The sequence below is a fragment of the Sebastes umbrosus genome, chromosome 11 (assembly GCF_015220745.1).
Source record: "Sebastes umbrosus isolate fSebUmb1 chromosome 11, fSebUmb1.pri, whole genome shotgun sequence".
Classification (NCBI taxonomy): Eukaryota; Metazoa; Chordata; class Actinopteri; order Perciformes; family Sebastidae; genus Sebastes; species Sebastes umbrosus.
This window is the reverse complement of record NC_051279.1, coordinates 32,880,646-32,952,734: the sequence shown is the minus strand read 5'-3', so window position 1 is coordinate 32,952,734 and position 72,089 is coordinate 32,880,646. Positions and strand designations below refer to the sequence as shown.

General features: G+C 40.8%; 3 protein-coding genes across 6 annotated transcripts; 1 reads left to right on the top strand and 2 right to left on the bottom strand.

Annotated features, from left to right (window-relative positions):
* The first annotated feature begins 10,087 nt into the window (after window positions 1-10,087).
* Window positions 10,088-14,523, top strand: LOC119496461 (cholecystokinin-like). Its single transcript, XM_037783755.1, has 4 exons — window positions 10,088-10,165; window positions 12,285-12,364; window positions 13,126-13,327; window positions 13,907-14,523. The coding sequence occupies exons 1-4, from the start codon at window positions 10,150-10,152 to the stop codon at window positions 14,044-14,046; spliced, it is 438 nt and encodes a 145-aa protein (XP_037639683.1). The 5' UTR covers window positions 10,088-10,149; the 3' UTR covers window positions 14,047-14,523.
* A 6,234-nt stretch (window positions 14,524-20,757) lies between these two features.
* On the bottom strand, window positions 20,758-56,213 carry mroh1 (maestro heat-like repeat family member 1). 2 transcript variants are annotated; one of them, XM_037784612.1, is made up of 45 exons: window positions 55,988-56,212; window positions 52,517-52,629; window positions 52,120-52,265; window positions 49,612-49,743; window positions 49,347-49,509; window positions 48,032-48,130; window positions 47,686-47,837; window positions 46,192-46,332; window positions 45,856-45,948; window positions 41,628-41,706; window positions 41,123-41,236; window positions 40,550-40,623; window positions 40,338-40,460; window positions 38,987-39,094; window positions 38,655-38,799; window positions 38,429-38,469; window positions 37,823-37,964; window positions 37,607-37,659; window positions 37,295-37,402; window positions 36,594-36,713; window positions 36,388-36,510; window positions 36,124-36,270; window positions 34,715-34,741; window positions 32,335-32,457; window positions 32,142-32,221; window positions 31,153-31,294; window positions 30,904-30,999; window positions 30,271-30,375; window positions 29,915-30,050; window positions 29,325-29,437; window positions 28,979-29,131; window positions 28,803-28,859; window positions 28,513-28,610; window positions 28,250-28,415; window positions 27,275-27,444; window positions 27,006-27,143; window positions 26,649-26,763; window positions 26,158-26,304; window positions 25,969-26,035; window positions 25,674-25,795; window positions 25,310-25,459; window positions 25,041-25,175; window positions 22,166-22,268; window positions 21,634-21,699; window positions 20,758-21,002 (listed from the first exon to the last, which is right to left on the bottom strand). In XM_037784612.1, the coding sequence occupies exons 2-45, from the start codon at window positions 52,536-52,538 to the stop codon at window positions 20,926-20,928; spliced, it is 4,911 nt and encodes a 1,636-aa protein (XP_037640540.1). In that variant the 5' UTR covers window positions 52,539-52,629; window positions 55,988-56,212; the 3' UTR covers window positions 20,758-20,925. The 2 variants fall into 2 exon arrangements, with proteins under 2 accessions (XP_037640540.1, XP_037640541.1); XM_037784613.1 differs by lacking the exon at window positions 34,715-34,741 and having other exon boundaries at window positions 55,988-56,213.
* Window positions 56,214-57,529: 1,316 nt separating this feature from the next.
* Window positions 57,530-66,783, bottom strand: ncam3 (neural cell adhesion molecule 3). Of its 3 annotated transcripts, none has more exons than XM_037786220.1 (16): window positions 66,489-66,781; window positions 65,614-65,685; window positions 65,283-65,480; window positions 65,004-65,141; window positions 64,523-64,666; window positions 63,890-64,007; window positions 62,929-63,083; window positions 62,660-62,793; window positions 62,312-62,447; window positions 61,998-62,165; window positions 61,707-61,826; window positions 60,169-60,296; window positions 59,894-60,062; window positions 59,531-59,726; window positions 59,279-59,413; window positions 57,530-58,858 (listed from the first exon to the last, which is right to left on the bottom strand). In XM_037786220.1, exons 1-16 carry the CDS (start codon window positions 66,550-66,552, stop codon window positions 58,816-58,818), a joined length of 2,118 nt encoding a protein of 705 aa, XP_037642148.1. In that variant the 5' UTR covers window positions 66,553-66,781; the 3' UTR covers window positions 57,530-58,815. The 3 variants fall into 3 exon arrangements, with proteins under 3 accessions (XP_037642148.1, XP_037642150.1, XP_037642151.1); XM_037786222.1 differs by having other exon boundaries at window positions 64,523-64,663; XM_037786223.1 differs by lacking the exon at window positions 59,279-59,413 and having other exon boundaries at window positions 66,489-66,783.
* Between the last annotated feature and the right edge of the window lie 5,306 nt (window positions 66,784-72,089).

Sequence of the window (72,089 nt, the reverse complement as noted above, 5' to 3'; positions counted from 1 at the left end):
GTTGTTGAAATGAAAGGTTAAAACCTTAATGTGAATGCCCTGATCGAACGATGAAATCAATAAAAGCCACACAATGACATAGAAATGATTCTTGTCCTCGTGTTCCTCAACAGAATTAGGTCTCAGCTCCCGACCGTTTTAAAAAAAAGAGGGCATCACCTACATTTCTAACAAAGTGCAGCAATAATATCGTACCTATTTCTCTCCAAGCACTCTGTAATATTACATGCACCTCTTTCTCTCCCTCCCTTCGGCTGGTCTCTAAGGTGTCACGTCTTCATTTCCCCTTTTCAGTCTCTCTTCTGAATGGTGTGTCACCACCTCTAAATTGGTGCCATGCTGCCTGGAGGACAGATAACAGGTACAGATCCAGACAGACCCACACACAGTGACACCTCACACACCTTGTGGAGGTGTAGTGAACAATATAGCCACCCCTGCTGGTTAACCATACTGTAGGATGAGTCGCTCTCCCCCTGCACCTTTTGGTGGGTGTTAGGACTATTGATTTCCCGCCCTGAGGGAGCTATACAGACAGATAGCATGTGTGTGAGTCAGTGATCTGTCCGCGCTGTTATTTCATTACCCTTGTGATGATGGATCACATACTGACCAGGCTGTAAGAGGCCAATCTATCCTGTAGTGTTGCTAGAAGGCTCCCTGAAGTAATGATTTTATCATATCTAGTAATATCTTTACTGTTTGCTAAGCTAACAGTATAGGCAGTAGGACTGCCACTGTAGCCGGTGTTACATGGTGGTCAGGCACACACTGATTACATCACTTGCCCAACGCCGCCACCGTCGTTTTGCTTTTTTTACATAAATAAAACCCATTTAGTTCATTTTGTTGTATCAGTGCCTTGTTATCAATATATAGTGGGACGACGGACGCTACAAACTGCACCGTACAGAGTCTCAGCTCTCAGCAGCAGGAGTCAGATTTCACACACACAGGATGAGAGTGAGTTGACCGACAACACGGTGTCGAAGCGAAAAGCAAAAGCGCCTATTTGGCAATATTTCGCATACAAGGTCAGTTTAGCACGATCACCCCACAGCTTATACCTCGACCTTCGGACTTCTAAAAAAAGTTGACCGAATGAGCGCAAAGCCCCAATATGCTCGCGGAGAGTTAAAATCTCCGAGAAATGCGGTAGGACGAGGCCGTTAATGGCTTTAACAAACAAATATCAAGAGCTTTAAATCGATTCTAAAGCGAACTGGAAGCTGATGGAGTGAGTAAAGTATGGGGGGTGGGGGGAAGTGTTCGTTAAAAAGCGAGCAGCAGCATTTTGTAGGAGTTGGAGGCGCACGAGGGAAGATTGGTTGAGACCACCTTACAGTGCATTACAATAATCAAGTCTCAAGCGAATAAAGGCGTGAATTATTGCCTTCTCAGGATCGTGCCAATTTAGGACGAGCTTTACTTTAGCCAGAAGATGAAGCTGGAAAAAGATTTGAAAAAGATCAAAGTAAGCGCTCTACAGATATTGAGCGCCGTCTTTTCTTGTAAAATGTTCGGTGTAATCGGTAACACCGTTGTTGTCACAAGTTTATTAACTGGATAAGCGGAAGAAAATGGATGGATGGATGGATGGATGGATGGATGGATGGATGGATGGACAAAATCCATTCACACACACCTTTAGTGTAACTTTGCTTCACTCAATGTGAATGTAGTTATATATTATTACGTAGCTTATCTATCCTGTTATGTTTCTCTTGGTCTCTGTCTTGCTTTTCTCAGTATATGTGTAAGTAGCTGCTTCCATGTGTGTGTGTGTGTGTGTGTGTGTGTGTGTGTCACACTTTGTTTCCAACACATTTTCATTCAACCAGTAAAACCCCTTTTTTTCCTGCCAGTGACAGACTGCCTCAGGCTGGCAATATAACCGTCTAAACTAACTGTCACAACAAAAGTAGAAAAGAGAGGAGAGGAGAGGAGAGACTCCAGTCTCCTCTCTCTGTTTCTAGTAACCTCCATCTATGTTAGATACAGAACAGGAACCTCCACCACAGACAACGCAGTGCCCATTCAGGATAGACACTGTAAATAGAGCAGTGGGTAGAATTGGAGCAAATATGATTAAAAAAACGGTCACTTTTATCCTGACAGTTGTGCATGAGAAAGTTTGTGACCCGGCCGCCATGTTGAGATCAGTTGAGGAAATACCAAGGAGCAAACTTTTTCATTTTACAGCTAAACAGTACACTACAAGGAGAGAAATAGTCATTACAGTAACAGATTCATATTTGATCAGCGCTACCTAGTTTGACAGTTTGATCGGCGAGTGATTGACAGCTGCCTCCGTTGAATGAACAGCCAATAGGAACGCTCTCTCTCTCTGAAATGACTTGTGATTGGTCAATGTCTCCCGTCTAGGGATGCTAATTTTGAAAAATGTTCTTCACCGATAACCAACCCTTGTTAACCGATTATTAACCGTTAACCGACAAGCTTAGTGCCTCTCAGGCAGCGTACTCCAGCTGCAGTGTATGAGCACAACAGATAACTGAGTCTCCAGTTCACCGTCTGGGAGCGTTAACTTAGCAGCTACGATGCTGCGTGTAGTGTCGCGGACATGCAGCCACTTTCCCAGTAAAAGTCTCCACCGCACATTTAGTTTAGTTTAGCAGGTTGTCAGCTGTGTGTCTGCCCGGAGTAACTTAAGCAATGCCCGACAAACAGTGTGTGTATTTGTGCTACGTTAGCAGCTCTAGCATTGCTGGAGGCTTCGTGCTTGCCGCCGCACACGTAGTCTGAGTAACTACAACTCCTCCACTCAAGCGGACTAGAGAGACCCGAGCCAACTTCCTGTATCCTGCAACTCCAGCTCCGCCTTAAGGTGGGCTGTTAAGGTGGACCAGCTTTTCTCCTTAAAGTGATGAGCCGCTCAGCTTCTATTTAATTATTAATAGTTCTTTAACCGTTTTAACCGATAGCATTAATCGGTTAAAACGCTTAATGTCGGTTAACAGTTAAACGGTTAATCGTTAACATCCCTAGTCCCGTCACAGGCTAGTCTTTCTAAAGCCTGAAAACAGAGCCATGAGGAGGTGCAGATGTCTAGTTATCGCTCAGAACAGGTTATTATGGAATTTTTGCGCAATGATGCCAGAAACATTCTGCCCACTGCAGCTATAAGTTATTCAAAATCTACCACAGATAAACGTAGCCCAAAAAAGGTGCCATTGATCTGCACACTGACAATGATTGTCATTCCACCTACGGTCTTGTTCTGTTTTACTGCTATGCAAGACAGAATCAGTCCACCCCAGGACAGCATTTTGTAGTTCCTGTTGCTAATAATTCAGAACAGTTGAGGATATTTCCGCATACATTTCCGACATCCTGCAACATTTAATGACGTTTCAGAGTGAATATTTGTCCTAATAACAACACAGTTCCTCCCTAGTTAACCAAGTATCACAGATCTCACACACACAAAAACACACAGTGACACAGATAAAGACACACATGTTACTGATATTTCAAAGGGTACACACACAAAACACAGTTTTTATGGCCCAAAGAGCAGCGTTAGTGTTGATGAAAGGATCTATTAGGAAAAAGCAGTTGAATGTGCTCTCACGTTATTTCCCCTGAGAAACTCATTCCTAAGACGCATCAATAACATCTCGCACTTTCTGCACAGCAGGCCTGAACTCAGACATTGTTGATTTAAATTCAAATAGCTTCAAGCTTTTTAATTAATTTCTCAAAAGTAAAGAGGTCTTGTTAAGCCTTTTATCCAGATTTTCATAATCCTGCATATGACAAAGTACATTTAGTGATTAGTTAGAAAGTTCCATTGCTAACTGTAGAAAGTGAGAGAGAGCAGCAGAGTTCAGGAACGTTATTTCCTCTGAGAAAGGAGAGTTCAACGAGTAAAATCACACAGCAACACTGTGGACAATAACTCAGTCTGTTCACTATAAGCAGACGTAATGTCAGGGGAATCTAAAGGGATGTGATGTGGTTTAATGTCTTTGCAGCTTCTACCTGCAGCTGCCATTTACCTTCAGACTACACTGTCATTGACCAGATATTTACTCTAGTTTCATAACTTTTCCCTCAGGCTACTGAGCTGTCTCACAGAAAGACACCTGGGAGAAACAGGGGTCTTTTTTAGAAAAAGAACAATCATTTGGTTTAATTTAAAATGTTAATTCACCCATGCAATGATCTTTAAATCCAACAAATGAATCATTTATTCCATGATGTTATTCTAAAGCATGGTAACATCTTTGCTCCAAACCAAAGATGAATTCATTAATTCACTCACTGTGCGGATGGAGAATTATCCTTCTTCATTTTATTCAGGGTGATTTACTTTCCAGAGCATTTTAGGCAGACAAATAAAGAAGGCATAATTACAGTAATATACCATCTCCAAGCTGTGATATTAGGTTCATATTTTTTCTTGGATCAAAAGCTCTCAATTCCTCCCGTCTCCCTACAAAGAGATCCACTCATGATGGTGTAAGCTTTAGGGGTGGGGGGAAAAAATCGATACAGCAGTGTTGTGAAATTTAGCATGGAAATACTGTATCGATACAACGACGTCAATCAATCTCTTATTATATTAACTATTAACCTTTTGACAATCTGATAATCTTATTAGACAAAACAGATGTTGACAAACTCTGAAAAGGTAATAAATCACAATATATCTTATTACAATACTCAGCATATCGCAAAATGTTTAAAATTGCAATTAGATCGTATCGTGACTTAAGTATTGTGATAATATCGTATCGCGGGGGACTCTGGTGATTCCCACACCCGGTAAGCTTGGCTTCCATTTTGAGCCACGTTAGCAGTACGGATGGCAACGCCTCTCAGGTTTCGGGTTCAGACTGAAATATCTCTAGGCCCGCAACTAATGATTATTTTCATAATCAATTAATGTCGGCGACACTACACGCAGCATCGTAGCTGCTAAGTTAACGCTCCCGGACGGTGAACTGGGGACTCCCATCAACCAATATCTGTTGTGGTCCTGCAGCTGGTACACCGCTGCATGCGAGGCACAAATCTTGTCGGTTAACGGTTAATAATCGGTTAACGAGGGTCGGTTATCGGTTAAGAACATTTTTCAAAATGAGCATCCCTATTAGCTAAATAAGTTCTTGATGTGCCTCACGGTCAAATGTATGATCTTATTTTTGGACTGTGTCTCGTAGTCGACACAATTCAATTTCTCTTCTATAATTTGAAATCCTCACTGGTTCCACCAGGTCTTTTCTTTTGAACCATGTTTTTTTAAAGATGATTTGATTAATGTTTTTATCATCATCATTTCTGTCCCTGCCCCCCCCCAGAGCGGGCCAGCTGATTAGAGCAGAAACGAGGGTCCACCCACTGAAGAGGTTTCTGTCCCACACACACACAACACAACGCTGCCATTAACTCAAGTACCATGACTCAGTACTGGGAGGGAGAGACCGGGAGAAGAAACATGAACCGTTGACCCGTTTATAATGCCTAGTTTGGATATTTTCAGACTGACAGACACTGATTGCTCATTCCTGCAGAGGCTTATCTTTACGTTGTAGGTCAGATCTATTCAATTGGTGACCCATGGGCTGAATAACAACCTCAAACCGGCCCTTCAATCATTAAGAAACATGAAAAAAGTGTAAAAAAATAAAATAATTTCCTCTAATAAGAGAGTTTAATCCCGTTCATCAAGGTTACCCCTCACGCTATTGACACTGTTACAGACTGTTCAAAGCAATATCATTGTGTTTTTATTAGGGCTGTCAATCAATTCAAATATTTAATCGCGATTAATCGCACATTTTTTATCTGTTCAAAATGAACCTTAAAGGGAGATTAGTCAACTATTTAATACTCAACAATCAACATGGGAGTGGACAAATATGCTGCTTAATGCAAATGTATGTCTTTATTTATTATTGGATTATTATCAATTAACAACACAAAACAATGACGGATATTGTCCAGAAACCCTCACAGGTACTGAATTTAGCATAAAAATATGTTCAAATCATAACATGGAAAAAAGCCAGTGTGCTGACTTGACTATGACTCGACCCAAACTGCATGTGATTATCACAAGCAAAAAAATCGCTTCTTATGAAGTGATTTATAGAGTGCTGTGCAGAAGGCCAATACAAGGATTTAAGTTTGGGGTCCCCTGCTGGAGCTGTTGCCCCCACGACCCGACCCCTGATAAACGGTTGAAGATGGATGGACTGATAATGAATGCAGCTGTGCAACTGTGAATGGGACAAAAGCCAACTAGAGCTCCCCAAGAAACCAATAATGCATATCAATAATTATGTGAATAAGCTGTGAGCAACATAAAAGTCATGTTTACATCACTGAAGCCAACAGAACATATCCATATTATCCTCTAGCCTACCAAAAGACAACAACAACCTCAGGGGAAATATGTAGCTAAACCATTTCAACCTATGAAATATCCAGCATACTGAAAACACTTCAACATGAGTATTTTACCACTAACGTTATAGAAGTTAGCATAAAAGTACCGTAATGTACACCCAGAACAACAACCAAAGGGAAAAGAGCCCAGACACCAAGAACATTATTCCCAACTCATAAAATAATTACACATTGTGGCGGCAGTAGCTCAGTCCATAAGGACTTGGCTTGGGAGCGATATATATATATGTCACGATATAGCGACCGTTTTATAAAATAACTTTTTTTAATCATATTTGCTCCAATCTCATCTACTTTAGCTTTAATGTATTAGTTGAATTTTTTTTACTATTATTATTATTTTCTATTAATAATCTGAATATGCAAAGTAACTAAAGCTGTAAAAAAAATGTAGTGAAGTAAAAAGTACAATATTTGCTTTGAAAATGGAGTGGAGTAAAAGTATAAAGTTACATAAAATGTAAATACTCAAGTAAAGTAAAAGTAGCTCATAATTGTAATCAAGTAAATGTACTTAGTTACATTCCACTACTGGTCAACCATGATAGATGAGAGATGCTAGCATTGTAGTGAATGCAGCTCAGTTGGTCACCCTGACTCCCTCTAAGTAGCTTTGGACAAAACAAAGTGCAGAGTGAATGTAATGGAACTGGACGTATAGAAGTACTGATGTTGATTGCATGATGAGGTTGGAGAGGGATGGAGAGTACACTGGGATATTTGACCCTGTAGCCCCCTAGTGGGCAAATGTGGACATGCGTAGAGGATTTGAGAAGACAGGTAAAATGAATAGACAAGTGTGATACAGATTAAAGTATGTAAAACAGAGAATCATCACACCTGTTATTTATTCATAGACTTCTCATCTTTCAGACAGAAGCTGTCTGATGAGCTGTAATGCAACCCTGCTTGAGCAGAGTGTCATTTGTTCAGTAGTTGTCTGAGCAGGACACATTTTCCTTTATCCTCTCAACTGTGCATCAGCAGCAGCAGCAGGGAGGAGCAGCTTCATTATTCATGAGGTAAACACAGTTAAATGTTGCCGTGCACCCCCGATGGCCAATCAGTAGGTTCGAACATGGTGAGCAATTTCAAAATGCTGTTTTTGTGCGTGTGTCTGCTAGAAGTCAGACAGGTGCCACTGACAGTGTAGGTGAATGCCCCCCCCCCATCAAAAGTTGAACACCTGCTAATGACAGTGTTAGGAAACAGGCTAATTTTAGCCTCATTAACACACTGGAGGAAAGCTAAAAACACACCAGGGCAGACCCAGATATAGTCCACTGACACACACTCAGTCTCTCTCACATTTACAGGTAAAACGTTGCCGGTCTTCAGTGTAATCTGAACTTGTGATTGTCCTCTCGAGTTAAAAACAAAAGTGTTCTCAAAGTGTTGGGCAGATCAAGGACATATATGACACCAGTATTGTTTTATTCCTGGCTGGTTTCAGTATCATATACTCTGAAAACTTGGTCTACTGTTAAGTTCAAGGACATCTATAAACAATGACAAAATAGACCCACAAAAAAATAACTTTCATTTAAGCGTGAGTGCCAGCAAAGATCCCCGGGGAAGTTAAAGTTTCATGTCCTGAACTGCACAAAGCTAAAGAGTGAAAATATCTTTCAAAAAATGCTTTAAAGCCTTCCTGTGACCTCGCCAGCAGCTGAACAACTGAAGAATTTTAAATGGTTCAGACAAGCCCTGCAAGCAAATTAGTATCTAAATAGACATAACAGGAATAATATCCTGGCAAGTGAAGGCATCACGGTTCTGTGTGTGTCTCCACTCCACATGACTCGCTGCATACCTAAAGCTCTTTTTGACTGTTTTATTTTTGTTAATCAAATAGTTGAATGTTGTAGTAAGGACACTGCGGAGGTAATAATGTATGAATGCCATTCAGCCTTTTCATCAGACTTAAAATGACTTTGGCCTTAATGCTTGTGGTGGATTCCAATATTTTATTCAGGTTGTTCAAAGAACCTTTTAAACCTGTTAAATGACAACAAGTTCTATCAAACATATAAAAAAGAACTCCACCTACAGTATTGTTACTGTATTATATTCACTGGATCTGTGTTTCATATATGTTAGAAGTTACTTGCTTTTATTTAATTTTAATTTTAATTTTATTTTTTCCTTTCTTTTTTCTTTTTCTTTTTCTTTTTTCATTATTATTGTATGAAGAAATGATTCTGTTTCTCGGAGGACAAAGTAAGTGTATGGGTTAATTAAGCCAATAAATAAAAAGTTAAAGAGGACCTATAATGCTCATTTGCAGGTGCATACTTGCGTGCGTATTTTTGGTTTTCTACAAGAACATGTTTACATGCTTTTATGTTAAAAAAATGCTTAACTTACTCGTACCGGTTGTGCTGCAGCACCTCTTTTCACCCCGTCTCATTGGTCGGCCGAACCAAACTCTTCAGACTCTGCTTCGGCTCCCGCTTCGGCTCCGCTCTAACTGGCTTTGTTTGCCAAACTAGCCGTTATGCAAATGCATTACTTGGTGACATCACCATGTTACGGAAGAAAAGGCTGGACTTTCAGGCAGTTCAGGAGCAGTGTTTCTGTCGGAGAGAGAAACTCCCTTTGGGCTTTGTAACTTTGCAGACCTTTCACAAGCACAAAAAACTATATAACACACTAAAGGACCGGGAAAAATCATTATCATACATTACATATCATTTTAGTGATAAATACATGAAAGATATTAAAAGTGTCACCACCATCATGAAAGATCATGAATGTTTATCATGTTTAATATCCAGAACAATTATAACCACAACACTTTATTCTATTTTTAATGAAACACACACATCTTTGTACGGATCCTTCAGGCTGAAAAGCGACAACCTTTCCTCCCTAAACTCTATCAGCAACATGCCGACGGCTGCACATGCATCAGACACAATAAAGGCTCACTAAAAGTCTCAGAATTACATTGTGACCCACTTCGGACTCATTTTGTCAGAAGTCCATCGGTGATCGTCGGTGGTACAGCAGGAAGAAAAAGCACCACGGAGAAATCAATTTCCTTTATGAACCTGTAATGGCCTGTCATACCTAAGCAATGCCCTCGGTTCTGATCAGCCGGAGTCATTTCGCCCTCGCTGAAATTGGAAGAGCGCTGAAGTTACTGCATGTTGCTTCTGCTCTATTAGAAAGAAAGACTCAAACACAGTGATAGAGAGGGATATGTTTTATATTCTACATTCTCTATTTACATCTACATCAATGCACACACAATTCCTCTTTGTACCTCCAGTGTCTCAGTCTATTCATGTCTGTCCATCTGCATCATGCATGTGTGCGTGTGTGTCTACTTTCAAAGAGCCGTTCAGCTTCTCTTCGCTATTCAAACCACCTAAACTGTGTGTGCGTGTTCCTCTTTTTGTTTCTCACACAGGTGAGCGAGGAGGAAGCGACACAATTAAAGCTTCTGCCACCTTCGTCATGACCCCTTTTCCATATTTGTGTGTGCGTGTGATTGAGTTGGCAGTACGTGTGCAGTTTGTTTTGCGTCCCCATTTGCGTCAGCGCCGTCGGTTTCTGCGCCAGCAGCAGGCTCCTCCCATGCGTCTAGGCCCCTCCCCCTTCCTGTGTGTCGGTATAAAACATGATGTCGTCTCTCGCCCACTCACTCACAGCCTGAACACTGGAGGAGCAGAGCTCAGCATCTTCACACTCAGCATCTCCTGGTCCATGGCAACAACCGCAGGTAAGAATTAAAAAACGAAATCTGAATTTTTGTGAAATTTGTGTCTTTAGTTGTTTTCATTTTTTTTGTTGCAGGACGGCAAATGATACTGTAGGTACTTTAAAGGTTTTCTTTTTCTTTTTTAGAATTTTTTTTTTTTTTATCTTTTTTGCCTTTAATTTTCACAACACAGATATAGAAATTGTACATTTAATAAGAGAAGTTGAAAGGAAGAGGTGTAATTGTTGAAATTTTGTTTTCACATTTACTTTTATTAATTTTTTAAATTATTTTTTTTCCCCTCCCAGTTTCTTTAGTTCACTGAGTTGTAGCTTAAAGGGAACATATAATGTAGATATATAAGACACCATTGACAGCACATTTCAAATATGTAATAATGAATGAGTGAATACATTTACTACTGTTAGGATAATCAAGCTGTTTAAGGGCATATATATATGTAATATAATAATATACTATCTGAGTGTGCAAATAATCACATCATGACATTGGAATTTTGTTTCTTCTCTTGTGTGTATATAATATTAGCATATACCATATGATGTTTTCTGTGCATGTTAGGTAGTTGTTATTGCAGCAGATATCAAAGGCAGGATTATGCTCTTTAATAAAAGTAGAGGCGGGAAAAGTAAATTAGAGTCCAAAAAGGCTAAATATTCATCTCTGGAGGTGTTTTAAATAATAAAAAAAAAAATTCTTTTAATTTTAATTTATTTATTTGTTCTGAGGGGACAGGACAGGAGAGGAGAGGAGAGGGCTTTCACACATTACAGTACCACATCATTACCAGCCCATTGAATAATGAATTAGAGACAATGACCAGCTGCTAACAGGAATTCTATTAGCATCAAGAGAATGACTGTTTACACCACTGAGTCAGTTTAAACACAATTATTCATGTTGTATTGAGTTACATTGATCAAATATCATTTCTAGATATCATTTGGTTTAAAGGTTTCATTTCAACATGCTGTATACGGTGTGTTGCTGTTGATGAAGTGAGCTTATAACCAGAGGAGGTACAGTACCAGTATCATCCAGGCTGCTGACGGATGAACACTCATTGCTTGGAGGAGTTTTTATTCTGTGTCTGACTGGAGAGAGGGGTTGTTTGTTGAGATATCCACTTAAACTAATGTAAAATATGGGACAGATAAATAAAGAGGTAATACGGTAGTAAACAACCGTGCTGTAATACAAACACTGAGGCAGTCAGAGCACGTTTTCAACTATTGGAGATGGAAAGATGGACTGACTGGTGTTGGTTTTATCTAATTGGATGATTTGCTCTGGAAGAATGTTCTGGTATGAAGCATCGTCCATCACAACTAATGTGCTGCTTCGCCGGGCCCCAAGATGTGTTCAAAAATTAGCAAATCAGTCTGACAAACGTCATATTATGCCATCTTTTATGCAGAAAATATAATGTCAAATCTACAATGGAAGTTGATTATCTAAGCAGATATACGATTATGATAGAATGAGGGCTGCAAAATAGATTTAGATTTCACTCCCTCTTTATTTATTAATGTTTTAAACCCTTTATATGAGCAAGAGAATAAAGAGAATGGTTTCATATAAATCATGTAAATCATTGTGTCAGTGCTGTCATGTTAACTCTCATGTAAACCCTGTTTAAAAAAAAACAGCACATCGAGCAGAGTGAGGATTTGGAGATAATTGGTGTGTTTCCTTTGGGATCCTGCCGATGCTGACGGAGGTCATTCATCACAACGATGACACACAACAGCTCTGCATGTCAGTGTGTGTGTGTGTGTGTGTGTGTGTGTGTGTGTGTGTGTTAAATGCTGTTAAATGTGTGTAAGAAAGACAAAATGATGTTTGCCTTCAGTTCCAGCTGAACCATCAAAGGTTAATATCCCACCTCCCCCCATCACCACTGTGCTTCAACGACTTTAATGGATTTATTGATGCTTTCTGCAAAAACCTACATTACCTGTGACTCTTCCCCCTCAGGAGCACATATTTAATGAGCTGAAGGGAGACAATAAAAGACGTAGAGACAGTAAAGAGCGAGTGACCGCATTAGGTGTTGTGGATTTCTTTTAACTTTGTTATATTTTGTCCCCCCCCCATCTCTTTGTCTCTCTCTCTCCAGTCATGAATGTAGGCATCTGTGTGTGTGTCCTCCTGGCTGCTTTGTCCAGCGGTTCCCTGAGTCTGCCCTCACAGTCCATGGTAAGACACACACACTCACATTATACAGTCAGTGAAACGTTAATTAATTTCTTCATCTACTGTCGGTGCAGCAGATCCACTACGGAGAGTTTCAATTCTACTCAAGTCATTGAGTTGAGGATGTGTTCTCCAAACACAGTCCACAAAAAAGTCTGCTTATTCTGAGAGCTTTTTGCATTAAAGATACACTTACAAATATTTCAACACATTCTCATCCCAACTCGTCACTTTTCAGTCGCAGTAAACACGTGATAAATGTTATGAATTTTAAAAAAAATTGCTTAGGTTTAGGCAACAAAACCACTCTAGTTAGGTTTAGGGAAAAACATCATGGTTGGGCTTTAAACTACTACATTTGTACGGTGAAAATGACACTGAAGGTTGTGAACACGTGAAATGTACGAACAGCTGATTGTAACGTGACACATGGGACATGAACAGCGGTCTCCTGGATGAAAGCCTTGTGTTTGTTGGACTCATCCACCCCCCACACACTCTTCCACCCGCCCTCAGTGTGTTTTTGCTCTTTAAACTACGTCACCTCATTCCCGGCCCACTTTCCCTGAGCGTTTAACATTGACGCGGATTGAAAGCTCGTTGCATCTCATACCGTAGCTAAAGGGTGCGTTGGTATGGAACGCCGGCGGCCGTGACCAAGCGTCGGTATTTGGTGCACATGAGAACGAGCTGAATATTTCTATTTATGTATTTCAGGTTTAGATTTTAGATCTATTCCTCGTCTCTCTTCTCATCCTGTGTAGTCCCAGAGAGCCGAGGGTGATGCTCTCGTGTCAGACAGCCTGCCTCCCCCCTCCTCGCCCCACCACACACGCCAGGCCCGCTCGGCCCGCTCGGCCCCAGCGCCCCCCTCAGGGCGCCTGGCCACCTACAACCAACTCCAGGAGGACGCGGACGCTCAGAACAGCCTGAGCCAGCTACTGGCCAGACTCATCTCCAGGAAAGGTGAGCGGTCGGATGCACAGCACACACACAGAGAGAGAGAGAGAGAGAGAGAGAGAGAGAGAGAGTAACTGGAGCTAGAATCTTTCTCCCTTTAAGTCGTCTCACCTCATTACACACAACAACGTTCCTCTCCTCTCATTCTGCTCCTGGTCTTGTTATTTCTATCGTCCCAACATCCATCTGTGATGTGCCGTCACTCATGCTGAGTGTTCGTCCCACCATCTGGCATTTCCCGCCTCCCTCCAGCTCTCTCTCTTTCCTCCCTCCATCTTTCCATACCTCCTCCTCCTCCATCCTTTCTCCCTGCCTCCTGACCTCCCTCTCTGCTCTCTCTCTGTCACTGTGTGTCTCTCTCAAGTCAACACTGTGTGACTGGGAGACCTGCTGAGCTCACTGGTCTCATTGAAACACACAAAGACGAAACGAATCAGCATGAGTTACTTCAACAACAGACTCGTACGTTTCCTTTCTACTGTATACAGTCAGGAAAGGTAGAGAAATGTGCACTGCAAACTTGTTTTTGCTGAGAATGACATCATCAGTGTCTTGAAGTGTGACGGGTGTCTCTGTCTCCTCCAGGCTCTCCCTACCAGACCAGATCCTCCCTCACCAGCAGAGCCAGCGGTCTGGCCCCTGGCCACAGGATAAAGGACAGAGACTACCAAGGCTGGATGGACTTTGGACGACGCAGTGCAGAAGAGTACGAATACTCCTCCTAAAGGCTCGCTTTCGCCAAAACCTGAGTTACAGCCCCCCTCCACCCACTCCCTCCCCTCCCATCACCGCCAATAAAATAATGCGCCCTTTTCACACTGCACTTACTGTAACCATTAACAAGGGCTGACCTGACTGGATCCCAGAATGAGTTTAGCATCATGATATATAAACAGAGGAGAGAGGAGGCATATCCTGCAACCTGTGGACCCTGAAGCTCCACGCTGAAGTAAGAGCAGCAAACCGCTCCCCACATTATGTCAGAGTTGTATTCAAGCACAAATGTTAAGGCTGACGATATTTTATATTGTTGTTGTTGTTGTTGTTGTTGTTGTTGTTGTCAGGAGATCCTATGAAATAAATAAAAGCCAACAGTGCGTTAGTCCATCTCTCAACACTCCCTGACTACCTTGTATCTGGCTCTCGAGCCATTTTGCTCCTATTGAAGACATAAATCATTAAAAACAGATCACAACTACGAATCTATGGTCTCATTTCTTACAAAGACTCAGTCATTTAGAAACAGCTGGGAGCTCTAGTTTTTAGAAAACATCACTCAAACAGGAAGAAATGAGTGTTTCTGTCAAAATAAACTGCAGTGTGTGGTTTGATGGTAATGAAGGAACAACCGTGGGACTCTTTTAAAAGTTTTGGACAACAGTGGAGGTCAATGGCACACAGGGTAATTGAGACTTTGGCTACCTATGTAATATTTGTATTTCAATCCATTGGCGGTATTGGTGTTTTCATGGGATTTGTTGATGGTAATAAAAATATAGACCATCACCAGACCTATCCTTTTAAAGGGGACATATCATGCTCATTTTCAGGTTCATAATTGTATTAATAGTTTCTACTAGAACATGTTTACATGCTTTAATGTTCAAAAAAACACATTATTTCTCTCATCCTGTCTATCTGAATATACCTGTATTCACCGTCTGTCTGAAATGCTCCGTTTTAGCTCCTGTCTCTTTAAGACCTCCTCCCAAAAAAGTCCGGTCTGCTCTGAAAAATATGCTGCACCTTTGCAAAGGTAGTTCTCAAGCTGTGGGTGGAGATACTCAGATGAGGGGCGGTATAGAGTGGAGCAGGAATGAGTCCTAAAACACGGAAATTAGTTAATATTTTAGCACTTCCTGTTCCTTTGTCAGGAAGTCAATGGGTTTTTAGTTAGATGCCTGAAATAAGGTCTGTAGTTAACACAAGCTGAAGACATTTTAACGTTTTCATCTCTGACATAAAACACGTCAATAAATATCCCACTCATGGATTTTGAAGATGAGATAAGATGAGATAAGATGAGATAACATGAGATAACATGAGATGAGATAAGATAAGATGAGATAAGATAAGATAAGATAAGCCTTTATTAATCCCTGGGGGGAAATGAAGGTGTCAAAGCAGCAAAGCGCAGGTACAGAGGTACAGGTGTACACAAGATTATAAAACAATAAATAGAAATACAGAATATACATAGTGAATGAACATAGTGAATAGTGACGCTTTTACACGTCTTAAAAAATGCAGTTGCTAACAAGTGGCTAAATGAGACTACTAAACGCCAACTCGTCCGCCTTTACAGCCTTGTTGTTTATAGTCACGCGACCGTGGTATAGTTTGTTTATAGCCTAACGTTAGCTTTTTACTTCTGGCGATTGCATTCACACTTTAAAAATCATAAAAGTGGTGTTCATGTGTGGAGATTATCTTGCTGAACAAAACGTGAGAGTATCATAAACGTTTGTTTGCCACAGAGTTTATATTCTGTAATAATCCAAAACCCAACGGAAAAATCCCATTGGGTTGTAGTGGAGGGAACCAGGACGATGCTAACTTCCTGGTTGGCCTACAAAAATAAGTCTTACAGTTTGTTGAATCACATGATTTCTGATCTAGCCAGCCCACAAAAAACTGACTGGGGTGTCTTATTTCACAGTTTGTGGGTTGGTAGGAACTCCGGATACCCAGATGTATGAGCACAAGCACTGATGATGGGAGTCTTTCATATGTTCCCTTTAAGACCAACAGGAGTCAAACACAAGGTTATGTGTTAACAGATAAGCAGACATTGGCTCTTAGGGTCTTGCACATTAAACAATACAGGCTTAGTTATGTTTTTTGAATGGATATAATTTCAATAGACTTTGAACAATTGTAAGAGAAAAAAACTATCAAGCAAAGAAATTCATTCTCGGTATTCAAATTTCTTTCACTCATAGTGTCTCAATCTACTGACGATTCAGAATGTACTGAAGACCATACTGTATATTGGACTTTAATGAGACACTTAGGTGTCTTTGGTAAATTGGACCAAACGTGGGATTTAAGTCTGCATCTTTGATTGGTACTTTAATTGAATGCATTCAGCTGACTGTAGCCCAGAGCTTCAGTTCACACAGTTTGATGAAACATCACATCACAGTACCAGTATGGCTTGATATGAAATGGAAGAAAAGTTGCTAAAACAGCACAAACTTTTCCATCCCAACACTACCCACTGACAGTAACTCTGGGCTAAAAGTGTGCAGTGTGAAAAGCACAAGAGATGTCTTAGAAAGCACGAGGCGTTGTGTACTGTGCATGAGATGCTTGGGAGTCGTCCTATCGTTGCATTATGGAGCTCGGTGGAAGATATCAGGATTACAAGTACTGTTTTTGTTCTCTTTATGTATGTATGTATGTATACTCTCTTAAAGGTTAAGTATGTGATAAATAATATGTTTCTAACAAATTTCATTCAATGAAATTCAAAATAAAGCTCCATTTCTCCTCTGATGTCAGCAAGAAATGCAAAAGCCTTTGTTTGGGATTATGATGTTATTATGATTGGAGGGCACAGCTTGTGGGCTGATCCCAAAGCATTTCATGTATCCGTCTATGCAGGGTGTCCTTCCACATGAGCCTCTGGAGTAATTCACCAGGGCTTCCTCGACTACATGACAACATTATCATTAGTGTCTATTCTTCACATAGATCAGGCTTTCCCAGGATTAGCTCTTGGACTAATGAGCCAGTTTGAGCCACTACAGAAGCCGCTGTAAAGAATGATCCGTCCTCCTGGGAAATAAGCTTTAACACACTGCAGAAAGTGAGGGAACACCTGCCTCAGATCATACAGTGGACTTATGTCCGACTATAACAACTATAATTCATTGATGATTGGTGATTTAAATCAAATGTTTATGAAGAGCAAAGACCCCAAAAGGTCAAAGTGAGGGATTCTCTGCCTCACAGCTAAAGCTGAATGCACCCTGTTTGTAAAGAAAATCAAGCTTTTAGTTGGTAAATACAACAGAAGATAGATGTATCTAATGTAAATTTGTTGGATATGAAGGATATGAAGTAATATATGTGTATGTGTTTATATCATTTTTGATGGAAAATTGGGTTTTATTTGTTCAAAGTGAACCAAAGACAGGTCCTTATCAATTACTGGTAATGAATAAAATATGTTGACTTATGAATAAAACTCAACTGCCTCACACACACGTCCTGCTGCATACTGTCCACACTTCATACTTCAGTTTATCAACTAAATCACTAAATCACTGGATAGGCAAGCTATGAAAACTACTAGGCCTCACTAAAGCTGTCAGATAAATGTGGTGTAGTAGAAAGTACGATATTTGCCTCTGAGATATAGTGGAGTATAAAATACAAACACACACACACACACACACCTCAAAGATGATGTCTGTTATAATATGTCGTTATCGTCCCGTCTGAAACACACAATAGTCGTGTTTACTGTCTGTCTATGGTTCATATTTACTCTGCTGCTGTTAAAGTACACATGAACTCCCCCCCCCACCCAGACACAACAACAGCTCCAATATGAGATCATATGAACATCACAAAGTTAATTCCCGAAACACGACTGTATGCTTGGGTAGAGTGGAACATTTACATCGATGGATGAATATGCTGAACGAGCAGACAGACAGCTGAAGGGATAGAATGAAGAGCAGAGAGGGAAATATGCTGAAATTAGTCCGGGAGCGTTGTTTCACTCCTTATTACACCTTTGTGTTTAAACTAAATTACATATAATCTATTCTGCTGTTGCATTAAGACAAACTGCACCTGAGGTACACACAGGAACACTGAAGACATGAAGCGGTTAAAAGATTACATTTTCTAGCATCATTACTGCAGGATGACAATATCTTGCTCTCTGCTGCGTCCGTGTGGACACAAAGAAAAGCACACTCGCGTCAGATGTTCAGTTTTTGCAAACCAAAGACACCACCAGGTGTATTTTTTGATGGATCCGTTTATTTCTTCATTTTAAATACATTGATTGCCATCATCCACTCGCTCTTCTGGTCCAGTAACACATGAAAAGTGACGTGCACACATTCACACATGGAGCCGTACATACTGGGACGTACTGTACACTAACAGCGTTCAACATGTTAAAAAAAAACAAGTAGATGACATGAAGATAAATCATATCAGTGGTATAAAGCTCATAACAGCTTTTAAAATAATTCAGAACATTACTGTTTTTACCATTCACCCTAAACCTAGCCATAGTGTTAGAAAGTGCGAGAAGCCACGAGTCCCTGTTTGTAGAACACCTAATACAACGGATAGCAGCCTTTCATATTTGATTGATCAATTTACAGTCTGAATGTTTTTCTACCCACAAAGACCAGTTTTTTCCAGTTATCTAAAGGCAAAAACATAAAAATGTTCACCACATGTGACACGAAGAGAACTAAGATTCAAAAAACAGGTTCAGCTCCCCTTCTGCCTTCAGTTCTTAAATCAGGGACTACATGGCAGAGCTTAAAAGTGCAACAGAAGTATTTAAGGTAAACATACATATGATCATTTATTCTAGAAACAAACAGTGTATTGCTTTCACCTGACTCTATGAATTCAGATGATGCATAACGGATTATTTTGCATCCCTCCTTTGTTGGCATTTGAGTGAATTAATTTGGAGACATAAAGGTTACATGCACAGACATCCTTATATAATACAACACTCACACATAATATATTGACATGATAGTAAGAGGCCTGCGAACCAACAACTGTAGCCTAAAACTGTACAAACATGTAATGTAATAACATTAAGTGCATTCAAATTGAGAGAGAGAGAGAGAGAGAGAGAGAGAGAGAGAGAGAGAGAGAGAGAGAGAGAGAGAGAGAGAGAGAGAGAGAGAGAGAGAATCATTTACAGCATCTCTATGGTGCTATTATATTATAATATATGTTATGAATGAACATTTGGCACTAACTGTCTTCAGCCTGGCTACACCGGTCTGTTCTGCCTGACAACACTGGTTTGATTGGCTGGAACTGGCTGGTTCAGACTTCTCAGTGTGGTCTGTACGTTTCGTTATGGTAACACTAAATAATGTTCACCTCTCAGAAAGATGTTAAATGGTGATGCAAAGCCTGACTGAAAAGAAAAGGGTCACCACGTTAAAATGATTCTGATCTGACTAACATTTGGCTGGTGTGTTTATTACGATGCCTGGTAACGTCCTAGTGCTAATTCATGTTCGTACAGAGCGTTGCTCAACACTCGTAATGTGAAATTGAATGGTAAACTGTGTGCTGATTAAACGGTCGGTGGTCAAAGCAGCCGCCTGAGGTGGAACAAAGTAATTATTGTTACACCAGGAAGTGTCCGGTGTGGCCGTTTAGCTGTAGCGGTGGCAGTGATTTATAAACAGCGTCATGGGGTCGAGGACTGTTCCTCGCCAGTTCATACGTTAGCTACTGCACAGCTCCAAAAGCAGGACTATTAGTAAGTCCTGCTGTTAGAGATTGGTTCTAAAAGTAAACAGTAAAAGTAATTACTGACTAGTTATTGCTGGCTGATTGGACAAAGAGCGCTCGATGATCTACTGGAGACAGCGACGAGACCGTAACCATCCGGTTTGCTTTCAACTTTACACACAACTACTAAACAATGTGAAGTCCTGCTGTAGTTCTTGTGCATTCAGCATTTTTAGACGTTATTATACTATTATTATTTAGACTTCACGTTAGTTTCCTCATGGTGTACCGTGCATGTAACTGACCTAAAATGTTTCATCAGATCTTCATGGACGGCGGGGATAAAGCTCAGAGCTGATTAATGAAAACAAGGACACCGTGTTAATCAGAAGGACACTCAAACAAAGCCCACTTCATTGAACTCTCTCTAACAGAGATCGTCTGAAACTAAAACCAACATCCCCACAACACTTTCATGAAATGCTGGTCTGACTTCACACACACACACACACACACACACACTTCAGCTCCCAGCCAGAGTCACGTGGAACCGTTGTCACGTACTTTAAATGTGCATTACTGTCATATTTTAACGTAATATTTGAAGAAACTACATTTATTCTAAAAAAACTTTTTTACTGAAGTTCAAATGTGTTTTTAACCATTGCATTAGAGACGTCTCGGAGCATGGTATATCTCACTGATAGAACACAGTATATATCTCTGGTAGTGTCACTGACAGAGCACGAAACACAACAGACAACCCGATCTGTACAGAACAACACAGTCTTTGGTCACTGAAATATAGCTAAGAATTAACACTTCCTCTCAAGTACCATAGTTGAGAGTCAAAAGAAGCTGCTAACGGCTAAATATATGTGCATTTGTGCGTAGGAATATTTATTATCGGTGTTTGTAGGATTCGAAACATTGGTAAATCTGATAGTTTGGCTTCTGTTCTGTTCCTGCTTTGGTCCCTGTTTTTGGTTTTAATGAAGGTTGCAGATGCGTTATTTGGATTCTGTTATAATGACATTTAAATGGTGGAATCTGAATGTTTTAGTAAACTGCAGGCTTAATAATAACTACTACTTTTCTGTTTTCTATGATGGAAACATTGAGATGTGTATGCAGGTCTTTGTGTGTCAGTGGAAATGTCCCATGGCCTCAGCAGCCTTCACTCTCACAACAGGATCTGGATCTCTGAGCAGCAGCACTAAACCTGAGGATGAACACACACACAGTCAACACTAAACCTGAGGATGAACACACACACAGTCAACACTAAACCTGAGGAGGAACACACACACACACACACACACAGTCAACACTAAACATGAGGATGAACACACACACACACACACACAAACAGTCAACACTAAACCTGAGGATGAACACACACACAGTCAACACTAAACCTGAGGATGAACACACACACACACACACAGTCAACACTAAACATGAGGATGAACACACACACACACACACAAACAGTCAACACTAAACATGAGGATGAACACACACACAGTCAACACTAAACCTGAGGATGAACACACACACACAGTCAACACTAAACCTGAGGATGAACACACACAGTCAACACTAAACATGAGGATGAACACACACACAGTCAACACTAAACCTGAGGATGAACACACACACAGTCAACACTAAACATGAGGATGAACACACACACAGTCAACACTAAACCTGAGGATGAACACACACACAGTCAACACTAAACATGAGGATGAACACACACACACACAGTCAACACTTAACCTGAGGATGAACACACACACAGACGACCAACACAATGAGTTAACATTGTTGAATGTTGTGCTGTGAATCACCTTTGGTGATGGTGGCCATGTTGAGGTGGGAGAAATGCTCCTCTGGAAGATTCCCCAGCAGGAACCCTGAAAACACACACACACACACACACACACCTTATAATCAGGTCACATCATATACAGGCGGAACACACTGATCCATACATCCCCTCAGGGTCACTGGTTTTTTAAGGCTGCAACTAACGATTATTGTCTTTGTCTCGATTAGATGTTTGGTCTATAAAATGACAGAAAATGTAAATCAGTGTTTCCCAAAGCCCAAGATGATGTCCTCAAATGTCCTGTTTTGTCCTCAACTCAAAGATATTCAGTTTACTGTCATAGAGGAGGAAAGAAACCAGAAAATAGTCACATTTAAGAAGCTGCAATCAGAGGATTTAGATTTTTTTTTTATACTTAAAAAATGACTCTACTACTAAAATAGTTTTCGATTAATTTAATATTTATATATATATATATATTTATAGCTCTACTGGTATTAGATATTAATATTGATGACGTGGATCAAGGTTTCAGAGTGTTGCAGTCGTACCTATAAACATGGCAGCTCCTGCTCTGACTTCTGCCCAGTTGCTCTTGAAGAACTGGATCACTGAGATGTGATAAAAGTTCAGCATGCCTGGAAAGTCCTGAATCTATGAACCACAAAACAACATCCACTGAACATCAAACATGAAGAACCATCTATTATGTAGTTCAACAATATCATCTATTCTGGCTTCGCAGAAGAATCTGTGAGGTTGGTCCTGAAATACACTTTGTGTTAAAGGAACAGTGTGTACTGTACGACCAAAACTGCGGTATCTAGCGGTAAGGTTTCACATGCAACCAACCAAAGCCTCTCCCGTGTGCCAAGCGTGTTGGAGAACTACGGTGGCCAACACAAAAACGAAAACGGCGCTCTCTAGAGGCGTTCGTTGTAAGAGTAGCTAGATCATTTGGAGCAAAGCCAGTGTGTAGAGTGTGTGTGTACGAGGGAAGTGAGTGGTGAAGCAAGAGAGAAAGAGTGGTGGCGACGGGAGCGAGTAACGTTATCGACTCTGGCCCAAGCAGGAAAGTTAGTGTTTGGTTTGTCCGTTCTGGGCTACTGTAGAAACATGGTGTTGCAACATGGCGGATTCTATATCTCTCTAGATATAAACGGCTCATTCTAAGGTAACCAAACACTAATGTAAACATATTTATTAGGGCCCGAGCACGAAAGTGCCAGGACCCCAACGGTGTCCTGGCACGAAAGTGCGAGGAAACCTATTGTTTTTCTAAGGATTATTGTTGTTATTATTATTTTTCTGCCCGGAGATTGCGTTTTTGGGACCTTTCCCATCCCCAAAAACTCACCAAAAGTGGAATATGCGTCAGAAGTGGCGCGAAATTCAATGTTCTGTTGTGACCCGGCTCGGGTGTCTCCAGGGGGCGAGATAGCGCCCCCTAATGTAGGCAGTTTTTCAGAGAAAGTTTCTTCGATCTTCACGAAATTCAAGTATGTCATAACTCACGCCCTCATACCTGGATTAAATATTTTGCAGATTTTTTTGGCGAACAGGAAGTCAGCCATGTTGGACTTCCTGCGTGATTTTAAAATTTACGAACACATGTTTGAAGACTTTAGGATGCACAAAAAATTATGAAACTTTACACGCACATCCAAACTAGTAATTACTTTATTTTAGTGGTAAGATTTTGCATGGGCGTGGAACGTTGGCTCTCTAGCGCCCCCTTATGTCTTTTAGATATGGAACATACCTTTAGGTACTCGGAAACGCATGAAACTTGGCAAAATGATTGACACCTCTGAACTTTATGTAAATGTACAGCCATTAGGTTCAGTGCATTTAGCCCGCTCTCTAGCGCCCCCTAACGCGTGGAAGGCCGTAGTTTGGTCAAAGTTGATCCTATATTCATGAAATTTGGTATGCATATCCCACTCATCATTTGAAACATATTCCTAATTGGGTTTCATTAGCTCCGCCCAACCGGAAGTCGGCCGTATTGGATTTTGTGCGTTTTTCATGTATTTTATGCATACTTTTACGAACTCCTCCTAGAGAGTTTATCGGATCCGCGTCAAATTTGGGTGGTATAACCCTCAAACTACCGTGATGCTAAATTGCGAAGAAATATTTGATCGCTCGAACGGTGATGTCATACGTCATGTGCAAAGACGCCATTTTGTCTCTTTTTAGGTATGGAACTTTGCGATACTCCTCCTAGAGGATACAAGCGATCCATCTCAAAGTCGGGCAGCAGAATCTCAACACCTTCATGATGCTAAATTGCGAAGCTTTTGTATTTATGCTAAACGGCGTTGTTGTGGCGGCGCGGCGAATTCTGATGTTTCGCCATGACACAGGATGCTGTTGTAACTTGACTTTACATAGTCCGATCTGCCCCAAACTTCACAAGCTGGATAATAGTCCAGCCCTGAAGACATATATGTAACATTATGAGTGAAAGTCATAGCGCCCCCTACAGGAAACAGGAAATTGTTGTAAATTGTATATACATTTGCCAATCTTCCCCAAATTTGACATATTTTATAAGAGACCCGTCCTGAAGACATATATATGGTATTATGCGTGAAAGTCATAGCGCCCCCTACTGGCAACAGGAAGTTGTAGTAAATTGACTATACATTGTCCAATCTTCCCCAAATTTGACATGTTTTATAAGAGTCTTGGCCTGAAGACATATACGTGGTATTATGAGTGAAAGTCATAGCGCCACCTACTGACAACAGGAAATGATCGTATACTGCCAGCCACCCTCATAGAAGTGCTTTAAAGGACGCCCCACGTTCTCACAGTTCATTTCCAGCGCCACATGCTCCAAGTAGAAAATTCACTCTAACTGTTGCGTGCAGTTTCCGACTTTCACGGGAATGAACGACAGCGGGTACCCCGACGTGCGCGTTCCCCAGACGTGCCTGCGGGGGCGAGGGCCCGTTCATCGCTGCTTGCAGCTTTAATTAATATTATATTCCATCTCTGCTTAGATCCCTCTAAATGTTTCACACTGGTCCCTTACAGCCAGAAAATGTATAACTAGTTTGAACTTTTTTTGCTTAGACTTCCATAGCTTTGTTTCTCAATTTTGATGAAAATAGCAACAGAAAAGCATTTAGGGCCGTCAGATCAGTTGATTTAATCAACAGATCTATAAAACTTTGAGTTTCTCACAGAAAAGCACCACTTTAAATCTTGTGTTTACCAGAGATGTTCTCTTACATTTTTTTGAAACAAAGTCATTCAGCATGAAAAGGCATTAAAAAAAACGAATTATTGACTAAAGAAATCTTAGATGACTAAAACCAAAACTGCTGATTAGTCGACTAAGAGTGAACAGCCCTACTTTATAAGAAGCTGCTCATCTTATTCAGCCATGCTTATATTTGACTGTGCATGTCTCACCAGGTACTTGGTGAGGTCATTGATGAACTCTCCGTAGTGCAAGCTCTTGCCGTCGTGCAGGTGGTTCTGAAACATGGCTGTGATCTGCTCTGATCCCACCACAGGAGCACACACTCGCATCGAATACTTACACGCCTGGACAGATGCAGAAACAACATCCATATTAATATAAAACTGTGGCAGTTTGCCCTGGGGGTTCAAGCTTTAATAAATTCAGTAAAAAGCGGTTTTGAAAGTTTATGTGTGTGTATGCATATTTCCTACCGTACCTTGACCACCTGTGGGTTTGGGTCGACCAGGTGTAACAGCAGGCTGACCAGAACATTGTGGATCTGGTCTTTGAACACCGCCTCTCCTGAGCCAAACTTGGACAGGTTTCCCATTAGATGGATGGAAGCACAGCGGATCTCATCGTTCTCCTGGATGAGCCACAAGGTACCGTTAGCGTTAGACGCGTCTGTGTGTGGCTCTGAGTAATTAAAAGACACTACATACTGTATGTTGTATTAAATAATAACTAACAAAATAACTCCAGAACTATAAATATGAAATACGCAAATGTTGATACTTATGAGAGTTATCGTACAATTTATAACATTATGCAACATGTTGAAGGATCTAAAGGAAACTTACACTTTCCAAGAAAGGTTTGATCTTCATGAAGATGTAGACCACTAATAAGTGGACGTTCTTCTTGTCCAGATAGAGGAGAACTTTTGAAAGACCCGACATGGCCTCGAGGGTAATCAGCTTACCTGCAGGAGGACCAGAGGCCAGAAATGAAAACGAGCATGTCTACTAATGTCAACCAATCCAGCACGAGAGGCTGAACATGTTGTATGACAAACATGATAGATGTGGTGAAAGAAGGTGAAACCCCAGACTACAGATTACTGTAACTTTACTTCTACTGTCATTAGAAATGTACCTGGATCGTCTTTCTCCTCCATGCCTGAACTCATGGCTGCCAGCAGCTCCTTGGCATATTTATTCACCTGGTGGGAGAGGGAAGAAGAGATGAAAGGTGTGTCCCAAAGATCCCACAAAAATCGTATCCATCATTTAGTTTGTATAGATGGTAGCACAGAGTGTGTGTTCTTGTGTGTGTGTGTTGTACCTTTTCAGGTGATCCTACGGCTATATTGCCCAGCCCCCTCACAGCCAACATGCGCACAGTGCAACAGGGATCTGATATCCTCTCCATCATGTTGTTCATCAACACATCTATCAACATTAACTCCGTCACCACATGATGGTTTAAGAGCTGGGGGGGAGGGAGAGGGAGAGAGGGAGCGAGAGAGAGAGAGCGAGAGCGAGAGCGAGAGCGAGAGCGAGAGCGAGAGGTCAGGTTATTCATGTTCTCCATCTGTTGGTCAATAAAAGATGATCGATATTCTTTATTATCTCATGGCATTTTGTTTTCATACATTATGTCACTTAAATGACAGTTAGGCACACGAAAAAGGTCACTAGTAATTTTGATATGATGGCAACAAATTGGGGAATTTATTGTTCATTTCACTTAGGCCAATGAAACACTGCCCCCCCCACCTCCAAACATGGAAAAACTAAAAACTAAATATGGTGCAATATTCCATGGTGAATCACCTCAGAGAAGAAAGCAGTGACGGTGATTCTTTGGCATTCGTAGATGTTGTTCAAGGACGGACACAGACTCTCCACAATGGCGGGCAACCTGGGACCAGCATGCTTAGCCATTGCCCTTTAGACAAGACAAGCATACCCACATTTACACCGGCTTTATATACAGAAGAGATTAGTCATTTACACACATATTCACTAGTTATGAAAGACGGAAACAAGTTACTTATTTCACATCAATATTGATGAGCAGTTTGGCAGAAATGTGTTGAAACTTCCAGCTACAAGTTTACTGGACATTATCAGCATTTATCTGGTGTGATCTCACACTGAACCCACCCAGCTGAGTGTGTGTATACGTACCTTGCCAGTAGTGTAATTCCAGTAGCGTGTGTATTCTGTTCCTTCATTGCGTCCCAGGCTTTATCTTCATCCAGTCTTTTCATCACCTCGTCTAACTGGGCCCGTGCTAACAAGATTCGCAGAGCATCAGCTGCAACTCTGAATCACAAAAAAGAATTACACCAAAAGTTAGCTCACAAAGACGCACCTGAAATTAAAGGTTTATAGAGCTAAGCTTTGTAGGCGTCTCATCTAGGCTGTACTAGTTATAAAGAGAAGAAGATGCCGACCCTGCTACATGGATGGAGGCAGCGTGTTTAGTGTTGTTGTCCCTCGGTGCCGAGACCCCGACGCTTGCTCCCAGTCGGACGGTGAGACAGGAGAAGAGCTGAGGAAACAGACTGACTGCCGGCTCCTGACTCTGGCCATTTAATAACAGTTCTTTTAGGCCGCATGTCATCTGGAAACAAAGAACAGACACAAACACATGCACATGTTAACACGTAACAATCATCCTCTTCGGCAGGTTCTGTTTGTGGAGCTGCTGCTGCCCAGGTGAGGAGAGCTGGGCACGATATGATCTGTTTCTATTTGAATTAGTGGTCGAACGATCCGGGTTGTTCAATGTCCGATGTTTACAGAGCAGGACGGCCAATAGAGATTAACAGGATTGATTTTAAAATAATCCAGATTATATCTGAGTTATTTGCTGTTTCTTATTGTTTTATATTTAGTTTATGTAAAGCACTTAATAATCAATGTCTGTTACATAATCTACAGATATAGACATTTAGTGGTCACATGACAAGGCAGCCTGTAGATGTGTGTTGATTTTAATGAATACAGCTGTTGAAACAGGCCACGTAAAGGCTCACTTTTCACTTGTGATATACTCGTGCAACCGCAACCATTTTACGTGTGTAACTAGAGTGCTTGTCTAGTGGGCTCTTAACGCTGTCAAAATGCAGGTGACCTACTCCCAATACCATCCCTGAACACATCCTGTGTAGACACTGAACTATATGTAGACATAGAACTAAAGCTGCTGCTGCTTTCGCTGTGCAGGCTATGTAGACATTGTGTAAATTAAGAAAATGGCTACTGATCAATTGTAAAACTACCACATTCAACAACAGTACCTTGTTGACATAAAACTGAAGATCCTAGTCATCCTACAACCTAAAAGCAATCATTAAAGGAATATCATAATCTTTATCTAGAACTTAATACAGTCAATGACATGTCTGTGAGTGTTTGTGACTTACAGCCAGTGGCTGATTGGTGGCCACCTTCGTTGTCCCTCCTCTGATCATCGAGTCCCTCTGGTCTACGTAGGGCGCCATGATGAGAAGCTTCTCCATCACCATCTCAATGATCTGATTGGCTACGATGGGGTCTGCTCCCAAAGCCATCCACATCTCACTGGTCCAGCTGGTCAGAGAGACGAGAAGAAAAAACTTCATGTTTAAGCGTCTTTCATTGACGCTATGCTGAGGTAGTTTATATAATTATACGTTTTTATATATACCTGTCAAAAGGAAGTGGTTGGTTGACTAGTGCATTGATAACAGTCTGTAGATGCTGAGAAGCCAGGATTAGTACCGTCTGTCCCACCGCCACTCTCACCTAAACACAGGTACAAGGAAACAGGTCTTTCAGATGGTTATGTAAGATATAATTACACAATGAGGAGGTCATTATTGCAAAATACGCCACAACAGGGTGACTCAAGTCTGTATGTTTTGGTTATTCAAAACAGAATAAGAATAACAAAAAAGCTATTGAATAATAAATATCTGTGGTGATGTGTGTTGGTACCTGCTCCTCTGTGATGTTCTGCAGACGCACATGTAGCACCTCCAGCATCTCTGGGACCTAACATTCAAACAAGCACTGTGTTTGGTATTCCAGATGTGTGTGTGTGTCACATAATTGAATTAATCAGCAGTTGCAACAAAGGGCTGTGTGTGTGTGTTTGCGTGTGTGTGTACTACCAGCTCTTGCAGTCCTCCTCCTCTGTTCTTCAGCAGAGTATTTAGGATGACAGATGAGGCTCTGCAGCAGTTTGCCTGACTGTCGACCAGCCCTTCAAACAACATGAACACCAACGTCGTCAGCTGCTGCTGAGGCAGACGCTTACTCATCACCTGACACACACACACACACACAAACACACACACACAGGAAAAATGCAATTACACAGTTTTACTGGATGGGATACGACATAAAAACAACATAATGGTTTGTCATTGAGTGCCATACTAAAGGGAAAGGAAACAAAAGGATTCAATGCATGTAATAGATTTTGATGTCAGTCTTGCAGAGTGGTATAAAGTGTACCTTGGTGAGGTCGGAGCAGGTCTTATATAGAACTGAGTGGTCCGGGTTATCTAATCGCTCCTTTAAGGGCAACAGACTGTCCACACCTTCATCCTTATAATCTAGAGAGAAACCTGCACACAAAGAGTCAAAACAGCAAGCTGTACAAAAACTAGTCCTTGTACATACAACATCAACACTTGACGTTAAAGTTGGACTACGTAGGTTGAGTGAGAAATAACAATTATTTTAATGATTATTATTATTACAGGGCTGTGTTGAATACTGGATTCTGATTGGTCAATCACAGTGTTCTGCGGTCTGTAATTTATCTATAACAGACAGTTGTTATGTAAAACAGACCGTTGCTATGGGTGCAGTTCAGACGTCGGACTCTGGTGGACCGTTTTTGTGTCAAAATATTGATTTCTTAAGTAAGTAGCCGTGTAATAGTAGCCTCCGCTGCACGTCGGGGTGCAGTATCGCCCTGTCGGGGATTCTTTCACAACAATGACCGGCTCGCTGTACATTATCTCTTACTTAAGTGACTGCAAATAACAAAGTAAAATGATAAAGGTACTGTAAGAGGCCAGGGCTCTGTGTGTCTGTACCTTCATAGCGTAGCTGTATGTAGAGCAGTGAGTATATACAGTCCACAGCAGCAGTGCGTACAGCAGGGTGAGGGTCCGCACATCGCGGAGACAGTCGACCCAGCAGAGCTCCAAGGTTGTGGAAAGACACCATGTTCTGCACAAAGATGCACAGAAATAAAAGAAAGGAAAGGCACAAAATGTCAGTTTTTTAAGACAAATAATAATATAAATATAATACATAATACTTTGAATCATTGATTGAGTTTGAAGGAGTAACAAAAATTATACACCCATAGTTTTCAGGACCATTTTCAAAACTACCATCTGTGGTGTGTTCAGGGTGTGTGTGTGTGTGTGTGTGTGTGTGTGTGTACCTTGACAGTCAGGTTATCCAGGTAGTAAGCCAACATGTGAGCAGTAGCTGTGACAGCTCTCTCTCTCTCGTGGTCCTGTCCGGAGCTCAACCATGACTCGATGTGCTGCACAGGAGGAGAATAATAATATAAATCATGTGCTGCAGAGTAACACAGCCGGGACAGTTACTGCTTGATGTACAGCAGTTCACTGAAGCCAATTATTCTTTTTAATTAGACAGCTGAAAGACAGGTCGAGGGGGTAAAGGACGGTAGACACACAAGAGAAAGTGGTGGGATTTGGTCATAGCTAGCAGGACTACTAATAGAGCCTCAGAGGTAGCCAAACACTTACAGACATCACTTGTTCGGCTATGATACCAACTTGGTTAATACGTTTGAAAGCACCATTTTGTTAAGCTATAGAGTGAATGATTCTAAATAAAGCAATCATCTGTAATTAATAATTTGCTATCGTTCAGCAATGTGCTGACGTGATGACAAGAGCTGCCACATTATGAACTCCTCAGTTTCTTTAAATTCAGAATTAGAGAACAGCAGAATAATGCAATGATACACATATTTCTAATACTTAATACTTTATGTTTAGCTAAAGATGAGAAGAGCTGATTAGTGTGAAACAGGACGCTTCACCTTGAAGACACTCTGCAGGCCATCAGGTGTGGGATCTTTGGCCAGGACACTTCTCAGCAGCTCCTGCAATGCAGCCAACGTGTCTTTGTACAACGCCTGGACATATTCACCGGGACATGTTAGTTTGACAACATGACAGCATTTGAAAAATGTTGCACAATAGTTGTGAGCGTTAGAATTAGTGATGGCACAGGACAAATGTACAGCAGATTTGTGAAGTACACTGTATGTGTGTCTGCTTTACTTCACCTTTCTCTGCTTGGGGTCCAGCGTCTCTTCTTCTTTAGTTTTCTCTGGAGTGTGAGTCTCAGGTGGCAGAGAAAACACGCTGTTCACACAAACCTTTAGCAGGTCAAAGCTCTCGTTCTCACTCAGCGCAGGGTCCAGAGGCCTGAAGCACTGAAGGTCAAAGAAATGACAGAACCTCCGGTGCAAGAATGAAACGATAACACAGCTTTTTGTGAACCTGTGTGGTAGACATAAGCCCCGTTTCCAACGCAGGAACGTTCCCCCTGAACTAGGAACCTTTTGAGGAACTCATTGCGTTTCGAAAATAAAACTAAGTTCTGAGGACATTTTAGTTTTAGTAGTATTTTTCTGAAAGCACGGGAACTTTCGGGGTGGAGTTTGCAGGGATGCTGATTGACCAAACACACACACACGGCACTGCTGCTTCAACGACTATACCTTGTGTACTGCTTCAATCATAAAACAAGGAAGTCCCTAGTATTGATATAGGACCCTGTTAGCACGAGTGGAGAGCAGTTTTCTTTGTTTGAATACATTAAAGGTAAAGTTAGGCTCTGCTGCCCGACTCATTTAAAAGGGGACACAGAGAGAGATCGTGTGAGAGAGCTGAGAGGGCGAGTGGTAGAAGAGACACGGCGCAGAGATGCTGTGAATGAGAGTAAAAAACATCATCCAACGTGCATCAGTAAATATATGCAGCAGTAAAAAGAAATCGTCTATTTGTTTCAACATGTTTTTTGATGAAACGGACGGGTACACTGAACTGCAGACTGCAGAGTGTGTTTACTGCTGTGACCGCCTGCAGCGCTCATCCCATGTCATGTTGCTTTTTCATACATCAGTGGAGTAATTTGCCCAATCTTTGCAGGAAACGCAGATAACAGTGGGCTGAAGGAACCTTTTAGTTCCTTGAAAAGTAGTCCCGGGACTAATATTATCAGGAACTTCTTGTTGGAAACCTGTCAATAGTAATGGAAGCTGAAGGATACATTAGGTTGGCACAGGTTGTCATCACAAGATGGCGTACTGGAGTCCTCAATGCATCAGCTGGCTCTGCCTTGATGAAATCCTGAACAGCGTAGACATAACAGCAGGAAGAGAGATCAGGAAAATAACTGTTGTTGTATCAGCAATTACACATTTAAGACTTGTTTTAACAAACTGAAATGACTGATAACTCACCAGCATAACGGTGATGAGCTCCTGTTTGCGAGAGAAGATGTAGCCTTGTTTCTTCACACACTCGCTGATGGCTTTGGCTATGAGCCCGACACTCTGGATCAGACTGAGTTTCATAGTCAGGTCCTGAAACGGGGAAAGACGCACGAATGCATGTCGACAAAATACACACAACACAAGACAGACAAACAGAATAAATGAAAGAGGACATACACAGATCAAAAGATTCAGGTCAAGAGGAAAAGTAGGCTAAATATGAAGAAAATTGGATAATTGCATTTTCCAAATTGCCAGGAATGCAAACAACATCTGGAGCCCAGCTCAGCATATGCAACTCTACAAGCGACCGAGCAGAAAGCAAACACAATTCAAAATCATTCCAGAAATATTAAAAATGAAGCAATCAATCGACCCAGTCCATTAATCAATCAAATCAATCCAACAGCAGTATTGTAGATTGATCCTCCATGCCTACGGATGGAGAGAAGTGTGAAATCAGAGTTGTGTGATTAGAGATTAGAGATTGGTTGAACAGCAAACCCCCTGCAGGCTCTGGTCTAAGAAGTGACAGAAGAGACACAAAGAGCAGTTAAGATTTAGCAAGAAATTATAAAAGCCCTTTTTACACTCAGCGTGAGTCATTGGTGAGCATTTAAAGAACAATCCACTAGCAATGAGGGAGAGAGAGAACGAGACAACCGTGTGTAGATCACAGAGAGATGGATCTAAGAGGGAAGCTATTACTTCACATATGGATATGCTTATTTCACTTGAGCTTGAGTGGGATTAAAAAGCTTGTTGTGGAGGTGTACCCTATTTTTGCCAAACTATTTGCATCACACAAAAACAACAGTTAGTCATGCTAACAGCTTACAAACGCATATTTAATGCAGCATCGTAAACCAGCTTCATAAAAAGAGCCAAATACAGCAATTATAAAAATGTCTATTGAACAAGAAGCTTTCCTTTCAAACCCATTTAAAAGGAACAGTGTGTAACTTTTCAGGGGATCCAATAGCAGAAAATAAGATATGTTTTCATTAGTGTATAATCACCTGAAAATAAGAATTGTTGCGTTTTCGTTAGCTTACAATGAGCCATTTATATCTACATAGAGAGCTGGTCCTCTTCACGGAGTCCTCCATGTTGTTCCGAAATGTTTCTACAGTAGCCCAGAACCAAGCCCCCAGGAAGGGCTCTTAGATTGCTAAGAGATTGCTCCTAAAGTAGTGTTATTATGGTATGGCTGGCCTCTGAGCGAGGCAAACGGCGTTACCACGGTTTTGCACTCGGTGGCTCACGTTACCGCAGTCTTGGAAAGGGAGGAGTGAGCGAAGGGGAACTAAGCTGGCTGCAATCTGCAACCACACCACTAGATGCCACCGAATCGTACACACTGCACCTTTAAACAGACATAAGTAATGTAGTGGGCATGTTGCTAGTAATGCTGGTCATTCAAAAGACATTTCTGAAAATTCTTTGCATTATATTTGGGTTCAGTGAGGGCCAGAGGAAAACACTGAGACTTTTGGGGAATCCCAGCTGCTTTCAAAAATTCACAAGACTTTAGATGCAAGGTTGGAAACACCAACTAGTAACCATGTTTTTATATACTACTATATGTACTGCAATAAAGTAATAACCCACCACGAACCTAGCTCTGAGTATCAAACACTCTGCACTCCCTGCAGGATATAAAAGGTGACCGTAAAAGATGATACCTTTGATCATTTTCCTTGGTAAAAATTGACTAGAATCCATTGTAACTGACTCACTTAAAGCTGATCACTGTTCTCAAACTTTTAAACAGTCACCTTTCAAGCCTACATGGTGTTTGGTACTCAAAAAAGATTTTTTGTGGTGCATCCCGTAAAGCTACATTTCACTGGGTAGAGCATTTTCACTTATAACAATGAGCACAGTTACTGTCAACATTAGTGTTGGTCTGTGTTTTTGTTCACAACTGATCAAGTTCAGCGCTTAGGCAGCTTTAATTATGACCTCAGTTGGTCTAGTTAGTATTAAATGTTAATTAATTTTCAAAAAAACATGTGCTCCACAACCACAGCGAACTCATTTTAATGATGGATCATTCATGAATGCCTTAAAGACGCCGGCACAAATATCTAGTGCTCCACCGTTGTAAAATAGAACTAGGATGCAGCATAGTAAAAGCTTAAAGAAAAAGTAGCTTTATTTTAACAAGCTGTGTTTTCTTGGCTTAAAAGATTTTCAGTAAAGATTTTTTAGTGAATATCACCACCAGTGTGCAGAATAGCATACAAATAAGAGTGAGGAAGGAGAGCCAGATGAAAGAGAGGAAAGAGGAAAAGTTAACTAGTAAGTAAAACCAGATATAGCCCCTGTACTCTTGTGACAATACCTTCGTCTCTACTTTAATCCCCAGAACCTGTATGAAATAGAGGTGATAAAGTCATGAGTGCACATACAAATACAGCCGTCTTACCTGCAACACTGCAAGAAGTTTATGGGCCCTATTTTTCTCATGCAAATGCAACGACAAACGGTGCAGTAGGTCGAGGACGCACCGGCCGTGTGAGCGTCTCCAAGCACATCTGCTATTTTGGATCATGTTTAAATGGTCACATCATCTCTTAAAATGTGAACAGTGTTTTAATCGGAACGCATTTCAAGAATAAAACATGATCAGCTGATTTTCTTTTTTGTTTAAGTTGGAAAGCAGGCTGCGAGCTACAGGATATGAGCGGCTGTTATCCAACGTCTTATGTCAACGTTATTAACAGTCTGATGTGTGTAAAGGTGTGTGTGGTTATTTTGTAGCAGCCTGTCGTCATTTACATGTGATTTAATCAATTTAAACACAGCGGACGGCCATGTGTAACCAGTGGTTCTTCTCAAAGCTGCAGATTTATCAACATATGTGTCCCGCTGCCTTCAGATGGCTGAAGGGATTCAATGAACAGAAGAACTTATTTTCATACAGCAGCTGTGGACAACAATAACCTATTTTAATTTAACATTAAACAATATTTTTTGATATTGATTTAAATACATCTACTGGTTGGAGAGTGTTCAATTAAAATATTTTATTTATATTTTAAGCATTATTCCAGTATTGTTACTCTCCGTTTCCTCTTGTAGATAAAATGTCCAAAGTGGCACCAGGAAGACGTCGCGCCAGAAACAGACGTGGTATGAGACATCTGTTATTCTCAGTGCAAAGTCTAAGACACAGTTTCCACCAAAATACCAACAACTCTCTTTGCGCTGCCTCATCTGACTGAACCTCCCACCTGTTTGTGCCTCTCGTTCCTCTGTGTGTGCACCGTGCGCTGCCATGAAAACAGGGCTCTATATGTTTAATATGATGCTGACTCAGGTGTGACGCTACATGTTTACCACAACTTTCTTGTTTTACCATTTATTCCCAAAGTAAATGGGTCAGTGCTGGCTTAAATTTAGCCCTGTTTTAAATGAACAAGCTGATGGATAACAGAGGGTCCATTTAACTGCAACGTTGGAAAAGCGCACTTGAAACAAAATATCTGAACTGATATTAATGGAAAGATCTTAAACTTAGCTGCCTACTAGGCTCAAATCATACGTGGCACAATACAACAGATCCAGTTGGATTTAGTTGGAATACAGAAAACTATTGTAACTCTAACTGGAATAGTTTTGCATGAAAATCAGTTCCTGTTCGGTAACTCTTGTTTGTCAGTATCATCAGTGTCATTTTTCTCTGCATGCAAATTATTTGAAAATCCCCTCTTAATAGTAATAACAAAGTCATGTTAGTATTTCCATTACCTTGGTATTGAAGTGTTTACTGATGCAGCGAAGGATGTCTTGATCAATGCGGGTCACTATCTTTTCTGGAGGTGCGTTCAGAGCCACTTGACCGTAACACAAGATTAATGTGCTTTTCACCTTCTCTACCTCAACATCATTACGTTCCTGAGGAAAGAAAAGGAAAGGAAAGGAAAGGAAGGAGAGATGAAGAAGCGTTTTTAAACATTAATAGTAATATCAACCAGATCTTCATTTGCGATATATCCTAAAAGTTCCTCGTACTTTGAGAAGGTTGAAGATGCTCGGTGACTTCTTGAAGGCGTCTGACTTGCCGAACTCTTCCAACTTGGCCAGAGTTCCCTCTAAGTGGCTGTTGGCACACAGACCAACGCCCATTGCAACTCCCTGACAGATACAGAGGACAGAAAACACAAGTTAGATCTTTAACCTGTCCAATCATTGAGAGATGTTTTCAGATCTGTATGTACCTCTCGTTCGATGGCATCATTGTGTCTTGCTGTTAGGAGGATTTCCTGCAGCTGCTTTTTAACCACCTCCTTATTGAAACACTGTTGGAGAGTCACTCCTAAACATCGATACAGGAAACTCTAGAGAGAGAGAAAAATACTGATTATATTACTGATATATATGTACTTTACCGAACAAAGTACTGTTTCTTGTCAAAGGTTCTCATCCTACAGGTTGGCTCCCCTCACTGGGTTGCAAGATCATCAGATTGTCATGAAAATAGTTCTAGGTTAGCAGAAATACTGTTTGCACCGTCCAAATTTACAACCACTTAATTTTTCATAACATTTGTCAAGATCTTTACTTTACTTCTTTACTTCTGTTAAATAAACAGCATAAAGTCCCCGTATTTCACTCTTTCATGATGATGGGTTTAACTGTTCACCTCTCTGTGTGTGGCTGTTAGGTCATGAGGAAGCATGACTCTGTTTAAGGAGGTCATGAAAAGGATGAGAACCACTGCTCAACACAGTCAGCCTTTTGAGTTGAATTATGACCAACCTGAAGCTCTAAATTAGGTCTGCTGTGGGGCCTTAACAACTCAACAAACCACAAAACTATGTCCATTCATTTACTGTCACTGGACAAACATTGGTAACTAAACCAAAGCAATCATCTCGCTCTTGATTTGTTGGTGAACAAGCTTGTTGAAAGCACTTACCTTCTCCTCTAAGTCGTTGTTATACGTGGAGAGGTATCTAGTTGCCTCAGCTCCCAACTGACACACCCACTTGTCATCATCAATAGTAGCCAGGGTTTTAGACAAGAGCTGAAGACACATTTTTAGCTTGTTTAGATATTTAGAATATTTCTGTATCAAAACAGACAAACAATTAAACCATTAATGAAAAAATAAATGGGAATTATTTGTCTAATATGGGCTGAAAAAAAGTCATATTTATATCTATTATTATTATTCAAATGGAAAACACAGACATGTTATGATGTGAATGAGATTATATACAGCACACACCTTCAGCAACTTTTCCTCCCAGTGCTTCTTCTCAAGGTTCTCTGGCGTTGACTCTGGAAACAACGACAACACACAGTCAGACTACTCTACTATAGAGGAGGAAGACTACTGTATATGAGGAATGAAAAGGAAAAAAGGTCTGCCCTGGCTTCCTCCAAAGCGATTACTTTATATAAACAAATACATAGAAAAGATTAGGCCCACATATTTCCATACCTTCTAGCATTGAAAGCAGAGGAGGTATCTCTTTCTCCCAGAGGATCTCTGTGTTAGGGTGGATGTTGATGCTGAGGATTTGAAGGAGCGAGAGGGACGGAGCTCCATGATCTCTGCTACTGAACGGGAACGCTGCATTCACCTGGAACACACCCAGGCAAACCAGGGTACCAGTCAGGGATGTTATAAACTACAAACTACAAACTACCTTTTGCTTTTTTCACCAAGTAAACTGTACCACTTGAGTAGGATTATTGTGTTACTCCTTCCATCACTGCTCCACGTTGAATATACAGTAAGAGCAGCTCTAAACCTTAATATAACAATACAAATAGTCACAGTTTGTGGCTGAAACATTGTAGAGAAAATGAGACTTTACAACTGCCTGACAAATAATTTGTCTAAACCAGGCGCCGCAATTCATTAATTATACTTAATTACAATCTGTTTCTCCTGCCAGTTATTAGACTGGATGTTCAGTCTTTGTTTTAAACTCTAGACACAAAAGGAATGTGGTTTAGCCAATGCTATTAGCACAGTGGCCACTGTTTGTCACCAAACAAGTCACCAGAGATTGAAAAATGTGTCAGAGTTGGATTTACTTACCAGCAGTCTGACCATTAGTGTTTGAGGAGAGGGCAGGTTGACTGGAGGAGAAAGATGAGACACATTTAGTTTGAGGTGGATCACATAGAACAAGAATGATCACTTTCAAATAGCTAATTTCAGTGCTGAATGATTCATTTGTGACATTTATGACTCACTTATATCTAACACGGAACACACTCAGCAGATAACTTTCACATAGATGGTCAGTAAATATCCCTCCTACCTTCCTGTGTGAAGTCTATGTTGAAGCTAGGCTCCTGGTTACTTTTCTTCTTGTTGCCCAGCACTATCAGACTCTTACATAAAGGAGTGGTGGCGTTGCTGAACTGTGAAGGGGTCAGATAGTACAGCAGCTTTGGCCACAGCACCTACAAACAACCAAATATACACACACGTTAAGTTTCTGAACAATGTTCATCTGTCTAATAACACACACAATGGAAAACAACTGGATAAATATGCAACTTCAGCGAAACATCTGCAACAACATCAGCTGTTAAATGTCTTTGAAAACAGAGATGAATCAACAGGTCAGACAGTAGACGGTCTACGTACATCAGCTAGTCGTCCAACAGTGGTGGTCAGGAGGTGAAGGGTGTTGTCACACATCGTCCTCAGCGCCTCGTTAGTCACCTCCTCCGGATCTGTGGGCCTCTGGCCTCGCTGGACACACACAGACACACATGAATACATGTTTTATATTCTAACCTCTCAAAACGTTCCCGTGATGCAAAAGGTTTCAAGTTTGAACAACTCGATTTGCAAGCCCTGTCTACTACTTCTTATAAAAGGCTTCAGCGGATATGAAACACCGAAACACAACATCATCTGTTGCACTGATAATGTATTGGTTGGAGTGTATCTTCCATATTGTCCATTGACCTTATACACCGATCAGCCATAATAATAAGACCACTGACATGTGAAGTGAATAACATTGGTTATCTCGTTACAATGGAACCTGACAGTGGGGGGATATATCAGACAGCAAGTGAACATTTTGAACTTTGAACTTTGTGTTGGAAGCAGAAAAAATGGGCCGGCGTAAGGATGTGAGCGACTTTGATAAGGGCCAGATAGTGCTGTCTAGACGACTGGGTCAGAGCATTTCCAGAACTGCAGCTCTTGTGGGATGTTCCTGGTCTGCAGTGGTCAGGACCTACCAAAAGTGGTCCAAGGAAGGAAAACCGGTGAACCGGCGACAGGGTCAGACCCGAGGCTCATTGATGCTCGTGGGGAGCAAAGGCTGGCCCGTGTTGTTCGATCCAATAGAAGAGCTGCTGGAGCTCAAACTGCTGAAAAAGTTAATGCTGGTTCTGATATAAAGGTGTCAGAACACACAGTGCATCAGTTTGTTACGTATGGGGCTGTGTAGCCGCAGACCGGTCAGGATGCCTGTGCTAACCTAATGTTATGGCTGTATGAGTTTGTTTGGTTAATTGTTTTCTTCAACTTTTGTTTTGTTTATTAGCTTTGTTAAAGATAGGGTCGATGATGTTGGAAAGCTAGCATAATTTGAAAGTAGCATCGCCTCAGGAGCTCCGTCTAAACCCCCCCCCTCCCCTCGTGGGGCTCCTTCCAAGGCAACCTTCCTTTTTCCGGTCCTTTTTCAGAGCTCATCAGTAATGGATCGCCTTTGGGGTTGAAAGACCATTTCAACCAATATAACTAATAGTGTAAACTGGAGAATATCATCACCTTTAATCATGAGATGGAAAATTCTTGAAGTTACTTGAGCAGTAATTCTCTTTCAGGAAGATTCATAAAGTAACTAAAACTACCACTCAAGCTTCAATAATCACACAAGTCATATATACAAGAATATACATAAATGAAGAAAATAGTTATGAGAGACAACTTCAACACAAATCCACTTATAAAAGATGAAACACAACAGAAGCTGTACCCGGTACGTGTCAGGTAAGGCACAGTGTTGAACGATGAATCGAACCAGTAGCTCCCCTCCATCTAACTCCAGGTAGCCGTGATGAGCCATCGCACTGATCACCTGCACCACACGCTTCTTCACCTGGGACACGAAACAATGTCATGATTATCAGAACAAAAAACATTACAAATGTTCACGAGAAAAGATCTGTGTGTCAACATGTGTGTTACCTTGTTGCTGTGGTCAGCCATCGGTTGTCTGATGCTGGCCAGAATTAGCAGCTTCTTACTCTCCATTGTGGAAGCTGCAATAACACATTAAGACACACTCATATAACCAGTTAAGAAAAGATTAACAGATAACTAAAGGAGGATTATGTAGTCTACACAACTTTGATATAATACAGGTAGGGCTGCAACTAATGATTATTTTGAAAAATGTCAATCAGTGTTTCCCAAAGCCCAAGATGACGTCCTCAAATGTCTTGTTTTGTCCACAACTCAAAGATATTCAGTTTACTGTCATAGAGGAGGAAAGAAACCTGAAAATATTCACATTTAAGAAGCTGGAATCAGAGAACTTCTACTTTTTTTTTCTTAAAGAATTACTCAAAATGATTAGTCGATTACCAAAAAAGCTGGCAATATATTTAATAGTTTCAACTAAATCAATTAATCTTTGCATATCTAAATACAGGGCACACTTAATGACTACGTAACTTGCACCAAATCAATCGCTGATGCGTGTGGAGTAACAGATAAGATGAGTTAGGCGTGCATGTGTCACTTGGTGTATTTTCTCACTGCTGGAGTTGATGAGGTGACGAAGGACAGCCAGGGAGCCCATCCTGCTTCGCTCATTACTGTTCTCCAACTTCTGAAGAACAAACATGACCATCCGGTCTGGGAAAGAGTTAGCTAGAGGGAAAGGAGTGGAGAGAAAGAAAGAAATTAAAAATGTCAAATACAGAAATTGTCACAGAAATACAAAAACACAAGGGCAAAAACACAGGGAAGACAAGCAAGAGAAGAGAGAAGAGGAGGGAAGTAGACCATCAGTCACAGTTAATATGATTATGTTGTGGTGGACACAGAGTCCGACACACTAATGGATGATCTCATTACTGCTCTTGTGACTACGTAGAACTAAAACACATAGAAAGGCCTGATGCTGCTGGACAACATTCAGCTATTTGTCACCACAACAGACTTTCTTACACAACTGTCTTAACAATTAGAATAATTTAATGTAGTGGCAACGAAGAACAAATTCAACATACAGATAAACACAACTGAAGAGCTTCAGTACCCAGTAAGGTGAAGCAGCGCAGGACCTCGTTGTGGTTCTTGACAGTAGGAGGGTTACTGTAATCAATAGGGGCAGACACCTGGGGAAGAGAGAGGAAATGATCTTACACTGTTCTCTGTGACGGCCATGTGTCAACCCTCAAACACCATTATATGACATGATATGGCAAAATCGAGTGCCTTAAAAAAGACTAATTTATGGTGCCGTCAATCAGTGGAATAGCTGCCCTCTTTACATCCGTCAATCCTCTAACAAATCCTCATTAAATACCATCTACAGTGAGAACACATTACTGAAGCAGCTGATCGATAGTCCAGTGGTGGTCATGTATGGTTTTTTGTTCTTTTTCCTTGATGATGGGCCCTGAGGGTAAATGGTTTTGGATGATGTGAATGAATGTGAAATTTATAAATTTGAATTTTATTAGCGTAACATAAATATGATGTTGTATATAGTGTGTATGTGATAAATGTAATGTACTTGATTTCAGACCCCAGGAAGACTAGCTAGTGCCATTGGTATCAGCAAATGGGGATCCCTCTTTAAATAAATAAATGAATATGAGTTTTGGTGAGTGCTGACATTTTAGTTACATGGGAAAATAATTACAATCATAGAATAAGTTTATTCAAACTAAACAGAAATGGCTTACTGTAATAATAAAAACAATAAGGAAAATAATAGTATAAATGTTAACGTCAGTTTGCAGTATGGCTGCACAAATAATCAATTTTATCAAAATCGCAACATGGCCTACTGCAACTTTCAAATTGCAAGATGAGGAGGGAATCGCAATATTTGTTAAAGGTACTATATGTAACAATTTACATGTATTAATTACTTTATATTGCCAATGTGTGTAAGGATAGTAACGTAACTTAAAAACTGAAACCTTCCCTGACTTACTTGGTTGCCTCTAACAGCCTGTGGACTGATCTATTCTATGTAAAGGACCCAGGACTGTTTTGCTGGGAAAATCCAAAGAATATGACGTTGTCGAGTGCCGTGCCTCTCTTCAGCTCCCCTAATGTGCCAACAGTGTGCAGCTAACATAGCAAAATACTGTCTGGAGTGCTTCAGCTATGGTTGGTCAGCTTGCTGTAACTTACAATAGCTATGCAGCATGAATCTGCTTGGTTGTTTCATAACATGAGCTGATAAAGTAATTTGCAAACTGCAAGCTAGTTGGTATCATGGAGCCAAAGGTCCAAATAAAATATGGGAACATTACAGAACATTATGTAAGGGATAGTGCCCAGCAAGCTGTCCATTATCAGGACTAATGGACTATGTGGAGGGATGTCAAGATGCTGACTGCAGTTCAGTATTCACAGGTGTCATTAATAACAAGGATCTCCTGAAACTTACATATAGTATCTTTAAAGGAGAAATGTGTGTCAAAATAGCATTTTAAATTAAATATTGTGGTGCTACAGAGATGTCCTGACTTACACATCATATTCTACAGACTTAAGAAAACATCTTTGTTTGGTAGAGATTACTGCAAAAAAAAAAACATCACACCATAATCATTTTTATGTTTTTCAATGAAAATCTTAATAACAATGTAAAAATGATCATACCCAATTGCAATATCAGTCAAAATCGTGCAGCCCTAGTTTGCAGTGACCATTATTTGTTAGTTCAAGGGAGTGGCTGAGTAAACACGCTCTTTTTATACCATAGTAGCGAGTAACACATGACAAGTTTCGTACAACCACAGTCTCTAACTTGGGGTAAGTTTCTGTACTGTGAAATTTGTTATTTTTCAAAGCCAATCTTTCTAAATTCTGAGAACAACTTGTGTTTTCAAGCAACTTCATCACACACATGTACAGTTTTCTGTTTACAAACACAGTTTTGTGTAAGATCATAGCGATAGGAATTCTAACTGCTCTGTCAGGTACTGCTGCTGTATCATTCTGGTGAAATACTCTCCGTCCCAACCAGACAATCTAGATCATACAAACACACATCGTCTGCAGAGTCATGGTGGTAAAATGTTGCAACAGTCAAGGCATTCGGCCAAGTGTCAGCTGACTCACAAGGTTATGAAAACATCCAACTACAGCGACTCTCTGACGGCCATTTGACACGTCTAGAAGAAAGCAGCACAAGATGCAAAAGGAGTAATCCAGTCTGCTCACTATTTAGCCACAGATTTGTGGTTTCAATGGGGTGAACCGTTCTGTCACTAAGCAGGACGACTGAGACACAATGACTGCGTTACAGCTGGTTTGACTGACAGAAACCTAGTCTTGTGATAGAAAGTGCTGTTGGGAACCAGCAACTGTCAGTGGTCAGACCAGACAGATCCAGCTATAGCTAATAATATTCTGTATAATAGTGTTGGTCAGACTTGTATGCTTGTGGATTGCTCTGTTACTGGGCACACCCACTGCTCTTTGTTCCTCAACCTAACAGCAAAAACCCGTCCTGCTACAACGATACCTTAATGGACTATTTTGGTAATGGTATTTAGTATTCTCACTCATCTTCTACTGCTTATCCGGGGTCGGGTCGCGGGGGCAACAGCTCCATCAGGGGACCCCAAACTTCCCTTTCCCGGGCCACATTAACCAGCTCTGACTGGGGGATCCCGAGGCGTTCCCAGGCCAGTGTGGAGATATAATCTCTCCACCTAGTCCTGGGTCTTCCCCGTGGCCTCCTCCCAGCTGGTTGTGCCTGGAACACCTCCCTAGGGAGGCCCCCAGGGGGGGGCATCCTTACTAGATGCCCGAACCACCTCAGCTGGCTCCTTTCAACACAAAGGAGCAGCGGCTCTACTCCGAGTCCCTCACGGATGACTGAGCTTCTCACCCTATCTCTAAGGGAGACGCCAGCCACCCTCCTGAGGAAACCCATTTCGGCCGCTTGTACCCGCGATCTAGTTCTTTGGGTCATGACCCAGCCCTCATGACCAGAGGTGAGAGTAGGAACGAAGAGTGACCGGTAGATCGAGAGCTTTGACTTCTGCCTCAGCTCTTTTTTTGTCACAACGGTGCGGTAAAGCGAATGAAATACACCCCGCGAACAAGACCCCGAGTCACTTGAACTCCTTCACTTGTTCACTTGGGGTAAGGACTCATTCCCTACCCGGAGTAGGTAATCCATCGGTTTCCTGCTGAGAAGTATTTAGTATTATCATTATTATACAATGTTAAAAACAGATTATCTACAGTGCAAAAACAGTGTATTTCAAGTTAAGCTGTCAGGACTATGGAAGTTTTGTTTGAAAAAATATTCAAAAATAGTGTGGAGTGTTCCTGACCAACATGTTTATGATTCAACATGTTTAATATTTAACCTTCAAACAGAGCAAATGATAGCTTACCATAACACATCAAAATAAGGTTACTCTAGTCCCATCAGTTTTTCTTAGAATTCACATTAACTGTGGGTTTTCAAGATGCTATAAAATGAGGTAGTCAAGGAAATAGCTGAAAGTTAGAACATTTCTCCTCTTATTTGTCAGATTATTAACCATTTAAAACCCCACATTGTGTCTCCTAAATTCAATGGCTGTGTCAGAGTGCTAAAAGGTCTGGTCAACAATACCTGATCTGGATGTAATATATCTATGAGCACAGGAGGAGTACAATCTCTATGAGCATGATTTCTGCCATCTTTTTATGAGCATCTGTGTCATGTGTCAGTCGCCTGCTGGTTCACTCAAGGTTAAAGCCGCAGTGTTTTATTTAGTATGGACTTAATGTGTAATAATGTGGACCTGTTCAATCAATCAATCAACATCTATTTGTATAGCCCTTTACAACAACCAAAGGGTACCCAAAGTGCTTCACATTAACATCAAGAAATAACAGGAATAAAAACTTAACATATCAGAAAATCAGAAAAAGGAACATAAAAAGCATAAGGAAAATGTCACAGTGCTACTAGGTATTAAAAGCCAATCTAAATAAAACAAGTCTTGAGCTTAGATTTAAAGAGTACTAGGTCAGTGATTGTGGATATATCAGGGGGGAACTTGTTCCATAGTTTAGGAGCAGCGACAGCAAAAGCACTATCACCCCACAGCTTATCCCTCGACCTCGGGACTTCTAATAAAAGTTGACCAGATGACCGCAAAGCCCCGTCATGCTCGCGGAGAGTTAAAATCTCGGAGAAATAAGGTGAGGCAAGGCTGTAAATGGCTTTAACAAACAAACATCAAGAGCTTCAAAGCGATTCTAAAGCGAACTGGAAGCCGATGGAGTGAGTAAAGTACCTGTTGATGCAGTGCTAAGAGTAGACTGTCCAGTTGTGTCTCCAGCACCCTGCTGCCCATGCTGACAGACGCATCAAGCACTTGGCACAGACTCTGAGAAAGAAAGAAAGAAAAACTCAACCTCTGAAAGAGTTCAATTATTTCAGCATGTTACACAAACAGTGATTGTGAACCTGCACTGCTGAGGCACGTTAATTAACAGAAACGAGAGATTATTCCCTATGAAAAGCCAGGAGGCCGTTTAGAGGGAGAGTGATGGGCTACTGTTTGTTAAAATAAATGTTACTAAATCCACAATAAACAGTCCTCTGCTCTCATGCTGCAGCCCATACCCACCTTGCTAATGACGTAGTGCTCGTTGTTTTTCTTGTACAGGGACAGGATGGCAGGTATGAGTTTAGGAATCTGCTCCTCCAGTTTATCGCTGGCCATCAGATGGCAGATAGAGCCCACGGCCTCAGCTACTGTTAGCCTCAACTGGAACACACAGAGACACACATGAGATTAGATCACATAGATTCACTTGTAACAATCAACTAGATGAGTGTGAATAGGGAAGAAATAAAAAGGGGAACACTAGCCATAAAAAATATATATAAAAGAAATCATGTTGCTGTTGACATTGTTGTTTGAAGACTGCACATCTATTTGGTGGCCTTCTCATCACAGTTCTACTGTATACTGTACAACTGTGCTCTATTCTATATTTAATTTTCAGGTGAAAGATTAGACCACAGAACAAATAAAGTGATTAAAGCAAATGTTCCATCACTGTATGAATATCACTCTGAGATCATATGTTTTGTTTGTACTGAAATCTTTATTTGAATATTCAGTGCCCTTTTGATCAGAGTTGTGGATGTTGTGAAACATAATTAGCATTAATAGGTTCTCTGCCTTCTGTAATGCAGCACAAAGGCATACTGGTGGTTAAATTGTTAGACTAGGTTAACATAGCCAAGTATAATAATACCTTTAATAATAATAATAATAACAAAATAAAATGAACTTTATCTGTATAGCTCATTTCATGCAAAGAGTGCATAACAAACCAAGATGAAAATAAACAATGACATTAAGTAAAAAAAAAATAGCAATAAGTGAGAGAAAAAACAAACAAACACAACACAACAAAACAGCAGTCATTAAACACCAAATTAAAAAGATGTGTCTTTCTTTTCTTTTTAAAGATTTAAAGGGAGTTTGCTGTTCTAAGATCTAAGAAGTAGCCTCACCAGATTTCTTGTGGGACACTTTAAGACCTTCTAAAAGAGCGGTACATCCTTTTATAGACTCAATACAAACATAAACAATCACTTGTATGGTTGGTTACTATACTATTAAAATCCCATAGAATATTATTATGCTTTACCATGCTCTGACTGTTGGAAACTATGGCCTAGTGGTTAGCATGTTGTCTCACTAGTTTAAGAACAGAAGATGGCACTGGAAAAGTGTCCTCACAGTGTATTTTCATTAAGGCATCATAATTCTGGATGATAATCACAATTTTCTCACTCAGAAATGGGATTTCAATTTCATTTAATGACTCTTAGGGAACCAATTGTACTAAAAAAACTAAAAAAAACTAAATAACCTCATTGTGCCCACAATATGAGGCCCTGCTAGGTATGGTGATGCAATTTCAAAGTATGCCTATTGGACTGCAATCATCATTTTTGTATGTTGTAAATGTCGAGCTTTAGATGGCTTAGCTACTTACTCAACTTATTTCCTTACTGCCTGAACATGACCTTGCAGGTTGTGTAGTCCACTGTGTACCAAACCATTGTGCTCAACCCCACTAACATTGACCTACAGTGACCTCACCTTGGACTCCCTGCTTTGTAACCAATTATTGAAGAGGATGTCGAAAGCAGCACACATTTCACTGGAGAACGTGTCCTTTCTGACTGTAGGATCTGGAGCCTTGTCCAGGTTTGCGAGGTACTCCAAGATACTGTCGCTGAAATGACACAGAGCTGGAGGGAGAGAAACACAACAGACGGAAATTAGGTAGTAGAGTAGAAAACCATGTGATGATAAAACTGTAAGAAAGAGAAAGGGGAGAAAGGGTCATGTTTTTGGAGGAGGTAGTGTTTCAAGAGTTTTGGAGAGGGGTTAATATATTTCACTAATTATAACAATTTAAAAATCCACGTAGGGAGGTTCTTACCAGAAGAGAAGACCCACTTCATGTTGTCTTGTTTGGCCATGCTCAACATGGGCAGCATGGTGCCCAGAATAGCATTCAGGAAGGGTACCATGCCATAAACTAGAGAACAAGGAAGAATACAGCATCAACGGGACGATATTATTCATCACTTCCTCTGTAAAGCAGGGAGACATTAACTGTAATGCAAAAGATAACGTACAAACGTCAACAGAAAAGCAGGAAGAAGACTTTTGTAGTCCCTGGTGAAATCTATCTTTTGTTGAAATCACATTATGTATCAGAATGAATATCATTTCAATGCATCTCTGTACTGGTCAGTGATTTACAGCTACTAAAACTGGACTTAGTTTGTACTTCCTCTAAAGATTCTCCCTAATCTGAGTCATTAAATGTATTTACTCATTTAGTATCTGATCATATTGAGTCCTGATTCGATGTCTATATTTTATATATAATAAAGATGCAAATACACCTTTAGTATAAAGTAGACAAGCCCAATGTAGATGCATTTGACAGTCTATTAGCTCTTAGCCTGGAACAGTTGTGGCAGGAAGGTTTTGTCATCCCCTCTTCATCTACAGCATGAAACAAAAAGGCACTTTGAAGGCAGAGTACACCGGCTAAATGTGGCTGCAACAGAGCTGTGAAACTGCTCAGTCCTTTCCTCCTCTGCACATAAAATATGTATGTATATACTGTATATGTATTTGTAAATATGTGTGTGTATATACAGTTTATGTGTATTTATGTGTAGATATACGTCTTATATTACCACCTAGCCGCATTCAACGCCTCTCACACAATCACAGTCATTTGTCTTACTCTGTATAATCTCTTTTGGCTGTTTTTGTGTCCCTGTACTTGTCTTCACTTGTTCTGTAATAACTTAATCACACGATAAAAAAAGAAACTGCTCAGTGTGATATTTATTTGTTCATGTCCTTACTTCCTAATCCTTTAGCAATAGGCTGGAGAAGTTTATATGAGTGTACCGGGGCAACTTTGGCTGCAGGCCATAGGATTGGAAATAAATCAGGATTTACATGTCTGATACTAAATTGATTAGACATATTTTCATCAGTTCAGTGGCTCCGGACATCCCTAACTACAGCAGATGTTGAGTGCTAGAGATAACACTTTTTATAATTTTCAAACCAAAAGAGACTTCTAAACAAACATGCTCTACATGTTTTTGGACAGGTTTAACAGGTTTATGTGACTTCTGAATACGTGTTTGTGTGTGTATGAGTGTGGACTTCCCTATAGCCTTAAATGGGAGGTGTCTTCGTGTTTGTAGTTGTAAATAGTTTCTTACCATTGGAGTCAGAAAGGTTGGCTAGTGTCTGGACCACAAAGAAGTGAGGTAGGAGCCCGGGCTGAAACTTGCTTAGGATCTCCTCCATGATGTCATTGATGTGCTTGTTGCCCACAGCAACCAAAATATTACTTGCTGCCTGCTGCCAATCGGGGATGACCTCCTGAGTGAACCAGGAAGACGGAGGAAAAACAGTAAAGAACATCATTTATCATCTGCCCTCTGCAATAAACAAAATATGAATAATTAATGTCTTATATTTTACCTTTGAGCGTGTCATCTCATCTGAGGCCAGGGAGATGATGCTTTTTATCCTGGGGTAACTGATCTCCTCTATCCTGCAGCCCACTATCAGCTCAATAGTCTGAAGAATCACAACTCTGTGGCTCACTACCAACTAGAGGACGAGGAGGATGAGGAGAAGGAAAAAAAGAGATAACAAGAGAAGGAATAACAGTTAAGAGCACATTTAAAAGACAATATGAAAACCAAATGGAACACTAATTAATGGCACAGCCAAGTAAAATGGCTTTCACATAGGCTAAATAAAATGATACGGGACATTCAACACCATCTCAAGATAAAAGGACATCCTTTGTACTACAGTAAGTCACTGATGTTTCCCAAGACGTTTCATCAGAGTAAAGATACCGTCATCTGATAATCACAGGGGCTGAGATGGTATGATAAGGTGTTGCAGCATCATACAGACATTCAGAGCTCTGTGGTGAAATTGCTAAGCAGCAAATGTACTACAAATAATAAAACAAAGAAAAGGCAAAGAACTGAGAGATATTTCCTGTTGAACATCAAGATACATTAGCAATAGCCGTTCAGTTTTGTAGGTGGACTGATTCTATTCTATTCTATTCTATTCTATAGGCCAATGCAGGTAACATGTTAGCAGTGTAGATACTGCATATCAGGACTGGGCGGTATGTGTTGCATTTTCTGAAATTCTGACATTTTTTTGGAAATTGAATTGGCAAAACATTTACAGAATAAAAAAAACAAATGTGAGTGTCTGTTTTCGGCAAATCCAATGACTTTAACACTAGGCAAATCAAATATACTTCAGGGCCAGTGTATCTTTTGGTCATTTGATTTTTTCCTTTCACAAAAGAATATTAAAATACAGAAAATGAGTGGTTATTTGATTTTCATTTTAAAATACAAATATTTTAAAATTGAAATACAAGGTGTTTTTCTTTATAAGGGTCAAAAAGGGATGAACTAAACTTAAAAAACAAAATCACTAGAAGACAGAAACGAAAAAAAAAACGCCCGTTTTTTCTTATTCTGCGACCGGAAGTTGCGTAAGAGCGCGTATGAGGACGGTGCTGCTGTATAACTGACGGACATGGATCAGTAAACTCGTTGTGATTAAGATGAGGTTGTAGCTCGTTGTCTACCTTACTACGGTTAGAAAGAGCCGTTGTTTGTGTTTTAACGATGTTTCGGTTATGAGTTATTGATCCGAGAAGTTCAAATCTGTGAATATCTTTCACACTTTACCTAAGTTAGTTTTTCTGCAGTCATGTCTTCTTCCCTGAGAAACACTCTTTTATTGTTTCGAAAACTACGTACTGATCCATGTCCATCACCTTCAGTCACACAGCAGCACTGTACTTTTTTCTCTCCGTCCTCATACGCGCTCTTGCGCAACTTCCTATCGCAGAATATGAAAAAATGGGCATTTTTTCGTTTCTGTCTTCCAGTGATTCTATTTTTGTTTTTAGAAATAGAAAATGAAAATCAACCCGTTTCTTTTATTTAGTGTACCCCTTTTTGACCTTGATAAAGAAAAACGCCTCGTATTTGTATACTTGTTTTTTAAAATGAAAATCAAATAACCACAATTGTTTTACATTTTAATATCCTTTTGTGAAAGGAAAATTGATTGAACAAAAGATACACTGACCCCTTCAGCTCCAGAGCTGGAACACTAAGTTGATTAATCAATTAGGTCATTGACAGAATGATAATTGCCAACAATTTTGCAAATTTGATAATTAATCGTTTACGTTTTGTTTTCACATTTCAGCTCAACTGTGAGGATTTGCTGCTTTTTTCTGTCTTGTATTGTTGTAAACTGAATATTTTACGGTTTTGGACTGTTGGTCTAACTTTAGAGAATTGTGACGGGCATTTTGGCTGATTTTCTGACATTTTATAGGCAAATTGAAAATATAAATCAATAATGACATGTTGCTTGGCTGCCATCTGTAAAATCAGAAAACCTCTGGCTGAAAGCCAGACTCTCTCTGTGACAGAAATACACATACAGCTATTTATTGCAATGTTTACATCTTGTACATGTGTGAAACCAAACCACATGCTACAGTAGGAGCTCTGAGAGGCCTTTTAACTGTGACCAGATTTAATAGATTAGCAGCAGACTCGTCTTAGCAGGGGTTGTTTTTTTTATAGACAAATCTTTAACAAAAAACACAGATATTTCCATCATTGAAGTACCACTTTTTGGTGCTTGCAGCAATCCTGCTTAATTCTGCTCAGTTCCCCTCCTAATGTGTACAGTATGGTCACATTGACACCAATAGTAACACCAGCACTAGAGGCCGAGTTAAATGTAATATTAGTATGCTCATGTACATAAGTCATGCTTATCAGGCTTTTTTTTATCAGGGCTACAAGAACATGTACTGATAATTAATTCCAGGTTCTCTGGAATGTTTACTTAGGTAGGCCTTAGGCCGACACTCTGAGAGCTGTTAGACATACGGTGTAATGGAGGTGTTTTCTGGTGCTTTACCTTTGGGTGTTTCAGAAGGTAGTCCTGGCACATGGCTAACACTCTGTCTGGCTGCTGTTTCCCCAGGGTCAACATAGACTTTCTGACCTGTTCCTGGACCTCTGAGTCTTTATCAGTGGCCGCATCTAGGAGAGCCAGGGTCACCTCTGGAGGGGGAAAACAACAGAACAGAGACAAGTCTGAGTAGGAACATTACAATGAAGAAAGAAGAGAGACATGCAAGGAACACAAATGACATAGTTGGAGACCACTGTGAGGAAACTATGCATGGCTTACTGTTCATAACTGTGTCAAACAGCAACTTAATTACTGTAGCTGAACAGAGTTAGACACAAAAACAAACTGAGAGAGAAGAGAAAAGAAGACAAGACAAGACAGGACACGACAAAGGGCTCACGTTCTACATCCGTGTCATCCATGGTGGACAGCAAGAGGGCTGGCTTCCTGGAGCCTGTGTCCGAGGATGTAGCTTCCCTCCTGGGGTACAGGTTTGGCAGAGGCTGCCTGGAGCTGAGGAACAAACGAGGAGGAAATGTGAATATAAAGTGAATATTAATATAATATACATTGACAGTGGTTCTACAGACTGCCATGTTCTTATTTTCATCGAAAACATTTTATGATCTCTCTTTAACATGTGATCTCTCTCATGCCAGAAGCAAATGATGCCTGTATAAAGTTGTATATGAGAGACTACAGCTTCACTAAAACAAACATTGAGACAACATATTCATTGTCAACCAAAAGCTATCGTAATATTATTGGATAAACTGAATTTGCTTTAAAATCTAACTTTCAGCTCAGCTGTCTCCGCTTTAGCTACCTGTTCAACGCACTTCTCTAGCTCCCAAAACCACCATCAACTAACACCAACACCACCACCAACTAACTAACACCAACACTACCACCAACACTACCACCAACTAACACCAACACTACCACCAACTAACACCAACACTACCACCAACTAACATCAACTAACACCAACCAACTAACACCAACACTACAACCAACTAACACCAACACTACCACCAACATTACTACCAACTAACACCAACACTACCACCAACTAACACCAACACCACCACCAACTACCACCACCAACACTACCACCAACACTACCACCAACTAACACCAACACTACCACCAACACTACCACCAATACTACCACCAACACTACCACCAACTAACACCAACACTACCACCAACAAACACCAACACTACCACCAACTACCACCAACTAACACCAACACTACCACCAACTAACAAGCTACAGCTTCACTAAAACAAACATTGAGACAACATATTCATTGTCAACCAAAAGCTATCGTAATATTATTGGATAAACTGAATTTGCTTTAAAATCTAACTTTCAGCTAAGCTGTCTCCGCTTTAGCTACCTGTTCAACGCACTTCTCTAGCTCCCAAAACCACCATCAACTAACACCAACACCACCACCAACTAACTAACACCAACACTACCACCAACACTACCACCAACTAACACCAACACTACCACCAACACTACCACCAACTAACACCAACACTACCACCAACTAACACCAACACTACCACCAACTAACATCAACTAACACCAACCAACTAACACCAACACTACAACCAACTAACACCAACACTACCACCAACTAACACCAACATTACTACCAACTAACACCAACACTACCACCAACTAACACCAACACCACCACCAACTACCACCACCAACACTACCACCAACACTACCACCAACTAACACCAACACTACCACCAATACTACCACCAACTAACACCAACACTACCACCAACTAACACCAACACCACCACCAACAAACACCAACACTACCACCAACTAACACCAACACTACCACCAACTAACACCAACACTACCACCAACTACCACCAACTAACACCAACACTACCACCAACAAACACCAACACTACCACCAACTAACACCAACACTACCACCAACTAACACCAACACTACCACCAACTAACACCAACACTACCACCAACTACCACCAACTAACACCAACACTACCACCAACTAACACCAACACTACCACCAACAAACACCAACACTTCCACCAACTACAACCAACTAACACCAACACTACCACCAACTACCACCAACTAACACCAATCTACCACCAACAAACACCAACACTACCACCAACACTGCCACCAACTACAACCAACTAACACCAACACTACCACCAACTAACACCAATACTACCACCAACAACACCACCAACTACCACCAACACTACCACCAACTAACACCAACACTACCACCAACTAACACCAACACTACCACCAACAAACACCAACACTACCACCAACTACCACCAACTAACACCAACACTACCACCAACTAACACCAACACTACCACCAACAAACACCAACACTACCACCAACTAACACCAACACTACCACCAACTAACACCAACACTACCACCAACTAACACCAACACTACCACCAACTACCACCAACTAACACCAACACTACCACCAACTAACACCAACACTACCACCAACAAACACCAACACTTCCACCAACTACAACCAACTAACACCAACACTACCACCAACTACCACCAACTAACACCAATCTACCACCAACAAACACCAACACTGCCACCAACTACAACCAACTAACACCAACACTACCACCAACTAACACCAATACTACCACCAACAACACCACCAACTACCACCAACACTACCACCAACTAACACCAACACTACCACCAATACTACCACCAACTAACACCAACACTACCACCAACTAACACCAACACTACCACCAACAAACACCAACACTACCACCAACTACCACCAACTAACACCAACACTACCACCAACTAACACCAACACTACCACCAACTAACACCAACACTACCACCAACTAACACCAACACTACCACCAACAAACACCAACACTACCACCAACTACCACCAACTAACACCAACACTACCACCAACTAACACCAACACTACCACCAACTACCACCAACACTACCACCAACTAACACCAACACTACCACCAACTAACACCAACACTTCCACCAACTACAACCAACTAACACCAACACTACCACCAACTACCACCAACTAACACCAATCTACCACCAACAAACACCAACACTACCACCAACACTGCCACCAACTACAACCAACTAACACCAACACTACCACCAACTAACACCAACACTACCACCAACTAACACCAACACTACCATCAACAAACACCAACACTACCACCAACTACCACCAACTAACACCAACACTACCACCAACTAACACCAACACTACCACCAACTACCACCAACTAACACCAACACTACCACCAACTAACACCAACACTTCCACCAACTACAACCAACTAACACCAACACTACCACCAACACTACCACCAACTAACACCAATACTACCACCAACAACACCACCAACTACCACCAACACTACCACCAACTAACACCAACACTACCACCAACTAACACCAACACTACCACCAACTACCACCAACTAACACCAACACTACCACCAACTACCACCAACTAACACCAACACTAACTGATAGCTAACTATTACAGTTTTAAGACTATAAACAGATGACATTTCAAAACACACTAGTGCAGTGTTAGTGTTATCTGAGTTCAGCTCTCAGCAGCATGTCTGTTGTAGCTGCTGTTATAATGGAATAAAGCTGCTGGGTGGTGGTGATGCTGCAGCAGCGAGCCAACCTACACAGGCACGTTAGCATGCTAAGCTAACCTAGCAGCTGCTGCTACGGAAGAGCCCTCAGCGTCCTCCCCATGAGAACAACAGCAGTCATACTAATAAGATACTAATAAGGTTAACTCACCGAGTCCCTGAGAGCGTCCGCTGAACTATGAGCTCTCACGACAACACTGCTTCTTATCTCGGTTTAAACAGCAGGCTTCCCTGTCAGTGGCACAGTGCGTGTCGGTGCTGTGTGTCTGTCCGTCACTGACTGCAGGTGTAAACACGCCTGGTCATCTGGTCATGTTGGTCATGTGCTCCTAGTCAGCAGGAAGGTATCAGGCAGGAGGCGGAACCAGAGAGTCCGGGCACATAGAGCTGCTACTCTACAGCTATTATCACCGTTAAACCTGCAGGAGGCACAATGTTTTTGGTATCACTGGGCAAAAAAACTCCATAATAATCTTTCAACAGATTGTAATTCAAGTGTTCTGAGAGATAACTAGACTTCTGCTCCTCCTCATGGCTCTGTTTTCAGGCTTTAGAACATCTAACCCATGACAGGAGACTTTGACCAATCACAGGTCATTACAGAGAGAGAGACCGTTCCTATTGGCTGTGCTCCAGCTGGTGGGCGGTGCTTAGTATTTTTTATTTTGGGTCACAAACTTTCTCACTTTACAGCTAAACCTTGCACTACAAGATGTGTCTGAGAACATCTGAGGAGAGACATAGGCATCAATATTGATTCATATTTGATCAGCGCTGCCTAGTTTGACAGTTTGATTTGGAGTTGGTGAGTGATTGACAGCTGCTCAGAGAAGGCAGACTCCAGCTCGGCTCTGATTGGTTGTTTTCTTCCGGTCTGTGAAATCTTGCAGATGCCGTTAGGAGCACCGGAGGACACCGGAGGACACATTGATTGATAATCTTTTCAGATTACCTGTTTCATGCACTACTGTCAGGATATAGTGATAGAAATATAATTATAAAAATAACTTTTTAATCATATTTGTTCCAAAAGTTGAAGTACCAGGAACTAAAAATACTCCATTACAGGTTAAAAAACGTTACTGAGTGAAACAGAAGTAGAAGCTAGCAAACATTAGACTATTTGAAGTATCAAATTAAAGGTACTTGTTGTGCATAAATTGGTCCCTGTGAGAATATGTTATTATCATAAGGATTGTTATACAAGGATTATTATTTACAAGCATGGTTCATATTGATGCATTCATGTTAAGCAGCATTTTTAACTTTTAACTTTCAACTTAAAATGGAAATACTCAACTCAACTAGTATAAGTGCCTCAAAATTGCACTTAGTCATGCTTTTCAATGTTCAGTTCAGTCTCATTTGAATAGATCTTTTTATAAAGGTGTTGAGTAATAAAATGTGATCACACACATGGAGAGTATATATAGTCTATGGTCACGCACCCCTCAGCACCCTCAGAGTCCTGATTGACACATCTTTTAGCACTCAGTCTTTAATGACAGTCTGACTCAGCATTGACTCTCTGTGAACTATACTATCCACTTCCTTATTTCGTTACTCTTGTTTTTTAGGCCACTGCAGGAAGAATTCAGTCTTTTTCAGCCCTGAACGACCAAAATATTTTCCATTCTGCATTAATGATTTTACTGTTTGTGATGGAGATGGTACTCAAATGAGAAAACACACATTCATTTGGTGAGCACAAAAGCCATAAAGCTGTTGTACAGTCCATGTTTTTATCAAACACAAAGATGTACCAACATGTGTATGTACAGTCATGTACAGTGTTCAATACAATATCACAACAATATCAAAAACACTTCATTAAGATGGTCAGATCATCTGCAAACATGACATACTTCTGTCAAAGTATCTTCTAATCAAAACAGCTGCAAGCTAAATATTTGACATTTTCACTTGAACATATTTGATAACTTTAAATATGACTATAAATACAAAATAACTTCCAGCATTAGTCAACGTTGTTAGGTGTATATATATATATGTCTTCCATGTCGCCTATTATTACAGGTACTTTAATATTAATATGTTCTCATAATAAAAGTTGCTTTTAATCATAGGTCCCCTATGAGGCCACCATTTATTAAGTTCTTCCACAAAAAAATGCTTTACAGTGAAGCTGGTTATAAAGTCAAATACAGCTTCAAGTTCAAAGCCTCTCATGATATAATAATAATAATAATAATAATAATATATTTCATGTATGTTTAAAAATAATAAATATTAGTGCATGATAATCACAGAAAGGTTAGATGCTTGATGCAAGAAGACATAGATGTTAGATGTTAGAAATGTCCAAAATGGTTCAAAATACTGGTTAGTATCAGGATACAGTGTAAAAAGAATCTAAAGAAACATAACCATCAGAAGAGCAGCTGCAATGCATGTTGATAAAACGTTAAGCAATAAAGAAAGATAATAAAAGATCATTAACAGAGACAAATATTTCCAATGCATTACACAGGATATCCACGATACGATTAACAAAGAGTAAAATAAAATAAGAGCATGTGTCTGTGTACAACATTCAAAATGCAGAATGTAAACATTCATCGTGACTTTTAGAAAATATAGCAATTTGAAGATAACATCAATAATTTTACCCTGTAAAACACGGACATCACAATTACCCTGTAAAATGAGGAGCTAATCTAAATCAGAGCACACAGAACAACAACAACGGCACCATCTCCTGCCTGTAGCCGGTGTCAGCGCTTCACCGCCGTCCTCTCACTCCAACAGCACAGACGTCTGAAACAGCCCCGTTTTAACAAACCTCAACAACATCAGTATTTTTTCCCATAGCAGTTGTATCGAACGTAGAGATCGCTGACTGTCCTGACTCGGTTATTAAGAGTGATTGTGATTGTTTGATATCTTCTCTTGCGGTCTACACATTATCCTTGTTGGCTCACACTTTTTACTTCATTTCAGTTTCTCCGGTTTCTAGCCTCATGCGTCGGCAGTGTGCAGGTCTCTGCCTGGCTGTTTTTTCCTGTGGGAAAGAAAATGAGATATTAATGAGGTATATAAAACATATCTGTACAGATTAAAGAGGAGATCAATCATATACTCAGGGTCCATAAGACAGAGTTTTATATTTTCCTCAAGTCAAACACTGTTGAGTAAGACTGTCTTGCAAACAGATCTAGCAGATTTCAACTAAACCTGGTCTTTGATTTCAACTTTTTCTGTTCCGTTGCACATTTTGAGCCATCAGCTCTGCATTTGGGGGGCGGGCACAGACACTGACTTTGGAAAAACATTAATGGAAGCACAGAATTTGGTTTACTGCTCATTCCTGCTATTGTGTCTATGGATAGAGCTCGCTGGGATGTCAGAGTGAAAGGAAACAGCTTACAGAGGGTATTCAAGCTTCTCAACATGCTGTATATGGGAGTGAATATGAACGTACTCGTGTCTGGTAAGGGGGACTTTGTCGCAGGTGATCTCTGTGAGCTGCCCCCCCTCCTTAGTGAGTGTCTGCACCCCTGCATCCGCATGTTGCACACTGCCTCTGGGAGTGGATATACCCTTCAGCTTCACATCTCTGCAGCCACACACAAAAAGGTTTGAAATGTGATGATGACAACTTGATGACGGACAAACAAAAAGTGAAAACATACATGTGGGTTTACACTCACAGGCTTTTCCAACTCCTACTCACCCATTAGTGGCTCCCTCTCCGTCTTCAAGCATTTTGAGGCCTGGGACTTTCTGTCCAAAGAGCTTCACGGCGATAGACATGAGCAGGCCGCAACGATTTGTGTAGCAGCAGGTGGCGTCCACCACCAGGAACACCACCAGGAAGATCACCATGACGATGCCGACCACTCTGCCTGTGGTCATGCTGCTCGCTTTGGCTGGAGGGAGAGATGGAAAAAGTCAAGGTGACCTTACTGACAGCGTGGTGAACATCTTATCTTTATATTGAGGTGCAGTTTGGAGGTCATATTTCCTGGCTGACAGGCTAAAGGGTATGATGTATGATGTATGATGTATGATGTATAGGGAGTGGGAGGCCACACACCAGGCTGTTCTGCGATGGTGAAGTTGAACTTGGCGGAGACAGAGGAACCGTTAGCGTTGACCGCTGCGACTTCCAGGCTGTAGTCTGAGCCGTAAGACAGGTCTAGAAGAGAAACAGCTTCGGCACCTGACGGCAGCTGCATGTCTTTCCACTCAGTCCCCTCTTTTTCCTGAGAGAGCATAAAGAGAGAACACAGGAGAGGACCGAAGGATGAAAGTAAGGAAACAAAAAGGATTCATTGAGAAAGGCAGAGACAGACCCAATCCATCTCTTACCTGTTTGTATCTGACGTCAAAGTGCAGCAGAGGAGTTCCACCGTCATCAGTCTGTTTAATAGGGACAGAGAAGGAGTTGCCCTCTACTTTCATCTCATTGGACGACAAAACTGGACTCTCTGGTTCACCTACAGAGTACACACAGGAGAGAAAAGACAGAACTGGTGACCAACCATGATATATACATATACACATACAGACTGACTGAGCATGTCTGTTGATTTTTTAATTGTTTAGCAGATCACTGTTTGTCCCCTGAGGATGGATGACAGAGGATTACATCATGAATGAACATCAGAGGCCTGTACTACGAAGCAGGATTTGGCGTTAGCGAGGTAACTTCAGGGTTAACCCCTCAGGATTTTCAGTCCTACGAAGGTGGATCACTTCTTACCGTGCAGATCACCATGGTAACTGATGCTGAACAGCTAACCAGATAAGAGATCCACTCATATAAAAGCCCCACCTACTGACCAATCACAGCTCGGTGCGGGGATCGCATGGTAATATTACACAAATATGAAGAAGTTACAGTCATAATCAAACTAAAAACAACACAGTTTAAACTGACGGATGCAGGAAGGACAGCTGGCTGTATGCTGTGGCTGTTTACTGCTTTGAATTATGTTTTTATATTTATTTTTTTACTTGGTCTTGAGTCCGTTTCACACCTCCAGAGAGGGGGGGGGGGCAGCTGAAAGAAGGTTGAAATTGTCATACACGCAATATTGTAATTAAAGGATATAATGAAGTGTAATCCATCCATCCTTTATATATAGTAATGCTATTTGTATCTAGACGATGATGTCTGACTTTTGAGTGTTCCATTAAATTAATAAGTCTGTTAATTTACGCATTCATACATCGGGAGTTTTTTCTTTTGCCAGCTGTTCTTCCTGCATTTGGCAGCTTCAACTGTGTTACTGTTAGTCTGGATTAAGTGTTTCACTTCTTCGTATTTGTCTAATATAGTTTACTCCTCCTTTGTAAAATGTGTTTCTCTGTCTGTCTGTCTGCAGTCAGTAGTCTTGTCCATGTCTGTGATTGGTCAGAAGCTGCAAACACCTCCCCGTTCATTTGAACGCGCTCATAACCAGACTGAGAATCCCTGAGTTGATTTACAGAGTTGATAACCACCGTCGTAGGACCGTTTAGCGTGATCTCGGTTGTTAGGGTTAGTTAAACCAGATAAGGAGAAGATACACTGGGGATGTTGAACTGGCTTCATAGTACAGGCCTCAGGCAGCTGACGATGATGTCATGGAAATGTTATGATGATGGTTGCATGAAAGATGAATAAGAAAAAATAGCGATGGCAGAGGAGGAGGAGGAGGAAAAGACTTGCTTGCAATACATATATACCACATGAATACTTGCACTTATTGTGCATGATTTATACATTCATGTAAATATGTACACACACAAACACACGCTGCATATCCAGTTAATGTTCCACACATAGCATACATGGATTTGGTGCATGTTTGACAGTGTATGTTGCTAATGTGTTGTTGTTATTGTGTGTGTATAACGCTTACGTATTCCCAGAGTGCGGATGGTGTTTGTTTCTGAGAACTGTCCCACTCCCACTGCATTCAACGCAGCCAAACGTACTGTGTACAATGTGTGCGGCCTGAGGGTGGTGATAGCTAGGGGATCTACAGAAGCAAACACACAGAAAGACACATCAGATATGAGCATGATGATGTTATTTAGGCATTTATAGCAGAATAAAGTTTATGGTTTAAGCAGTTGAAAGTATAAATGATTCACTGACTGAGAGTCATGATACACAACTGTGAAGCCTCTTTGCAGAGCAGATGTTTTACCTGAAGCTGGGACCGTGACCTCCTTCCACTCCTCTGCTGCACTTCGATTATACTGCAGGACGAAACTTGTGATTGGCGTCCCTCCACTGACGGGTGGCATTTTGAGGGAGAAGACGACTGAGGTTGGTCCAGATGAGACTGACAGGTATTGAGGTGGACCGGGCTGAGCTGTGTGCAAGGAGGCAGGTCAGAGGAGGGAAGAGAGAGAGAGAGAGAAATATTAAAGTATAAGACGTGTGATTATAAGTAAAGAATAAATCTTTTCCTTCACTTAAACTTTTTTCTTAGAGACAAAGACAGACATAAACTCTTACTGTGTATTGCAACGTCTCTTGATGCATTTCCAGAGGTGCTGACAGCCATGCAGGAATACAGTCCGCCATCAGAGGGCACTACCTTATCAATCACCAACGCACCATCAACAACACGGACGAGACCAGAGCTAGAGTCCTGGCAGAGGGAGGCACAAAAGGAAAGCCTAACATTAGTCTGTAAATGCTCTAATGTAATGTAGTAGCTGGACAGTGTTAAAGGTCAACACACAGCAACAGTAACATGGAGTCGACTGGAGTTCTGTTTTTTAAGTCACAGAGCTCGTATAGTTCTGGGGTGGCTGCTCTAAAGTAGTATATATAATATAGTATGCGTGCATTAACTCTTACCAGTGTGCGTCCATTGTGCTTGTTGAGCCAGTGTAGCTCCGGCTGAGGATGGCCGGAGACGTTACAGGACACAGACAAACGCTCGCCCATTGATACGCTCTGCTGCTCCGCTGACACAAACACCTCCGGGGCCTCTGAAACAAAGTCAAGTGTCATTATAGCTCATTTTTATGGTATGTCAACACGTTCTCATCCCAGTGTTGTTGTTTGTTGTGTTTCAGTGATCTAATGGAGTTATCAGAGAGCTAAAAATATAAAATTGCACTAACCATTAACATGAAGGATATAGGTAACACTGTTCTCAGCTATCTTGTTGGCGGCGGTGCAGATGTACTCGCCGTAGTCGGCCCTGGCAACAGACCTGATAGTCAACTGGCTGCGGTCGGAGTTAAAATGATGACGTGAAGGGTCACCCCTCACTGGCCTGGGGGGAGGACATACAGAGCAAAATACACACTGAGTAATGCTGTAGGGGTTTGGTACTCGTATTGATTCCAAAGACTCGGCTAGGAGAAAGAAAGAGATATACAGAAACACAAACATATACTGTACACGGTGTAAAAGAATTAGAGACAAAACAGGTTTAGATCGGCAAAATTCAGGGCCGGCTTAAGGCATAAGCCATATAGGCAGTTGCCTAGGGCGCCACCTTCTGGGGGCCGCTGTTTGCCCTCTAAAAACAAAAACAACAACAACAAAATATTAATAATAATAATAATAATAATAATAATAATAAATGCTGGTGGGGGGGGCCTTCCTCATTTTCTGCATCGAGGTAACAAATGAACAAATAAAGAAATAAATAAAGAAATATACTTTTCACCCCTGTAACTCTTTCTCACACTTTCATCTGCCCGGACGCACTTATTTGTTAATGAAAGTGTAAATTGTAATGAAACTGACTCAACACTACAATTGTTTATTTACATTATAATCAATACAGTTATTTATGAAAATAAAAATTGTATTTTTTGTGTTAAAATCATTATGGTGTCTGATGTGTGTTGTGGTTTACAGGGCTAGGGTTAGGGTTCTGGGGGGTTGAATCCTGACCCTATAGGGTTTCACACTCCAAATCCAAATTTTGCCTAAGGCACCAAAACGGCTAGAGATGGCCCAGGCTAAATTCATTCCACATTATACTTTATCAACATACTACTGATGCATAATGTGCATCTTTGAACAAAACACTAATAAGATGTGACCAACTCTTCCAAAGTCAGGACTCACGTGATCCAGGTGATGTTGGGTTTTGGATAACCGGTCACCAAACACAGCAGGGAAACGTTGGTTTCTGGTCCAGCCATCACTTTCTTCACCTCTGCTCTCAGATGCGCAGTAGGAGGAGCTGCAGGAGGGAATTTAGTCAAAATGATTCTTCATTTACACTTCAAATGTATTACGGCATCATTACGATACGATAATACGATACGATACGATAATACGATAATACTTTATTGTCAGACAGGTCTGCAATTTGTTTTACATAACAGCAGCTCCATTTGCAACATCGCAAAAAGGACAAAGACAAGAAACAAGAATACGTACATTTAAACATTACAACCACAGAAGACGATATTCAGGGCCCTTCAACGTACATTTGATCTGGGATTAGGCTCCATATTTAGTTTTAGGATTGACTGGTGTACAAAAGAGTGCTTCAGTCTACCTTATTAAAGTATCATTAAAGTAAAATACTAGATTTGTTTGTGCCTAATCAGTGAAGCATCAAAACTTAACACTCAGTGGCTGAGTGCCATTGTGCCATCAGGTTTGGCAAGAGCCAGAAAGGATATTTGTGTTATAAATTATCTTTCAAACCCCCTGACCTCTATTTAACCTTGATGCAAAAAAGATACCGACCGTTGACGACAACAGTGATGGGGAGTTCCTTATGGACGGGCCTTCCTCTGATAATGGCCTCACACAAGTATGTCCCAGCATCGTCTCTCCTCACTTTCTCAATCAGGACTGTGTTATCAGGCCGCTGATGCACGCGCTGTCCTGCTGAAGTTAGAGATGGCGGCACAGAGATGCAGAGACAGACAGGGAGAGACGGAGTGATGGAAAGATACAAAGTGGACAAAGGCAGAGACAAAAAGACAAAAACACAGACAAGAATATTATGTTTCTGCATAAAAGTCCAATATTCAGTCGTGCTACTGCAGCTGTTTTTAGTTTTTCTGACTTATTTTACAAAAATAATACATGCATATGTACAGTACAACAACTTAGCAAGTTTGCAAAATGTGTAAAGTTTTTTGTAAACCATAAAATAACCCTTCAGACTGCAGGGCAGCTCCAGGCCCAGGTTGCTGGTCTAGGCCCAGGGTGCTGGTCCTACCATTAGAGGAGATCTGTTCTTTGTTTCTGAGCCAGTGAACATCCACCGCTGGCTGGCCAGTCACCAGGCATGGCACCACACCGTCTGTGCCCTCCAGGAACTCATGGTAGGTGACAGTGCTTCCAAATGATGGACCCTCTGACAACAGAGAAGGTTAGGATGCTTGCTGTACTTTCTATGCAACAAGGCAAGAAAATATATATCATTGAAATGGGAGTTGGTTCATTAAACAAGCTGAATGTCCATTTCCTACCTAAATAAAAGATCTGTTGCACGTACCATAAACATAGATCTGTTTCGTAACGTCATCGTTGTGTCCGCTCTCGAACTCACACAGACAGGTATACTTGCCCCCGTCCTGCATCGAAGCATTCTTAATGATCAGTTTGGAGGAAGACTCATCCACCTTTGACACCTTGTCTTCATCATCGATTTCTTCCCCGTCCTTCTGCCACTTTATTTCTCCCTCTGCCCCGGCTATAGGACAGGACAGGAGAGGAGAAGCAGAGGAGGAAGAGACAGAGTGATTATTTTAAAACATCTAGGTTCATACTGGAAAATGTCCTTCACATGGACAAGTTTCATTAGTCATCAAATGTAAATGACTCACCTTTACACAGCAGAAAGATCTCTTCTCCCACCACAACATCTAGCGTCTTGATAATGATGTCCATCTTTGCATCTAAAGGAGGAGAGAGGACAGTTTGGTTTTTCGTTTGCACCTGTTTCTTCCACAGTTCTCCACTCCACAATGACTCTATGTGTTCCTGATTGATACTCTGTGGGAGAAACAGTTTGATTTAACATCATAAATTCTTTATGATTATTAAACTAACTTTGGCAAAATAAAAAAAAGATTAACAAAAACATTTTTTTTTTAGAATCATAGAGCAGTGAATATTGTGTTTTATAATTTTTAAACATAAAAAATGGACTGCTGTAACACATGTATCCAATACTGCATTTTTGAGGTGTGAATTTACCCGTCCACATTATGACATAAAAGTCTGGGGATATAACAAAGTAGTGTACAGATGTGGTTTGAAGCACCCAAATTTAAGAGCATTTGAAGTGAAGACATAAACAAAAACTGATCCCAGAATATAAACTTTAATTTGAAATTTATTTTGCTCAGTAGTTATGTTGTTGGCGTATAAAAGGGCTTTATCACATTTTAGAAAACTTTATAATTCATCAGCCTTTCCAGCTGCAGAAAGGTGTCAACTCTCAACTTTTTTAAAAATCTTTTTCTAACTGTTTAAACAGACAGAATCCAACTGAAACTTGTATTTTCCTTCTTTATACAAACTACAAACTTTAGATTTGGGACAAAAACAGTCAGATATTGGTCATTTCCTGAGTTATTTCCTGCTTACATTTTAAATTACCAACATAAACTTACTTTTGCTCCATATTTCAGCCATGCAGTGTGTATCAAAACACCGTCTTTCTTGCTAAAATCGTAATAATGTCATCGGATCTTACCTGTGCCGTGCAGCAGCAGCATCATCAAGGCCATCTTCAGGATGAGAGCTGATTGGTTGGTCATGTTCACCTGGCTGCTGATTGACAATCCTGTTTGACTTCAAATCAAACCTCTGCAGTTTGTCTGTTGAGTCTGAATGTTTTTGGTTTTCCAGTCAGCACAGAACGCCCAAATACTTCTAATAAAGTTTAAAAAGTGAACTAAAAGTCTGCCTCTAATAACTGTGTCTCTGTATCACGCTGACATGTAGACACCTGTTGTTTCCTATCCAGCCAACATTAGTATGATGAGGGTCTGTATCAGAGGTTATATAGGGGCACAGAGCAGAGGAGATTAGAGGAAACGAGAAAGGGGTGGAGGAGAGAGAGAGAGGGAGAGAGAGAGAGAGAGAGAGAGAGCCTCCTTTAACCCCAACATAGTTACTGCTGGTCATTCATGAAGAGAGATGGGAGGTGATGACTGCCTGATGTCCGTCCCCCTCTCATTCCTTTCTACTTCTCTCTTCCTTGACTCACAATTGTCCCACCTGTCTTCTGTCTGTCTTTTTTTCTATATGTTTACATATTGTTTTATTTCTCCCTCTTCTCTCTCTCTCTCTCCTCCACCCTGTTCCCACCGGATGAAAGCAGGGGAGGCAGCCCCCCCCAGGGGAAGAAGAGATGGGGAAAGATATTTTTATCATTCCATCGTTTTTTCCTCTCTCTCGTTTAAAAAGGGTCACATTCTCCTCAAGCACACGCAACAGACTGTAACACATACACACACTGATATCAGGATGCTGATATCAACGCACCTCAGTGACACCCATTCTACTGCAAAGAAAACATTTTCAACAGCCCGTACTCGGTGATTGCAGAAGAAACTGAATTTGATGGTGTTGAAGTCAACTAAGTCTATTTGTGTATTTAATCATCTAATTAGAGTAGACTCAAGTCAAAGTCACATTTTGATTAAAGTCAGTGGCGTGCACCCAAGGCTTTAGAATAATCCTGAAAGGATGTATAACAGTTTTATCTACGGCAGTCAAAGTTAACGTCATAATAACGCGTTAATGAAAATTTGTTTTTCTTTAACGCATTAACGCAACTTGCGATTTTTAGTTTGAAGCGGGCTCAGTTTTAAAGCTACAGTGAAACTAGTAAACCTGATAAATCCATCGGTATCAACCATGTCATAATAGCTTGTCGCGAAGGAGGTTAAATAGCGCTTCAAACTTACGCTAAATTTTAGCGAGGAAACACTGGCATGGCCATTTACAAAGGGGTCCCTTGACCTCTGACCTCCAGATCAGTGAATGTAAATGGGTTCTATGGGTACCCACGAGTCTCCCCTTTACAGACATGCCCACTTTATGATCATCACATGCAGTTTGGGGCAAGTCATAGTCAAGTCAGCACACTGACACACTGACAGCTGTTGTTGCCTGTTGGGCTGCAGTTTGCCATGTTATGATTTGAGCATATTGTTTTATGCTAAATGCAGTACCTGTGAGGGTTTCTGGACAATATCTGTCATTGTTTTGTGTTGTTAATTGATTTACAATAATAAATATGTACTGTACATACATTTGCATAAAGCAAACATATTTGCCCAGTCCCTTGATGATAAAAGTATTAAATACACAAGGTTTAGGCAACAAAACTACAACTTCTTTAGGTTTAGGCAAAAATAAAAACACTTTAAGGAAAAACATTGTGTTTTGGGTTAAAATAACTACAAACAAAAAGACAACTACACATTGTTGGTTTCACACGGGATGTGAACCCTTTTGTGTCCCATCCATCATCCCTGACCTACCGAAAAGTTTGCTGCTTCATGTTTTAACATGAATGGGATAAAAGGGGTCACACAGCTTAAAGCGCTGCCCTTTCATCTGCGTGGCGTTAGCGCCCGCTGCCGGTCAAGATGGGCTCCTCTGGGGTCCTATCACTTCTATTGGCCAACAGCCAGCCTGCCTCTCCCTCCTCCCCTTTGATAGCCTATCGGTGTCTCCACACCGCCGTTCAGCCAGCCAATGAAACGGGTGGAGAGTCCAAAGGGGCCGCCTATCTGGTTGGTCATCAGGTGGTGCTATTATGGCTCATTAGAGGAGTGTGTTCATAATGAGGGCTGTTAACCGGCGCCATTAACAAGGGTGGGCAAACACACTGCTGCTCTGCATCACATTCTGTTGAGCTGCTGTCGTTAACTCTCCTAATTGATAAGAATGACGAAACTCATGTTTTAATTGATGCTGATGTCCACATTGTGTTACTGCTTCAGGCCCAAGACTCAACAACAACGGCAACAGCAAAGCGATACTGAACCATCTTTATATAGTGACACAGGAACCATGGTTTCTTATGTTATGTGGACATGTTGCAGTCATTGTGACTATCATTCTGACCTGCTCCATCTTATTCTACACAAAGTGACAAAATGATATTAATGTTCAATACAAAGTGTTCTGGTCAATTGATATATTTTCTAATTTTAAACTTTGAAATAAGCTATAAATGGACCAGATGAACCAGTATGGACAGATAGAAGACCTCGTCTACGCCAGCCACACAGTGAAAGCAGCTTGTAAGCAGCAGTTACAGTCCTTCGTTAACGCCTAAACTGGATCTCTTTAGCCACAGTGCTGCTGTCCACGTATATGAATTTTGACAGTAATCGCAGGGAAATATACGGTCATGCATTTAAAACATGCGACTACGCAAAACTTTGACTTAAGGACTATAAAGACGCTTCTGTTGTGGTTACATCTGTAAAACAGGAGCGAAGTTTGAGCTGTTTTGGTGCAGACAGCTGCATCAGGTAAAATGGACGTGTATCGATAAAATGAAGCTGAAACACATCCAGTGTAGGAACCCTGTTTGTTACCATGGTTTTACACACGGCGGCTCACGTTACCACAGTCTTGGAAGGGGAGGACTGAGCGCAGGGGTACCATAGACTGTATATGAGAAGTGGGAGTAGTTACCGTGACGTCACCCGTTGGTTTGTGGACTGCTGATTTGAAGCCTTGAGTTCAGCATTTTGAGCGTCACCATCTTGGTTATTTGCAACCAGAAGTGACATGAGAGGGTGAAGCTAAATACAACCGAACGCTGAATAAGACATTTTTAGGCGACCACAAATTAACTCTCATATACTGAAAACACACTCTGAAAGGGTTAAAGTTCAAAGATGAAAACACGGACAACTCCCAGACTGGACAACGCCGTGGTAGCGACCTGTCAATCACCAGGTAGCCCCGCCTTAAAGCATCCCCTGCTTTATGGTCTATCTGACTCTAAATGGGACCATAATTTACTAAATGAACATCATGCTGTATTGATGAAGACTTGAAACTAGTGATTGAGACCATAAACTCATGTTTACAATGTTTACTGAGGTAATAAATCAAGTGAGAAGTAGGCTCATGTTCTATCAGACTTCTATACAATCAGACTTCTTTTAGCAACAAGAGGAGTCGCCCCCTGCTGGCTGTTAGAAAGAATGCAAGTTTAAGGCTCTTCAGCATTGGCTTCATTTCTCAGACCCAGAGGTTGCCTACTGAGGGGTACTCAGTTGGTTGCAATCTGCATCCACACCACTAGATGTCGTCAAATCTTACACACTGTACCTTTAAATGGCTAACCCTCACGTAACCTTGATAATAAAAACAATTAATGTTAGTATTATTCTTCACAATGATCCGCTGTCAGAAAACCTCATGGATCTGCTTTTGAACAGAGCTTTAACTGTATCATAAACTCTTATGTTGCTTTGTTCACACACTATTTGAAATGCTCTTTAAGCCGCTCCTTACACAGGAACATAGCGAGCATCACACTGGTGGACGGTACACGTGTCCTGTGTCTGTTTTCAATTCTGTCGACAAATACACAGACGATACAAAATACATTTTATGTCCTAAAAATATAATACATGTTTGTGTCTGTGTATATATTATACAGACACAAAAACAATGTACAGCACACAAACAGCTACATGTGACACACAGACGGACGGAAATAAGGATGTGACAGCTGAAGACATGAGGACGAGACGGGCAGGAAGGAGAGAGAGACAGAGACAGAGACACACCCTCACTCTGTCCTTTGTGTGGATAAAACAGACCTGTGTGTGTGTGTGTGTGTGTGTGTTTACGTCTTCAAGTATCTTTGCTATGCAGATAAGCTCGGCTCGTTGGTTTATGTAACTGGAACTTCAGTAAACAGGACTGTCTAAAGGCAAAACATGGGATCATTTCCTCACCGTCTTACGGGTCTATTTTCACCCTGAGAGATGCTCAATGTTTGCAAGTCAGGACAGAAAAAAAACTGTTGTTTGTCCCCATTTTAGAAATGATATAACTCACCAAATCTCATTTCCTAAATCCTGATTGGCATAATTGTATGTGCAGGATACTGTACTTATAAGTAAGTATTGTTTGGATATTCTTGGACTGAAAACAGATACACATTGTCCCTTTGAGTTTGACTAAACTCTGATGATCAGTGTTGTTTGTAATATTGTGCTTGACGAATAGACAAACAGGTATTAACCTTCACTTGTGCCAAATTATATCGCCATCTAAATTATTCAAACCTTGCTAGAGCTTCCACGTCTCTAATTTATAATAACTTACATAATAATAATAAAATAATAATTAATAAAATTCCTACTGCTGACAGGACAAGATATGTTTCACGTTAAAGTTGAAAGCTGAAATAGAAAAGAAGTCAAAATTAGTATTACTGTAACATCGAGATGCAGGAAGTACTTAGTGCACACACAAAGATAATAATCAGTGCTTCGCTTGCACACACGACACTAATGGTTTTTGTGTGCATGTGTATAATGCCCACTGACGTCGTCCAGACACGTCCTCTCCACCCAGCTGCACATGCAGTATGGTTGACGTAGTAGACTAAAGGGCAGTGCCACCACGCTGGCTGAATATATGTTAGCATACTGTACGTGTGTGTGTGTGTGCGCTCTCTTCACAAGATCATTTTAATATCATTTATCATTAAGAATACTGGATGTAGATATGGTTTAATCTGACTCATTAGAAGTGTGAAGTGACTTTTAAAGTTGCTTCATGTTGTAGGCAAAATGAGGTCCTGGAGACACCTACTGTAGTGGGAACTAACCCAGAGGTGGTTAAGAGTAGGATACTTTGCCACACGTTTATATTTCTGTCTGTCTGTGGACAGAATTTGTCACCGTGATAGCGTCCAAACTGTGCCAAATGCAGTCACCAAACCTTACGGGTGTGTAGATGAGATCAAAATTAGAGATGGTTCGATACCACCTTTTAATGTCCAATACCGCAACCTTGAGAATCTGCAGATACCGATACCAATCCGATACCGTCTTTTTCCCTCTCTTACACAACTAAGTTTAATAAATTGAATAACTATAGTTACTTTGCAGATTCAGGCTATTAATACAAAATATAATGAACTAATAAATGATGATGTATTATTATTATAGATTAAACTACCCAGCAGTGTATAAAGACATTCAAATTACCTCCACATTAACCAGCTGCAACATTAAAGTGATGACCACTTTAAAGGTACTATATGTAAGAATTTACATGTATTAATTGCTTTGTATTACCA

Excerpts from the sequence above, each read along its gene's own strand:
- LOC119496461 (XM_037783755.1), top strand. Across the intron at positions 12,365-13,125 it reads GTCTGCCCTCACAGTCCATG|TCCCAGAGAGCCGAGGGTGA; the intron begins GTAAGACACACA and ends CATCCTGTGTAG. Across the intron at positions 13,328-13,906 it reads CAGACTCATCTCCAGGAAAG|GCTCTCCCTACCAGACCAGA; the intron begins GTGAGCGGTCGG and ends TGTCTCCTCCAG.
- mroh1 (XM_037784612.1), bottom strand. The coding sequence starts at position 52,538 with ATGGATGACACGGATGTAGAAC. Across the intron at positions 31,295-32,141 it reads ACAACCTGTGCCAACCTAAT|GCCTCTGGACCCTGCGCTGA; the intron begins GTATCCTTCAGC and ends TCAGTGCTTCAG. Across the intron at positions 25,796-25,968 it reads GGAGGAGAAAGACGATCCAG|GTAAGCTGATTACCCTCGAG; the intron begins GTACATTTCTAA and ends GTCCTCCTGCAG.
- ncam3 (XM_037786220.1), bottom strand. The coding sequence starts at position 66,552 with ATGACCAACCAATCAGCTCTCATCCTGAAGATGGCCTTGATGATGCTG. Across the intron at positions 65,686-66,488 it reads GCTGCTGCTGCACGGCACAG|ATGCAAAGATGGACATCATT; the intron begins GTAAGATCCGAT and ends CTCCTCCTTTAG. Across the intron at positions 60,063-60,168 it reads TTGACGTCAGATACAAACAG|GAAAAAGAGGGGACTGAGTG; the intron begins GTAAGAGATGGA and ends ATGCTCTCTCAG.